The 71,702-nt window shown below is 44.1% G+C and overlaps 1 protein-coding gene across 2 annotated transcripts; it reads left to right on the top strand.

Moving 5' to 3' along the window:
- The first annotated feature begins 1,499 nt into the window (after window positions 1-1,499).
- Window positions 1,500-59,021, top strand: HUNK (hormonally up-regulated Neu-associated kinase). Of its 2 annotated transcripts, none has more exons than XM_082763724.1 (10): window positions 1,500-2,167; window positions 21,222-21,514; window positions 29,195-29,250; window positions 34,903-35,038; window positions 36,856-36,983; window positions 42,739-42,874; window positions 47,383-47,551; window positions 48,469-48,552; window positions 53,387-53,567; window positions 55,941-59,021. In XM_082763724.1, exons 1-10 carry the CDS (start codon window positions 1,880-1,882, stop codon window positions 56,585-56,587), a joined length of 2,118 nt encoding a protein of 705 aa, XP_082619850.1. In that variant the 5' UTR covers window positions 1,500-1,879; the 3' UTR covers window positions 56,588-59,021. The 2 variants fall into 2 exon arrangements, with proteins under 2 accessions (XP_082619850.1, XP_082619851.1); XM_082763725.1 differs by having other exon boundaries at window positions 53,504-53,567.
- Window positions 59,022-71,702: the final 12,681 nt, after the last annotated feature.

Genomic DNA, 71,702 nt, shown 5'->3' on the forward strand with positions numbered 1-71,702 from the left:
CAAGTTGAGCAAATTAAAAAAAAATAAAAATTCACTGGGTTCTTTTGGAGCTCCACTAATGTTTTCTGTAATGGCCACTTCTTGCCTGTTTAATTTTTAAAGGAGGCTGATTTTTAGGTGTTTGACTGAAAATAACATAGCCTACTGTTAACATCTGTTTAACCTTCACGGTGGCCCCAGACCACCTTTCTGTTAGCTGAGTGGGAGCTGTGAGCCGAAACAAGGGCACACACCTCTGCCTGCCTGTCTGTCTGTCTTTCAGCATACAGCTTCGTGCAAGCTCTGGGACCACTCAGCGGGTGCCTGAGCCCCACGGTGTCAGGGTGAACTTTTTCCTGGGTGGCACCAGCAGGGATGCAGGCGCTGAAGGCGATGCCCTGGGTCACACGGTGTCCCTAACCTGGGAGGACACAGTGGCAGTGCTGTGCCCCCATTCCATGCATACTGAGGATGGTATGCACGGAAGGATTTTTCCCCTTCCATTCTTCAGTACAACTTTCCCCCCCATAAATCCATGTTGTTAAAAAGCTCACACACACCACAGCAACCTGTGGAAGGCTGGGGTCACCTTCCCTTCGAACAGCGGGGCGCCCTGGGCACCTCCCCACTTCCAGCTTTGATTCAGGCAGCCTCAACGAAGCTATTTCCTGGACTGCTCACAATTGGCAGGAGACAGATTTACCAGCCCTGGCTCATTTGGCGGGGTTGGGACAGGCTGATAATGGCGTGAAATTCAGCCAAGGGTAAAACTAGAGACGTTGTGGCATCCGAGGGGACCCCAGCTACTGGGAGCATCGCGCTGGCACAGCAGCCTGCAGCCCAGAAGTGGATCTATGGTGCACGTAGCCACAGGGAATCAATTTTGGAGGCTTTGGTAGAAGTTTTAGGGAGTGAAAGTGGGGTAGGGGAAGGTAGCCAGCTGAGCTCCAGAAGGGTTTAGAGTGAGTCTGCCTCCCTGGTTCTCTTTCCCTACACTTTTCCTTGCCTGAAGGCAGCCCTGGCTGTGCTTTTGTCCTGAATACTTCGAAGCCTGGACTTACACAGGAGGCTCCCAGTTGTCATTCGCTACAGTCAGGAGGGTAAAATGATGATGTTTCTCAGCTCTGGCTTAAATTAGGAAGTTTTACCAGCGTAGCCTTGTCAACGAAAGCTGCTGTGAGAGGAGCACACGGCTAATCAACACCTGTGCCAGCCGAAATCCTATTAGCGCTGCGGTTGGGCTCCTCGGGAGGCAGGGAGCAGAGGGCTTCGGCTCAAGCAGCGTTCAGCGTGCAGCGGAGGCGGCACGGAGTAAAACCGCTTTGACACTTTTTAACGAGTGAAAGAAGAGCCTAAAAAAAATAAAAATAATAATAAAAAAAAGAGGTGGCACGGGAGAGCAAGCCCCCTAGCGGGAAAGCAGCCCTGCGAGCCGCCAGCGGGGTTTTCGCCGCGGCCAGGTACAGCAGCATCCTCACGGGGGGTGCTGCGGGCAGGGTGCCCCGCTTGCCGTCCGACAGCCCGCTGCAGGCAGCTCCAAGTCTTTGGGGTGTGAGGGTGGAGGCTGTGAGAAGGCAGGAGGGTGGGAGGGGAGCAGGCGGGGTGGCAGAGGAAGGGGGGACCCCATCCGGCTGGGGGCAGGCGGGCAGCGAGCCCCCAGCCCCCGGGGCAGGGCTGCGGGGCCGTGCAAGCGGGATGAAATTAGCGCCAGTCCAAAGCGGCGGCAGCAGCAGGAGGAGGAAGAGAAAGAGGAGGAGGAGGAGGAGGAGGAGGCGGAGGCAGAGGGAGGCGCCGTCCCCAGGCAGAGGGGCGGCAGCAAGGGGCCCCCCCCTCGCCCCGCTCCTCCCCTCGGCGCCCTCCGCCGAGCAACTTTGCTGCCGGGCGGCTGCACGGCCGGGGGATGCCGGCGGCGGCGGGGGACGGGCTGCTGGGCGATGTGGCTGGCGGTGGCGGTGGCGGCGGCGGCGGTGGCGGTGGCGGTGGTGGCGGCGGTGGCAGCGCCGTGCCGGGTCCGGTGGCGGCGGAGGGCAGGCTGCTGGCCGCCTGGCTCAGCGCCGCGCCGCCCCGCGAGCGGCTCCGCGACTTCCAGCACACCAAGCGCGTCGGAGGCTACCTGATCGGCAGGAAGCTGGGCGAGGGCTCCTTCGCCAAGGTCCGAGAGGGGCTGCATGTGCTCACCGGAGAGAAGGTAGCCGGCCGGCCGGCCGGGGAGGGCTGGGCACGGCGGGGAGCGGCGCGGGGAGGGCGGCGGGGCGCTCTGCTGCCCCCCGGGGATGCTCCGCTGAAGGCGCACCGACCCTTTTCCCCCCTCCGGGTTTGCTCGCTTTGAGTGCCGGCAGGGTAAAACCTTCCCCTCCTTTTTCTTTTTCCTCCCCCTCCTCGGGTATTAGTAAGAAAAGTCCGCCGAGGGGCTCTGCTCCTCGTCTCTTCTCCCCAGCCCCTTAGTGGAGCCTCCTGCCCATCGATCAGGATGTGTCACCACGCGATAGAGAGCAGCGGGTGCTTTAGTTTGGTCCACCCAGCTCGGGACCCACAGAGGAGTTATCCTGCTCCCGTTAGAGCTGCCCTGTCGGATCAGACCAGATAACAAAGCTCTACCTAACGCAGGACACCTTACTGCTACTGCAAGCTCCCTGCACTGCCAGGACCAAGCACCTCCGGCAATTCCCTCCAGCACCCTAAATAAGCTGTCGGTACGGCTGCGTCTTCGTAGTATGCGTTCCTGCACTCCTGGCTCTTTTTTCTTTCCCCTTCCAGTAAGTTTCTTGTGGAATGAAATTTCGAGTTAGGGCTCTGAATTTCATCGGGACAAAAAATGGTAATGTTAGTGATTATTATCATTCAGGAACGCGAGAGGAAAATAATTTTGTGCTCTTCTGTTACCAAGCGTGTGCTTCTCCTTGGTAACAGATACATCCAATGATCCTCTCGTTGATAAAAGGCACATGCACACACACGTCCTTCCCACCTCCACTTTTTTGGATTGCTACATTTATCTCAGTCTGTTAAGAGGAAAAAATAAAAAGGCCCACCACACGCCCCTCTGTCTCAGCTCCCAGGCCCGCTGCCTTCCTTTTTTTTTCCCCCCAGTGTCTTGAATAACACATGCTATGACAAAGTGCTGAGCAGAAACTCTAGGAGGATCTCCCTTCCTTCCTGCTGAGTCCCTGTGTCCTTATTCGTGGCCGGGTGCGATGATCTCTGAGCTCTGCCTGACCCGATCTTGTGCCGCGGGGTCAAAGGAGGCGCTCGCTGTCGGCTTCAGCGGGTAAAAGGTCGGTCGCATAGCTCCAAATTCACACATTCAGGGTCCGTCCGCCCAGACAACGCAGCTCTTTAATTTCAGGTATTTATGGATGAGCGATTTGAGTTAACGGATGGGAGATAAGGGCAGCTAATGACTTCCTTCAGGTGAGGCCCTATCTCAGCGAGGTGCCTCCCTCTCACCGGAGGGGGGAATGCTTTCCGTCCCACGCGTGACCCCACATGAGTATCTCACAGAATGGTAGGGGTCGGAAGGGACCTCAAGAGATCATCGGGTCCAGTATCTCTCCCGGCAGAGAAGCTGATGGACACTCAGCTCTTCTGGGCATGTTCCTCCACCACACTTTTGCGTGGCCTCCAGCCAAAAGAGGCTGAAACGTGCCCAAACTGGATCTGCCTCGCAGCTGCCGGCAGCTCTGCCTACACGGAGCCCACCACAGGCGACAGAGCTCTGGCTGTAACATGAGGAAGAGAAGAAAAACATCTGCTTACCCGGGCTCCTTTCTTTGGGAGTGCATTTGAGAGGAGGCTGGGGCTGGCAAGCAAGCGTGTGCATTGAACGGGGAGGGAAAGCATGAGGCAGTGGGAGAGCTGGGACCAGCAGTACCGGCTCGTGGAAGGAGGTCCTGTGGGAAGAGGCCACCAGAGGCCGAGCACAGCCCTCCTCCGGGGTGGAAACCAGAGTCAGGATGGCATTATCAGGGCTGCCTGAGAGCGCATGACTATGTGACAGTTGCCCCTTGACACCTCTCCATACCCACCTCCCTCCCCCAGCTCGGGACATCCTCTCAGAGCAAGGCTGGGGGAGAACATCGCCCTGTTATGGCCTGTCCCCCAGTCAGTGGGGTGAGCCAGAAACTGTCCTCCAGTCCGTTCACTTGCAGAGGAAAAGTTAATCTGCAGGAGGGAGTAGGCAGTGCGCCTGCAAGTGGAGTTCAGCAAAGTGAGCCGTGGAAACAAAGCCTTCTCCTGCGGACAGCCCGCTGGATCGTCCCAGTCGCTGCATTTTTCTAGGCTGATGTTTTATGAGTCTATTATTCCAGGATTAGTGCCTGCATGTATTTTCAGAGGAAAAAAAAATAATAATTGACATTTGATTTTTGTTTTGTAAAGCAAAGGCGCTGTCTGAATTTCAATAAAATTGCTCTAATAGTGTGAAGTAGGGGTCTCACTGCTAATGCCTGGTAGCTGGTTTGGCACAGGCCAAGCTGCTACAGTCACCAGATTATCTGACTTCAGCCAGGGGTGCCCAACCAGGTTTTGATTTGCAGCAGACTTTAGCAACTCTGGAGGAGTTAATGCGCATTATTGTTTCAGAAAACTGTGTATTTAGAAATGAAATCTGTGGATTAATGAGTCCCCAGCTAGGCTCGGATCCATTGCACTGACACAATGCATTGTACAGAATCAAGGCAATGCGGAGTGAATGCCAAAAATCTGCCATTACCTCACCCTGAAATTGCTAGGAGCTAAAGAGGTCTTCAAGAGAGTCTGAGATGGTGCATGCTGTGGGCCAAACGCTAGTTGCTTTACCAGCTGCTCCAAGGGCAGCTGGCTGGATTATGCATTTGGAGTACAGTGTGTGGGGCTGCAACCAGCAGCTCTTCCGAGCGCCTGAGCACGGGAGGGTGAGCTAAGGTGAGATCTTAAACCTTAGCTGTGAGTGTCTGCAGCGCTGGGCTTTAAATCCAATCTGCTGCAGTGCTTCTTGTGGTTTATGTTACCATAATGTCAGGCATGTTATTATTTTCTGGGCTTGAAAAATGTTTGGTAATGCCTGATGCAATTAAGTGTATTTTAGCTGAGCACAGGAGAATGCTGAACAGATTATTCTTTCCGTTGCTTTTGAACAAAAATATCACAGCCTATAATCTAAGATTTTGGAGTAAAAGGCTGATTTGTCAGATCAGCTCAGGCAGTCTTTATTGCCAGTCCTAAGGAAGCGTAGTTTCTCTATGAAGAGCAAGCCAATTTAGATTTAAATTGTGGCTATGAAACCCCACTGAGCTAGCTGTATTGTTATTCAGCTAACTTTTGCAGCCTGTGCACAAGATACTCCCGGATTGTTTCAAGCTTGAGGCTCGGCGTGGTCTATCTCTGGGCAGCAGAAAGCGGGCAATATTGCAAAATGATATCTTTTGTGTAGTTTCAGACAGCTGAAATTGGGTTCCTGTCAGTGCAGGGGGGTAATATGCTCTACTGGTAGACCGGATGGATTGTGTCATCCTCTGTGGACCCCGATGAAATGTCTCAATAACTCCATACAGCATCACAGGATGGCAGTATGTTGAGGGGAGAGAACGGCGTGAGCATGAGTCTTTATAAACAAACTTGACCTGAGATTGCTTTTGTCTACTTTTAGGTACAACCTTTAGCTCGACAGAAAAAAAAGACATTGAAGCAAATTGAATCATTTGACTTCTCATCCACCAAAAAACATGTTTATCAGTTTCTTTAGCGCTATTGTTAAGCTCAAAAAGGAGACATTTTTAGTTACAGTGAATCGAGTGGTTTTCAGTAACAATGCTACTTAGTGGGAAGTGGCTGCTAAAAATACAGTTTACCAGCTTCTATGAAGGCAAAGCAATTAATATCGAAAGTGGCCTTTTCACAAAAGGGTTTGCTTTCAGAATGCGTTTCTGTGTTAAAAAAAAATAATAATAAAATAAAACACTGCATTTGAGATTTCTGGAAGTGCCGGGGTGGCTGCGTGGGCTGTTGCGCCCCAGGGAAGGAACAGGGGAGGTGTTCTCAAAGGGCACCTGGGCAGCAGTCCTGCAGGCTCTGTCCCCTGCTGGTGGCACGTTGCTCTGCCTGCATTTTCCAGAATTACACGCTGGCACAGTGGGTGCATTTCTGCTAGGACATCACAGTTTGTCGTCACCTTCTGAAGCAGATCAATGGGTGCAAGAGCTGGGGGGATCTGCATGGCTCTCCACCTCTGCGGTGGGTGCTGAACCATAGGGCTCAAGCTGCCTGCAGGGAGGCAAAATGGGATGCAGAGGTGTTACAGAATCACAGAATCACAGAATTTCTAGGTTGGAAGAGACCTCAAGATCATCAAGTCCAACCTCTGACCTAACACTGCTGCTGCCCTACACCAGCCGAGGCTGTTGGCTCCTAAAATCCTTGCTGTGGTGGGGAAGGCTGTCAGACAATCTGTACCCTAGTCTCAACATCCCGTTTCTAATCCCTTGCTGGCATCGAGGACATTTGTTGAGTTGCTCATGGGCTCGCTACCAGGAGCAAAGGCTGGAGTGATGCGTTTTGCATAATTCCTGTCTTCCAGCAGTGTCCCCTAGGAAACTCACCAACCCTTCAGGATAATATAGCCAGATGGACACAGAGAAACATGGACAGAAGTAATGCCAGCACACATCAGTAGATGTTACAACGCCATACACATTTTATGCTTTGCATTTTATGCAAAGTTAACACATGCTATGGAGTTAAATTTGCCTTGAGTAAATTCACTCTTTTCCTCTTATGTTCTGCCATGGACTTGAGGGGATTGGGGCTTGACTTGGTGGCCAAAAGCCTTTGGGTGCATCAGCAGGTGAGATTTTGCCTTGTTCCTGCCCTTGATAACTGTGCCAGCCCTGCAACATTGCTGCTCTTCCTTTGGGAAACCAAAACCTGATGGGGACTTCACATGAAGGACTTCTGCATCAGGATTTGCCGTCGTCAGCCGTGCCTGTATTGCAAGATCCAGGGCTGCCCAAGTAGTAATGCTGGCTTGGGAACAGAGAAATGTGGCTTATACTCACATGTAGTCAGTTCTAGGATCATAACTTTTTAAGTTTGGGGGGCTGTGTGTGTATGGGGGTCACTTCCAAGCCATCTTACCAAGCAAGTGGGCCAGAAAGTTACTTTACTGCAAACAAAAGTTGAGTTTCTAATGTGACCATCGGTCTTTCAGTCCAACCCTTTGTTTTTACTCCCAAATACTGTCAGGCTGCAGATTGTCCTTCCTCCAGTGATACTTGTATATCAGTTTCCTCAATGTGTTTGTGCTCTCACTGCAAGTATTTAATTAATAGTTCTCTTCTTAGCTCTTCCTCTACATATTTTAACATTTTATCTATACCCCCCAAAAAAAAGCTTGCTTAAGAAAGTACTTACCATAAATTTGCATGGTGGCTTTCTCCTGTGATTTTTATTAACAGCTGCCAACTGTTACACCTGGATGATGTGTTATGATGCCGCTCTTAATTATATGCACCGAGGAAGTGAAATGAGGGTGTTTCTGCAGCCTTAATTTTGACATTTCTTTGCTTCTAAGTGTTTGCTTTCACAGCTTTGACACAATTCTTTTCACAGAGGTTTGTGTACGTGCACGCAAATGCATAATTTGTATTGAAGCCACTAAACACATGCTTTTATTAACATGCAATACTTCAGAGAAGGATTTCAAGGGTGCCGTCATGGCTGCAGTGACATGAGTAAGGACTTGGCTGGAAGCAGGACCAGACAACTGGATGCTTTGTCAGCACAAAGTTCTCCAAAGCGTGTTCATTTAAGAATCTGAGCACGGGGCAGAATAAACACCAGACTGCTGATGTGTGCTCACCTGCTCAGTCTCTTGTATGAGCACCTGCTAACAGTTGGTTCATCAGGAGGATAACCAGTTGCAACAGGCACTTGTTATAAAGCCACACTCTTGACTCTAACCCTTTTCTGTGTTGCATGCTTGGAGTAAGCAAGAATAGGCCTGAATAGGCAAGAGCGCCTGTTCATTATTGCAGTCTGTTGCTTCCAGGAAGCTTGTTTTAATATTTATCAGCTGTAGCTTGCAACTTGTTCTGCAATGAGCTGAATTGATGCACATGTGGCAGTTGCTTATCCTCTTGAGATAATCTGCTTTCAAGTTTACATTCAGCAGTTTTAAGGACGTCACTAACAGTGCATGTCAGCAATGTGCTGCTTTTCATACAGACCGTTATAATTTTAGTGGCATAGGCAGGATTGAGGGAAGCTGAGTGTTGAGGCTGAATTGATACCAGGTGTAGTTCTTCTGTGGCACTCACATCTGGATCCCTGTATTTGTTCTCCCAAGTTTTGTGTTTTTAACATATTTAATGATGTGTAAAGCTGCGAGCCTGTTTTTGTAGGCATGCCTTACCTACAAGAGTGTTAGTAATTAAAACACGTCTAGCTTTCCACCTCTTGCAGTTTGCTGTATCCCTTTTTACACTAATGAGCTGGGGAATGCTACCATAGCTTCATGCTTTTCAGTGGACATAACACATTAGGCATCTTCGCCCCTCTGCCCTTGTGAGTTATTTGTTAGCGTGCACTCGGGAAAGTGGATGCTATTAATGAGCAGCACTTACCCTTTGCAAGGAAACAATCTCACAAGTAAAGCAGTCATGAGGTGACGGGATGGCCCTGCTGGTGACTGAATTGCAATAATAGCCTAAAAGCCAAGCTGTTGTGTCGTATAAATAACAATAGACAAATAGACTGAAAGTTTGCGTGCATATTATGCTAGTCTTTGAGATCTTAGAGAGGGATCTAAAACCATCCACAACCAGTGGTTATGTAGATATTGGCCAGAAGAAGAGTTACGTGGGTTGCTGTGTTGGTGTTGACCTGGCAGTATGGGGTGCAGCTGGACCAGGATAGATGCAGGCTATCCCGAGTACCTTCTGCCTGCAGTGTGGTCTCACTTTGCACTACTTCTCTTCCAGATTGGCTTAACTACTATTTTCAGCTAAGCTGAGGAGCAAAAACCTCAAACCTCTTCATTCTGTGTCTCTGTAAAACCTTTTCTGCTCTACTTTCCTGATGTGCTTGCTGTCTGTTGGCCAATCTCCTCGAGGGCATGAACTTAGCGGTGCCAGTGTTTTCAGTGGGCTGATGGAGCTGGCGCTGATGAAGAGAGACAGGGAGTTTTTTTCTGGTAAGTTTTACTGCAGAAGGAGAGAAGCTGCAACCACTGGCATGACCCCGTGGCCCATGCTAGGACAGAGGTGCCCGTTTCTAAGCTGTTGAGGTGAAGCATTGCCAAAATTGTGTTTGGTGTCAGTGCTTGTAGGGAACAGAGTCAAACCTCCTCCTCCCGAAGGGAAAGACCACTTCAGGAAAGAGTGGTTGAGCATTTAAAGTGGTCCCCAAGAGAGATCACCTAGAAAAACTGGTGTTGCCTCAACCAAAGCTTTCTTTTATGAGCATGCTCTGCTGCAGTATTGCGCTGCTGAGCTGCAAGTCTGGCACTTCCAACATGGGTCCCAGTCGAGCTCTTCTCATTCCTGGTGCGAGATCAGGTGCCACCAGGAAAATCATCGCAACAAAGAGAACTAAAAAAAGATAAGTTACGTATAATGAAGTTCCTTTGCTTTCTGCCTGTTGTGGAAGATTGTCATGGAAACATTTTTTTTTTTTTTTTTTTTCAAAGAATAAATTTATTTTCTGTGATTAATGTCCACAGAACTAAGGGAGAGAACATATATATATATAAACTTTATTGGCAACACCCTTAGATTGGCTCCCAATGACTGTAAATATTTTATCTCCTGTATTTTAAATTACTAAACTGGGCCTTGAAAGCAGTGTTTTTTGTTGATGTAACAAACGTCCTTTTTTCTTTTTTCTTTTTTTTTCCCTTTTTTTTTTTTTTAATCATAAAGCTGCATTGGTGTTAAGGCACTTTAAATTAGGGACACTTGGTCTTCTGTAAGTCCAGTTATGGATGTGATCACTAAAATGTGAAGCAGGGACTGCTTAATATGAAACATGCCACAGGTCCGTGATCATGTAAGGGGCAAGCGGCATTAGCCGCAAGGTTTCTCCTGTGAGGAGTGGTGCTGGAGGAATGTTACTCGGTATCACTTCTCCGCTTTTGTTTCCCCACAAGTAACCCGAGATCCTCATCCATCTTGCTGTGACAGAAGACGTTTTCAGCGTTAAAAACGCGAGTTTTAGTTTATCAGAAGCAGCTGGATAGGATATGGTTCATTTGTGACCAAGGCATGGAGCATGCCTTGCTGTGCTCCAGCGCTCTCTGCTTCCTGTTGTCCTAGCAGCTTACTGGGGGCTGTGTCTGGGTGAAGAGGACCTCTGGTTTCCCAGAAGTTATCACACAGCTTCCTTCGTGCTTGTTGTGAGTAGCCATCATCTTTTTTTTCCATGTAAAATAAGGGCCTTGCTCCTCTTAGCCAGCTTTCCCTCAGCTGCAGTGGCTGCACATCAGGCCCCCATGTGCTCATGTAACAGGACCTGAAAAACATCTTTCCCTCTAGCTGTTAATACCTTGAGCTCAAAAGAGATCTCGAATTGAGTGATGGATGGTCTTTTAGCATGTCAAAGAGCCATTTTCTGCAAAATAGCTAATATTTGGAAAGTGATACCAGGCAAATATATTTACTTTTCAATGGCTGGGCAAATCCAGCCATTTCAGGCATTCAGACACATGCTTTCTTCTTGCAGCACATGGCCCAGGCCTGAAGGCTGGTTTTGACAAACTCATAAGGATTTCTTAGGGAACCTTGGTATCACATCCTCATTTATCTCCACCTCCAGCTTTCTGCCGCCACCACGTCCATCGGTCTCTGCATAATCTCTCTTGACTTGTGTAGATATCACTAGAGGCCAGCAAGGTAAAACGTGCTCCTGTCCCTCGGGGGACACTGTTATTGCTACCCCATTAATTAGCTGACCAAGAGAGCAGTGAAAGGTCACTGGAATTGGTTTCTTTCTGCCAAAGGCCAGGCAGATCCCACCCATGACCCACTCAGGACAAGTCGTGTGTCCTGCCTGTAGATGTGCCAGTGCTGTAGCAGCACAGGCTCTTGAAAGTCCTGCATCGTACACATTCTGCTGGTTTGGACATAGAGCACCAAGGAAAAGCATAATTTGTGGGGATTTCCATACAGAACACATGGGAAAGGGCAGAATTGCTGCAGCCCCTTACCTCAAAACCATCTCCTGGCAGTCACTGAAGGTCTGGCCGTGTCAGGTGGCAGAGATGCTCGCAGATAAGGGTACTTCATTCAGTTTGAAAATGGAGTGAAGCAGAAGATGAGGGGGAAGAAGGTAGTTAGCTTTACGGAAACAGCTGAGCAGAAGTATGTCCAGCAAAGGATAACTGTAGTTACCCATGAAGGATGGCTTGATGTTACCTGTAAATATGGCATGAAGTAAAAAAGCATGTTGAAGAGAAATATGGCTGGGCATGGCTCTCCTCCAGTGAAGCTGAGCTGCTCTGTGGAAATAGACCGTGTCGAACAAGGCATTAGTTGTGTGTTAGATCAGCAGTTACCTCTGTTTCCTTCCTGACTGACTGAAGGAGGAGGAAGCATTGCAGAGATACGGGGAATGCTGTACCATGTAAAAGGGCATGAAGGTAGATCATGAGGAAGCTCTGACCAGTCTGTGCTCACAGCCTTGCAATATTGACTGTTTTAAAGCCTTCATACAGTCTGCCCTTGCACATAGCGTGGTAGGAGCAGCCCTATAGTATGTCCTTACAAACACCAGTCCCTTGATACATCAGGACTCTGGCTCCTCATGGAAACACTAATTCGACTGTGCTGATGCAATAGGCAGCAGCAGCAGCGTGGGCGAGTAGGGCTGTCTGCAGAAGCATCAATATTTGCCTGAGTCCTCGTGACACTTTGTGTCTTCTGTGCCACAGAGCTCAGGAAAGGATGTCGGATGGAGCTTTCAACATTTGCATCCCTTGATGTGACTGCTAATTGCTCCCAGACTGCCTTGCCTAGCTCAACTCCAGTCTTCCTGTGCTGTGCCTTGCCCCTGTCTCAGCTGGGACCAGAGATGCTTCTCACCTGTACAATTATTAAAGCTCAAAGGGATCACGGTGGTCATCCGGCCTGACCTCCTGTGTAAGACAAGAGCTGGTATTCTCTTTGGGCGTATCTGTAGCAATGTTTTGTTGAGCTATTGCACACTCTGGGGGTGGGGGGATTCAAAATCTACTTTCATCTCTGTAAGATAAGATGTTCCTATCACTGCTTCACTGCACCTGAATAACATGGATCGTGCTTACAGCCTGAGTTTGCCCAATGTTACCTTTTGGGCAGTTAATTTTGTTTTATTAAAGAGCTGTCTGTTATCAGCAGCCCTTTCCTCCTGCAGGTACTTGCAGAAAATCATCATCACTGCTTAGTTTTCTCTTAATTAAAATTTTTGAGCTTCAGTCTGATACTGTGACAAACAGTTCTTGGACCTCAGACTGTTCCTGAAGCTCTTTTCAGAACTCTTTGCAAACTTTTAACATCATTCTTGAAGTGCTTGTGCCAGAACTAGATCTAGTAATCTAATAATAGTGCCCAGTGCCATGTACAGGTGTAATTAATACCTTTTCTTACCTTAACAAATACATCCTGCTTATGCTTTTAAGGATTACATTTAAGTTAGCTGTGACATCAAGAGGGTTCATTTGCTTATCTGAATCCTTATGCACATTGCTGGATACTGTTGTCTTTGCACTGTAGGTAATGGTAAGATTTTTTTCTTATCTCCCAGTGATTTGATTCTTTCCATTCAAGCTACCTTCAATCTGAAGTATACGAATGAGCATACTCTGAGCTACTTTCCTGTTTATAAAAGTTTATTCCCCTTTAGGGGCTGATTTAAAGTTTTCCTGGCTGTCTAGTCTGCCAACAGAGAGAGTGGTCCCCTGCGAACTAAGACATTTATCCTGTACTTATCTCTACAGCAGCTGTTTTTATCTCTTGCTAAACCCCAAACTCTTGGCTTACACTGTCATGGACTCTGAAGAGAAGACAATATTTTAACAAAAGTGACTCCTCCCTATGTTTTTTAATTGTTGATTTTACTAATTCCAGAGCAAATACAAATGAAACAGAATATATAATTCAGCTGTCCTGCAAAGAGCAAACACAAAAGTTATCAAAGGCTGAACATCACCACTCAACTGTGAAGCAGAGAGACGATACTGCTTGTTTAACATGAAATCTCAATGCATCTCTAATTGTATTGCTGAGAAGCCTTTTCAGTGCATATACATGCACATGCATGCACATTTAACTCAGTCTCTGATCCTCCTATTCTATTCATAGCAAGCACACAAGGCAAGTATAAAAGGTATCAGATGGCCATGGTTGAATGGTTGTTCTTTTCTGTCCTTGATAAATAGAACAGATGTCATTCTTGTGGAAAAGTCTGCCTTCACGCGTTGCTGTAGGTTTGGATGATTGCTTACTTCCTTGACGTGAATGGCTAGGCTGTAAAGAGAATGGTTAACAAGCATTTATCTTCTTGTAATACTTTTAGAAATGCTCTGCAGTCTGCTTTGAGAGCAGTTCTTGAAAGGTGAATAGGATGCTGGCGTTTGTTAAGGAACTGGGCAGCCAAGCAGGGTAGCTGAGGGGAGTTCCTCCAGAAGTGCCACCCTGGCACCTCTGAATTGGCTGCTACAGACTGCTGGGTAATTCGGTGAATGTCCAGCATCAGGCCATGGAGAAAGTTAAGTTTGTGTTTATGTAATGGTGCATGGACTCAGCCACGTCTGACAGTTGAGCAGAAAAGCTCTGACTTCTCCCTGTCCTGAGCAGAGTATGCGTGGTCCTTTCTGCAGGTGTACAGCTTATTGATTGCTGGTATGCATTTACTTGGATGATCCTTTTCTTTAATCCTTTGTTTCTTGAGATGTTGGTACTTACGATCTATGAAAATATTCCCCTGATGTACTATAAAATTTACCAAGCTTTAACAGCTAAAGCAAAGAATAAACACTGTCTAGTGAAAGAAGTTAGCATTTTCTAATCCTTGGATTCAGTTATGAAAAGCAACTTATTATATGCCTGGTTGGTTGCCCAACCTGAGATACCCTGAAAGGGATTGCTCTCAAGAATACGCTGAGAACTGTGCAGGCTTCAAAGTTAGGTCTGTTTAGTATGCCCTGAATTGGCCCCCAAAAATCGCCATCCAGCTTTGAAAACTAAGCTCAGAGTTTTGTAGTGAGAGCAGTGGTGATTACAAAGCAAGCTACGAGTGATGCCAGACACCTGTCACCAAAAGGAAGGAAAAAAAGAAAATGAATTCACTGCAAGAGTTGTCTTGGTCACCTCAAAAAACCAGCTGGAGATCGACTTGCACTAACTATGGCTATATGAAATACCTACATGGCCTGGCTCTTTGTCTCATTCTCCTCTAAGCATAAATCAGGATATAAAGGTTTGGTTTATTGTGGAGGCTCAGTCTTTCCCACTGACCGTCCTGGCTGCACCCGGTAACCTGCAGCTCTGAGTTCCATGTGAATGGTCAGGGTGCACTGGGACAGTGCTGAGAACTGGCTCGGCTGCCTGGCTTGGCATCACCTCCAGCAGGGCTGCCACCAGCAGTTCCTGGAAAAAAAAAAAAGAAAAAGGAGGGATGTGGAGATGGGGAGGGGAGGAGGTGTCCCTCCAGTAGTCTATAGCTGAAGTTTCTCCTCTTGTGTTGTGTTGGTCTCCTGGCCAAATCCCACAGTGCCTGCTGGATTCTTATTCAAACCAGCTTCCTCTCAGTTCAGCTGGAGCTCCTTTTGGCAGAGATCTGCAGGAACTGGCTTCCTCTTATTAAAAGTTAGGAGCGAATTTGCAGAAGGAAACTATTCAAGTGGCTGGATAAGTGGGAAAACTCTTAAAGAGTCCTCTAAATGTCATACCCTGATTTTGCAAGGTCACGTGCAGTCTTCTGTTCTCTATAAAGTTAAGCATGTTATAACATTTTTTGCTAGACCGGGGCTATTGCTATGAAACTGTTCTTCCAGTTGTTACCGCAAGCGTCTGACATGAGTATTGTTTAAGACCTCTTGACTTCGACTTAGCAAACAGGCCATTGAGAAAACCCATTTTCTGGCAAAGAGGAAGGCTTGCTTCCATTGAGATTCATCCGCCTGCCAAGAGACAGCCTGCGTAAAGGCATCCAATCTGGCGAGCAAGAAACCTGAGGCGAAATTGGGACCTGGGTTCCCTGGGTGCTAACATACAGTGTGACTGAAGTCACTGGTAGTCATATGCTTGCTAACTTAGTTTCATTCGGGCGGAATGATGGTGTGTCGTAACTGGATGAAGCCTGAGATTCACCAGGGAAAAGCTAGGTAGAGAGAGGTTTTTGTTGCAAAATCATAGCCTGAATAAAACTCTTTGCAGCTTTGGAGACAAACAAAACCCAGTAACTTAAAACACATGCACACAAACACCACCCACAAAACAAACAAACAAACAAACAAGCAAACAAACAAAACCACTATTACACTGCCATCAATTTTGCATATATTTGAAAATCAACTCCATAGCAGGCTTGGCTTGCCACCCCCTCCAATGTTCTTTTGTTTTGTGTGTTTGTTCAACTTCATTGTGGTATCCAACATTTGGTTTCCCATCAGCAGGACACTGCAGGAATACCTATCAAAAGTATTACTCTTTGACCCATGGTTTCTCTGAATGTCACTGTTGGAGTTACATGCCCCAGAAGGGGCAGGGAAAAGATGACCGTGGGTTATTGCTCTCTACAACTACCTGAAAGGAAGCTGTGGGGAGCTGGGTGTCAGCCTCTCCTCACAGGTAACTAGTGATAGGACTAGAGAGAATGGCCTCAAGTTTTGCCAGGGGAGGTTCAGGTTGGAAATGAGGCGACATTGCTTCTCAGAAAGAGCAGTCAGGCATTGGGACAGGTTGCCCAGGGAGGTGGTGGCGTCACCATCCCTGGGGGTGTTCAAGGAAAAGTTGGACGTGGTGCTTAGGGACATGGGTTAGTGAGTGACATTGGGGGTAGAAGGACGATTGGACCAGATGATCCTGGAGGTCTTTTCCATCCTTAATGATTCTGTGATTCTGTGGTTCTTCTGCCCACCAAGCACTGGGAGGTTCCTCCTTCCTAGCACAACATCCCCATCCTCAGTTTTGTGGGCCTGGCGTGCTGTCAGGGCACAGATCTGGGGAGGTGGGACTGCACAGTGTGTCTCTCACAAAGACATACAGGCTGCCCCTGGGCTTCCCCTGGGAGATGGCAGTGTGAGCCCAGCAGAAACCCTTTGTGCGCTGCGTGCTGGGTCAGCCAGAGACAGCATGTGTTAGAAGAAAGGCAGAGATAGCTTCGTCAGCAGGATACTGGGTATGGGTAGCCTTTTGTGGGGTGGTCTGCTGAGGTCTGTCTGTGGTCAGGTCTGAAGGCAGAGGGGTCTGTCTGTTGGGCAAGTCATTCCTTCCATAATAAAGTTTTTCCCCGCCTTGCATTTGAGGAGCAGAAGGGAAGAATGGAATAGGCAAGGAGGAACAAAGGCATTAGTTGTCCTCACTTGGGATCATGGGGAAACTCCGAACACTTCCCCTGAGCCGCCTTCCATGTTTTGTTGCAATTTTATGTGTGAAGGTATGGTTGTTTATAAAGAGCATGCAAAATGTGCTTTCTCTGGATGCTGAAGCCCTTGCTCCCAGCTTTCTCCAGGCAACATCTGGTCCTTTAAACTGTCTCTTCTTGCTTTTTCTCAGGGCCTTGCTGTGACTGTTTTTGTGCTGTCTGGTGCCAGCCAGCTCCACCCGCTGCCTCTCTCTTGCAGCTTCAGAAACCCTCCTGAAGCACTAAGTGGCAAAAATCCTCCTCCCACGCGTGTCAAACATGTGCCTTTATTTGGGTGATGGCACGTGCCTGTATTTGCCGATGTTGATTTAGCCGCTGGCTTCTGCAAGCAATGCAACTGTCTCCTACAACTATCTTTGGAGAATAGTGGTGTTTACACTTCCCCCTCACCTCCGTTCCAGTACATTTTAGCCCAGCCTGAACTATTTTAGTGCAACGATCGAGAGAAGCAGCAATTGCTCATATGATGTGTCACACCATAAACTTCAGGAAAGTAATTCATTCCAACAGTAATTCTAGGACTCTGGAACCAAAAATACGGCCTATTACTCATCTTCGTATCTCATAACACAGAATAACCTAAACCATTTATTTATTTACACAGCAAAGATTTAGCCAAAAGCAACGTGTTGAATGTCAAGAGCCACTGTTGATACATATTCAGAGTAATTACTTGCTTTATCATTTATTTTTATTTCTATGCCAATATTGGCTGGCAATTCAAGTCAGGAGATAAGCGTGATGCAAAGAACCCCCACGTGAAACTTGGGAGAGCAAAACAGAATAATTGTCTTATCTTGAGTAGGTTATGAAAGCTTGAATGTGTTTGCTTTGTGGTTAGCTAGCATCTAGGGTATTTTCTATACTGAATGCTTTTTCCTTCTGCATGGATGAAATTTTCAGGTGTGTGTGTGCATATGCACCATACATGAGTCTGTGCATATTAAATGTGTCAGGGCACATTCCGTCTCCACTTACCTCAGTGTAACTCTGGATGAACTCAAAATCAAGGATATTGAGCTAAGTCAATCCTGGAGTTACTGAGCGCACATTTTGATCCATGGATTTCCTCTGTATGCTTAAGAATGAATTGTAAATTGGAGAAAAATCCAAGAAATTCAAACAGGCAAAACCAAAAACTAAAACAAAAAACCTACAGCAAAACAAAACAACAACACCAAACCAAAACAAACCATCGGAGCTCTGCCTGACAGTGCTGACTCCCTATCATGGGGTGCATTTCATTTATGAAAGAAAAAGGATCCTACGAGAAAACAAAAGCAAGAAGAGCAGTGCAAGGGAAAGGGCAGTGACTAGAAGAGCAAAAGAATAAATGAAAGGAGTTGTAACGAAGATGAGCTGGGATGAAGAGAGATGGAGAGGCACAACAGCTAGAAGCAGTTATGAACATCTGTTTGACAGTCAATAGGATGCTTATGTGTTGGGTCAACTGTGTATTTTTTTCTTTAGACATATGGAGATTTCTTTAAAGCTTTTGAATTATCCCTGAGATGGAGAGAGAAAATCTATGGAGAGAGAATAAATATTTCATCCATCTGAAATATTTCTGTAGTACCATGTGCTGCAGCATGGAACTGGGAGTGGAGGCAAGGTCCTGCTTGCACTGTCCCAGGAGCAAGCAAGGTGTCACAGAACCTTGTGTCCTCTCTGATATGGGAAATGCAAGCTTTCAGTACTCTTAATTGGTGTTTTACTCTTCTCTTTCCCCTGTGCAAAGCTGTTGCTGAAACAAAACTGTTATTGCCTCCTTTGTCAGCTGGCTGTTAGCTGTGCTGATGGACTTCTTGGACCCAATGCAAGGGATATTGAAGGTATGGAAAAGGCAGCTCAGACTCAAGGTGGGGTCTGAAGGCAGCTCTGTTGGGATAGATAGCGTGCCTGACCAAGCATCTGTCAAAATCAAAGAGAAAATTTGTCCTTAAGACATAGATGACTAATTCTTTGTGATGGTGAAAAAGTTTGCAAGTAGTCACATAGTTGGCTCTGTCTCCTGGGTTCAGGTGTTTGCCCTTGTTCCCCACAGCCATGCTCAGCCCGCGTAGGAGATATGCATGGGTTTAGTAACGTGCTTTTTTTAGTCAATGAGTTCAGGATGACTTCCTGATATGGACAAGAGGTTACTGCTCCATTTTGTTAATAACCCATGTTGTGTATCCTGCAGCTGCAGAAAACAGCAGCATTTTCATGTGCATTGTTCTCAACTTTTACAGAGGTTGTGTTGTGCTGCCAGCAAACAAACTGGTATATCATGTTTCTTTTACCCACGAATTTGTTTGTCCTCACCAGAATAGCTTTTGTGGTTTGCTGTCCAAATAATCCACGCAAGCCTCTGTGTTCTTGGTCTTATTTCATTAGATTGAAGAACATGCTAGTTTAAGACTGTTTCCTTGGTGAATCACCTGAGGCTTTCAAAAATGGTTAAGTAAAGCTCTGATTTGCCTGTTGTCTTATCTTAAAACAGAATGATCTTTCTTTAATGTGACTAGTCAGGAATGTAGCTTCCAGGCATTTATGGCTCTGATGCTGCTCCACATTTCACCCAGGCAGCTGTCACGCATGTGGTGGTTAGCCTTGCCTTCTTATCAAGGGTATTTCATTAGAATCATCTTTTAACAGCAGAAATATATCCAGCCAATAACGTATGCCATGATGCTGACTTCTGTTTGTTAAGACAAACTATTAAGCCCAGACTCCTGTAGTTTTATTCTCCAATTTATCTGCTCATAAAAACTTGACTTTGACTCAAGGAGTTTGTGTTAAACAGTCTGGGCGTATTTTTATTTATTTATTTATTTATTTATTTAATGCTTCTATTTTCTGAAGAAAAACCAAATTGCTTACTAATTCAAACTTTCTATTTCTTGTAGAAAAAAGGCTAGGCTAGCCAAACTGGGAGCTGTCACATGACTGATGTGACACTTTCTCATGCAGGGAGGGGGCCAGGCATTTTGTGAACAACTTTGTCTCCCTGATGCCCAAGACCAGCAGCCTATAATGCCGTGGATTTTAACCATGTAGTTGGCTGTAGCTGGAAGCAAGTGTGTTGTGAGTAGCTTGTCAGCCATGAGGAGGGATGCTGTACAAGATGGAGATGGATGGAAGCCTGTTTGGCTTGAGCTACTCTCTGGATGTTGAGAATGAGCAATCCAGTCAGTAAAACTCCAAGATTTTCCCCATGTTTGTTATTTCTTCTCATCGTAGGAGTAAATTAATGCAGGAGGTCCTCCAAGGCCAAATCAAGGCATGCAGCAAAGATGCAAGTGTAGCATCTTTGTGCCCCCATCAGGGAGGGCAGAGGGATTGTGGCATTTTTTCTGCCTTCTCTTGGACCCATACCTGTGCAAAAAAGAACCTTTCCAACCAGTTTCATGTAAAATTCAGCATCACACAGGAATACCAAGCACTGTATTCCCCTTCCCTCATCCCGACAAACAACTGTCACTTGGGTAATGATCAGTGAGCTGCTGGGGCTGGTGCATGCGTTAAAGGACTTCCTTTGTTGCAGAGCTCTGAGGAAATGAGGGGCAGGGGAGGAGGATCCAGTGCCTTTTGTTGCTCTGCTGGCATATGCTGTTAAATCATTGTCTGGCGCAGATGACCTGGAAGTCTGCAGCACACACTCTAAATAAGAAATCTCAATAAATAAGTATCTACAAATTTGAGGCAGATAAAGGCAGATACTAATTAATTGCAATTATTTATTGCCTGCATTAAAACAGTAACAGGAATCAGATTCTTTAAGCATAGAAAAGAGTGATATCCTCACTGGTCCTGTCCTTTTGTTCTCATGTAGTGTCTGCACCAGCAGTAGGAATGAAAGCACTTCAACAGGGGCTAGACTGTGTCATAGGCTGTGGTGCAGAGTCTCTTTGTTTTTATTACATACTTTCATGATGGGCTTCAGTTGACTTGGACAGCTCTGAGTGGTATGCAATTTAGTACCCACATTTAAAAAAAAAAAGTTTTGCCTTCTTGCATTTTGCAGAGTTGTTCAGTTCTAGAAGTAACAAGGGGACTGTCTTTCATGTATGTTTTAAAAGAGAAAAAGAAATGTGCCAAGAGAGTGGTACCAAAACAACTGTGTTTTATGTTTGTTTGTTTTGTTTTGTTTTGTTTTGTTTTTGTTTTTGTTTTTTCTTTTTTTCTTTTCAGTAATGTAAAACTAACAGTTGGCTATAGTTTCAGGAACTTGTAATGGAAGCAGATCATCTGAAGTCGTATGTCCTAAGCCAGAAAAAGCCAAAAATGACAGTTAACAACTTGTAAATACCAGCTTGGAGACTTTTTGAGATGGTAGATGAAATTATATGTCCAGCATTAAATATGCTCAGTATTTGGGAGTGGTTAATGAGAACATTGTCTTCCCTTTGTTACCTATTTCCTTGCAATAACTTTTATCTGTCATCGCACAAGGGAGTAATTGTTAGTGGAGGCTGGGGTTGCAAAATCAGCTGTTTCTCTGACCTGGGCAGCTGTGCCTGAAACATTGGTGTATGAACTGAAACAGTTGGGAATTACAGCCATTTATTTATTTATTTATTATTTTTGAGGTTGTTTGTGCAGGTTTAAAGCAATAAATCATCAGTGTGTGACTGCTAATAACTCCCCTCTCCTCTGTTTTTCACTAGGTGGCAGTGAAAGTAATTGACAAGAAAAGAGCCAAAAAGGACACTTATGTCACTAAGAATCTGCGACGGGAAGGGCAGATCCAGCAGATGATTCGCCACCCAAATATAGCCCAGCTGTTGGATATACTGGAAACTGAGAACAGCTACTACCTTGTCATGGAGCTGTGCCCTGGTGGCAACCTGATGCACAAGATCTATGAGAAAAAAAGACTTGAAGAGCATGAAGCACGCAAATACATCAGGCAGCTTATTCTGGCAGTAGAACATCTTCATCGGGCAGGAGTAGTCCACAGGTAATCTTTAAAACCCTCTCTGGAACAAATTTACCTCAGAGCCTCAAAGTGGCGTCTATGCATGTATTTATATAGCAAGGTGACTTCCTTTTGAAAATCTATTACAGCCAGCTTTTTGGCTAATCTTTAAGATATTGTTTAGTTGTTCATATTTTAGACAGTATCTCTAGAAAGAACTTACCTAACTGTTTAACTTCAGAAAAAGTGCACAGTAGCTGCACCAACTGCATGTCCTTAAACATAGGCCTGTACTACATCAACATAGGTCTGTACTACACTAGTACTATTTTGCTTCTTTGAAGCTCAGTACCAACATTAACTACTGTATGGTTTCACTGTGTCTTTGAGGAGGTCATGTCTGCTGTTTCGCTGGTGGAAATACAGCAGTACAGGTAGATGAACTGGTTTGCCCAAAGTCTGTCAAGGATGAAGCCTAAATGGGTTCACAGAAGTCCCTTGCTTGTTCTTCTCTGCTCTTTCCACTAATTGTATTGCCCCGATGGGACCTCGCAAGATCGGAGAAAGGGAAGTACAATCCAGAGTATGCAGCTGTTCACTTCATCTTGCAGTGTCTTCTCAGGAGAAATCCAGAGCTGCTGCAATGCTGTGTGATGTGTTTCTTTCTTTAGGACCTTGTTTTAATCAGTGCATAAGCAGGATGTTTACCTGGGCTCAAGGGGAAACAGGACAAGTTAATCAAATAGAGGTCTGCTGAGGGTTTCGGAATAAGGAATAGCCTTACTGTACCTCTGCCTGAAGCCCATGAGCAGCACCTGGCAGAGGCTGGGAGTGCACAGGTGGAGATACCACACATGATTGCCTGCCCCTATTTCCTTCTCCACTTATGTGCTCTTGGCTGCTATGGAGACAGGAGGATGGTGGGCTGATGTACCTTTGGTCTGACCCAGTATGTCTCTTATTCTGTTCCTAGGTGTATTTATAGGATGTTGTCTAAGAAGGAGACTACACTTTCTAAATTTGGGATGACGGGAGTCAAGTCTGAACTCCCACAGATTTGCCACGTGGCGCTGAGCACGTCATGTAGGCCCCATCCTCTCGGTAGCAGGAGCGAGGCACCTGCATAATTCTGCAGATCTGGGACTCGATACCACCAGGCTACGCTGCTAGGCCCAGCTCCACACACCCAGAAAGCTGCTTTTTTTGGTCTCAAGGTCTCTCTGCTTGTTCCCTGCAGTCCTTTAGGGGTAGGTGCTACGTGCACCTATAACCTCGGGTGCACTGAGGTCTTATCTCAAGCTAAGCTTCTGGTACCACTGCACCATAAATATTTGAGCAGCAGCCAGGTCTTGTCTGCAGGTTCTCTATCAGCAGCTGAACTGCTGATCTCTTTAAATTATTAACCCTACAGTTTGGGGCATGGAAAAGGAAGAAGTCTATTTATTGCTTTAAAGGATCAGTTCATATCCTGTATGTAGGGAGATGAGGTGTGGGGAAAGAAAAAGGTCAAAGTTTCTGAGAAGGGCAGAGAAAAACCTGTCAGGAACAGATGAGGATGTTGAGTTTCTAGCAGCAGCACTGAGTTCAGCAGCAGAAGTACCTCTCACAGGGAAATCTGCCCGCTGCTTAGTGTCATGGTATCCAATGTGCTTATGGTGGGCTGGCGGGACTGACTGATTCACTTGCTGGTCAGTGGATCCAAACTATCATTATACATCTGGATAACTAGCAGGTCCAATTCTAGTTATACTGATAAAATATTTTCTCTGGCTTAACTGTTAGCATCTTGACTTACTATATTAACAAGGTATGTAGAACAGCACAGAGACACAAGAAAAACATGGGCAGCCCAATCCAAATTTCTTCTCCCGTCCCTCTGTGTGCAATAGAGGGACAAGGACTAGTAGTTACCGCAGGAGTTGTCCTTCAGCTTCTTGGGCTTTTGACCGTGGCAGCTATAAAAACAGACTGCTTAACTGAAGAGGGGAAAAAATAGTGCAGAAGTCTGATTCATGCTCACCCTGGATGAAATGACAGTGTTCTGTTGTTGTTATTGTTGTTATTTTTAAAACAGGTAAAAATAACAGAGCTTTCATTGAGGTGGTGATCTGTGGGTGTTCACATTCGCTGTGTGTGAAACAAAACACGGCATTGTAGGCCAGGAAGCGGTCTGCTGTTTGCCTCTCTCAAAATGTTTTCATCATTCACCCTGAATCAGGCAGAGCATTGAAAAGTATTCACTGAACCTTTGATTACAAAAGTCACCGGCATTTTTGTCCTCATTATTCAGGGAATAATCTAGATGACTTGCCCTCTTCTATAATTCAGGATGGAAAAAAAGCCAGAAAGAAGTTGCATTAAATTTGGTTACATTATTTGATGAACATTACTCAGCTGGCTTCATGATTTACAATCAAGACTTGGCATGGCAGAAAAGCACTCTGACAAGAGAAGGGACCCAGAACTCAAAAGAAAAGCCTCTTTTAGGAAGCAGTGTGACATGCAAGCAGTCTAAAGTTTTTTGAGAAACCTCACTTTAATTAGAGAGATTAAAAAATTATTTGAGTTTGACCATATTTTGAATTATAAATATTTCTTCTATGATATATAAAAGCTGCAAGCACCCCAGTGTAGGAACAGCATCTCTGATGAGGAGTGTCCAGGTTTCAGTGGCCACTTTCTGGAGAAAGAAATGCAGCTATTCTAAATATAATTCCGTGTAATCACTTGTGTTTCATTGCTTTTATCAGAAGAGCTGGTTGGTTGCTAAAAATACACTTGCAACAAGCTCGACTGTGAATCAGGTAGGAATATTTATCTTTCCCTCTGACAGAAGAAAACAAACCCAAATGGCAGTATCTGGTGAAGCTTTCTCTTTTCAGAGGGTGTTTACACAGGCCTTCATGCTGTCAAAAGGCAGGATGAACAATAAGCCCCTTGGGAGCATAAGGACAACAGAGAAAACGAAGTGAAAGCCTTGGTGCTTGCAACTGCATCCCACAGGAAATTCTCAACAACCCTTTTAAAGTAATTTTAACAAAATTCAATCCCATTCAGTGCAATTACTGTCAGGATGTCAAAGAAAAGAATTTAATAATGTATTGGTAGCAAAGGTAGCTTTCTGTGTTCCCCCTTTTTCAGTCTTCGTGGCAGTATATTCATACCTTCCACTGCCATTTTGTAATTAAAAGCAGATCAGGAGTTTGAGAGACATAAGAAAATACTTGAGGTTTTGAGTGGAGTTTGTATATTTTTCCATAATACCCTTCTGCTCTTTCCCTAGCACACCAAGAAGTGTAAGGTGGTATGATGATGCAGTTGCTTAGGGTGCTACGGGAGTCCTTCTTTGATACCCACTAATTTGACGTGTGCTGGCTTTAGTAACTTCCATCCCATTAATTTTAAGTGCCAGTAATCTGGCTGCTGATGCAGTATTTATGACAGATCCTGCACTACAGAACAAACTCTCTTTTTGAAGTGTAAAGCTGGTTTGTCTTTCTATTTTGTGTCAGATTTCAAAATTACCTTTAGGCATTGTCTCTTGGACTTCTCTGCTGTAAACAAACTAGACATTGTTTTAGTAAAGACAATGGAACAAATTCCACTTTTACAGAGTCAACCACATTGAATTCAGTGACTTTGTGGCTGATAGAAGAATCAGGCTCAGTAAGCAACACTTTGATAACAAAGCAGTGCCTTTGAAATGTGTGTTAACACGATGATGAACCCAAAACTCTGCACCCTTCCCAGCTCTTTCATGGGGCTACAAAGTGAGTTTGTGGGTTGGTAGTTGAGATGTGATTTTTGGTGGCACAAGCCTAAGGTAGTGTGCTAAGTGAAGCAGGTTTGTGTTGCTCTGTGGAATCACTGGCTTGAGTAGGGGTTTCCAAAGTGGTCTATGAATCTCTAAGCAAAGCCAGGGAAAAATCAGCTCCATCAACAGAAGAACAAACTCCAAACCTAAACAAGCCATCCTATGAATCACGTCCCACTCTGAACTGAAGGTCTCCAGCAACTGCATGTCTTTTCCCCACCTCAGTTCCACATACTGTGGTACGTGTACAGCTGCATGGCCCTCAGTCACAAAGCAGCTGTGTCCTGTTGAAAAGTGCAAGCCATTTTCAGAATTACAGGAACCTCTGAGTCTGCAGGGACCTGCATATATGCCTAATGTTTAATTGCTCCGTGTCTTCCCAGTGTCTTCCAAGAAAGACTTCAAGCATTATGTGTGTCATAGCAAGTAACCCGCATTCTGCCTTGCAGTATACTACCATTAAAAAGCGTGCAAAAAGAAATCTCACCAGAATACGTATGGTGGGATGTTTGCTTTTGTTTGTTTGTCAACCTTTTTATAATGTTGTGCATGAAATTCATTGTTCCCTAACTTTTCAATGTAATGGTGCTATTTTTTTTTCCATTGCAAGGAATTAATGTAAGCATTCAAACAAAGTAGCAACCGAGATAAGCCTGTCTGTAAATAATGATAATCATAATATAGTAATAATAATTAAAACCAAACAAAAACACTTATGTTGGAACCAGATTGAACTGACATAATAAAACATTTAGGAACTTGAGGGAAATCAGTGCTGTCTCTACAAGATGATCCTAAGAGAGACATAAAACCAGATTGTACAATCACGCTTTTTGTCAAAAAGATATAGCGGGTGATTTGGTGTATTGTTAAAATCACTTAAAGTATTCACAGAATAAGCCCTCTGACCAGCAGGCTGTGTTTGCACTCCTGCTGCCCTGGCCATGGGTGCCAGGTTCCTGCCATACATCGGTACCAGTCATCTATGAGCACTGCTGGTGGCCATCCCAGTGGGATCAGGCTGCGGGGTGGTGCTGCCCTGCACTTTCTGGATAGTCCATGTCTGTGTAGCAGTGGTTCTCCAGCTATGGTCTAATCTGGCTTTTCTTGGTCTGGTTTTGTACAGCTTTGTGTTTCTTAGACAGGTTCACATGGAATCTTTTCATTAGGTTGTACCAAAGAGTGAAAATCTGTTGTCCTAGTTCCCAGCGACACACCAAAAAAAGGGCTTTCATGTTGACGTGGACTGACAAAAATGTGGTACATATGAACTATTAGATCAGCTACTGCTTACTGGCAAGTCTGCTGAGAATAGACGTATGGGTGAATGGCTTTAATTAACCAGGTCTGATTGTACTCTATACTGAAGCTATATTTATTTTTTTTTTCCTCTGATAGCTTTAAGATTCCCTGTAATATTTATCCTTAGTTTTATTTTTTAACCATGAATCCTTTTAAATATCTTGTGTTTATTTTTAGCTCTTCTGTCACTCATTTGTTATTCTAATTGCTTGCATGTCTTTTTGCCTCAACTTACAGCTTTCATCTTTCTATATTCTTTCCTCTAGTTTTAAAAGTTTACCTCTTTTCAGCTAATGTTTAATGTACTTGGAACTTCCAAATTGCCTTGCTTCTTGCTTTGAGAGTTTGTACTGAGTGTTTCAGTGTACGACTTGAAGTCCCACTTGGTTCTGTTGGTTTTTCAAGTCTTTTTTTCTTTTCCATACTGTTTTTTTGGCACTCTCTCTTGTTAAATACCTGGCCCCGATATCTTTCTAGAGGCTAATCACCCTGTCTGTGGAAAAATCTCCATCTGCAAGCAATAAAGGCGTGACACGTGAAGAAATAAGCCCTTTTTTGGCAGTGGGGGGAAGTGGAAGTGGGTTGATCTGGATCCATCTGGCAAGGCACGTCACTCTTGTACCAAGCAATTTCTCAGCCGTGGTGGTTACCATACGGCAGAAGCTCCCTTTGGAGGAGGCAGAGAGGTGGGTTTGTAGCGCGTTGCAATGCATGGAGTTTCCTGCAAAGAGAGGAATGCCACCAAATAGCAGAGATTTGCAAAATACTCTTCTTCAATAGATTTATGTATCATTTCCCCTCTTTCTTTTCGTGCATGAAGCAAGGAAAATCTGCAAGAAATGCTAGCTAGGGTATGGAAACATCTGTTCAATAGGGAGATGGTCATTGTGATTGCACGGGTGAAGTGAGTGTCATCCTACATGCAAATATTCTTTTTTCTTAGAGTTATTTGAAAGATAGCATGGACATAAAATGAGGGGAGAGGGACATTTAAAAAAAAAAAAAAAAAGGCTTGGAGTTGGTCACAGTTATTTTTATTTCCCAGATCCTTTCTTGTGAAAGTGCTTTGTTTGGTTTGGTTGGTTTACTTGTCTTATTTTATTAAGCGTATATCTTCATCTGCAATAGAGGCATTCTTCGTTACTCCCTCTTCCTTACAAAGGCAAAATAACATGGATGTCACTGACTCCCCATAATTATAGCTGATGGCTTTATTATCCATTTTTTTCCGAAGTGTACTGAGAGAAACACCACTGGCAGTCTGAGCTATTGATATCCTGGCATGCTAATAGAAATATTTTATGTCTGGACTGTGGAAAAAATTCTTGTAAGAAAGACACAGGCAATTCCTAGAAGTCGTGTGGAAGTTGTGTAGCAACCTAAATGATTTTTCATATTATACTTAATGCTTATACTGTACTTGAACCATTTATTTATTTATTTATTCATTCACTGTTTTAGGGAAAATAATCTTTGTGATATTTTGCTTATGTAGAACATGGTTTAGAAATGCACAACCACATTCGTAAATGATGAAAGAACACATGTAATGTGAATGGAGTGCTCACAAATACATGTCAGCAGACTGGTTGGCAGTAGCAGATAGCTGTTTTCATTTTATCTTCTCTCCCCCCAAACTGGTCTGGGCCCTAGTCTGTGAAGTGGTTCTGGGGAGGTCAAGCAGAATAGAACGGTGGAGAAAGCACTGAAGTGGCACTCAGAAAACTTGTGTGAGGACTTCTCTCAGCTTTCTTACTAACATACTGGATGGCATTAGGCAAACCATTTCAATCCCTCAGCCTCAATTTTCAACTCTAGCACGTGAGAATCTTAGAATCATGGAATGGTTTGGTTTGGAAGGGGCCATCTAGTTCATTTAGATCATCCAGTTCCAACCCCCTGCCATGGGCAGGGACACCTCCCACCAGACCAGGTTGCCCAAAGACTCATCCAGCCTGGCCTTGAACACCTCCAAAGATGGGGCATCCACAGCTTCTCTGGGCAACCTGTTCCTGTACCTCAACACCCTCACTGTGAAAAATTTCTTCCTTGTATTATATTTCAGCCTTATACTAGCATTCTAGTGTTGACCACCTTTGTAAAGTGTTTGGATGTCTCATCCCCATGGGGAGACTGATTGTGGTCCCCAGAACAGTAGACAATATCAGAGAAGAGACATTTGGCTCCTCAAATCTCTGCAGTTTATTCTCCAGCTACATCCAATGAAGAGACTTTGGTTATGAAGAGTAACGAGAAAATGACCTCCAATTCAGAAACATATTTGAAATGTTTCCCATGTACAAGGTTTCTGCAGGCTTATAAGTACACAAGAAATTCAAAGAATCTGATTAATTACAGGATTTACTGACAAATGTTTGTAAATTCTTTCTGTGCATGAAGAGTTGGTGTGAACCTGTATGTGAAAGTACTGGTAATTACGGAGAGGAGACAGTGCATGGGGCTTTCTGCTTTGAATGTGGAACTGTGTGCGCTGCTTTCATAATACCCGTTATTATATATATGAATTTTGTAAATGAACTGATGAGAGTGATGGGAAGTTGCTTCATTATTTCAGAGGCTCACTCAAAATATTTTGTTTCTTTCAGAGACTTGAAGATAGAAAATCTGTTGCTAGATGAAGACAACAATATCAAGCTTATTGGTATGAAACTAGTTCGGCAATTCCAGTAATTAAAATTGGTGGTTTTATAAAGAGAATTTTAAGACTTCATAATCCTCCATGTGACAACTGCTAATGTTGCTGCAAAGAGGAGCTGGGAGAGTATAGATAGCAATCAAGCTGTTCCTGACAGCATCTTGTGAAAAAATGTTCCAAATAATTCAGCTTTAACTGGGTATGGGTATAATCCTTCATTTTCTAACAAGCGGCTTTCCTATTTAAATCAGGTACTTTGTAAAGAATTAGAGAACCGACACCGCAGAAGTAACTTATTTTATTATCTTTATAATTTTGCATTTCCTGAGTTGGATTCTGCCCCCATATGCATATGCTTCCGCTGAAGTCGGTGGGAGTTGCAAGCATTTTTAGCATCTAGCAAAATTTGGTCCTTTATTTATATTTGTTAAGTTTGCTTCCAGAACCCAATAAGAAATTGTTTTAGAGGGCTGTTAAAAAATATAAAAAAGATCAACAATAGAGACTTGATTGTGTTCAGGTGTCAGTTGTGTGCAGTACTCAATTCATTCAAGTTATGCAGATGTTTTAGATTAATCATCTGTGGGTATAGTCTCTCACTGCCGTTGTGTAACTGCCATTAACATTAATGTGTGCACTGAAAAGAAAATATGCCCTTCACTAAAAAAATAAAAAAAAAAAAAAAAAATATTTATTTCTATGCCTACACTTTTGCCAAAGCAGTGTCTGTGGCTGCAGACAAATTAAACACTTGACTGACTTTCTTTGAAAAGTTTTATCACCTGAAAAGTGATGAAAAACACTTAGCATTCAGATCAAATGGACAGTCTTTTTAATGTATAAAGCACATACATCTTGAAACAAGCAAGAAGAGCATGGTTAATGAAATTTGAAATACTCAAAAATTACTCAGGGAATTTGGTCTCTAGAAGAACTACCATGACTTCTAGTCATTACTCTGTAGTGAATCAAATGTCTCTGGGAAAATAAAAGCAAAAGAGAATGCTGCATTACCTCAGTTATGGGTCAGAGGATACTGATATGTTACCATGAATCATTCATCAGTAATGATGGATACCACCCATTATCTTGATTTAGCAGATAAGTGAGACCAGATGGTTTGCAACAGTGCTATATGAACATCTGATAGATTTAAAGAATTTCTATAGCTTTCCTGTTATTGGGTGTTTGATTACACAACAGTATGTGAACTTGACATCCAAAACCAGATCTAATCAGATGATGTGTGTACAATTAAAACTTACATGCCAAAAAATAACTTCAGAGCTGTTCCTGCAGTTTTGTTTGCTTCAGTTGCATAGAAAGGTCTCCTCACAGTGGGTGGTGTGGGACGTATAGAGAAAGAGACAGATCTTCCGTAGCCTAGCTAGCTGAGATAAATTGTCCTCAGGTCTGCAGCCTGATGTTTTGAACAAGGCAGATTGTACACAGTATGTATCTTAAAACAAAGCAATTAAATTGCACTGTCCAAATGGGTATGTTATAAAAAAATAAAGGTTGCTTTATTAGTAATAATTTCACTGTAAGTAAAAACAGTTTTAAAGTCATAGTCTGCTCAAACACTTGTGTTTTATCAACAGTCAGCTTAAGTCAATTGTTTCATCTCCTCCCATTCCCAAAGGAAAACCTCTGATCTAATTTTCCAGAGAAGCCACTATTTTATTAAACAACCCCAAACAGTTAGGATTTGTTTTCCCATGTTTCACACAAGCTGGCTGTCCCGTGTCCTGCTTCTGCACAACTCATGCAATGGAAATGTTCCAGCACATGTCTGTGCCTGGTGTAATAGACCTGATAATTTACTCCTGTTCCTCCTCCATGCCTGTTCCCTCACTCATCTTGTTCCACATTCAGTAAAATGTTTTATGTAGTCTATCTTTCTAGAAATGTGATGAATCAATTGTGTTGTCATGTAGTGCTGCCCAGGAAGGTTCTTCACTAGAGAAGAGTATGTTTAGAGGAATTATGTGCTGCTTGTCATGCTTTCAAGAAGAGACTTTGAGCTACAAAACCAGATGACATTAACTGCTTTGCAGTAGCAGCTTAGTCTCCAGGCTTTGTGAAGCAGCAAACACTCTAGTATCTACTGAAAATGTTGCTCTTGTAATAGCTGTGTAATATAAAAAATAGGGAAAAAAAAAAAAAAGAAAAAAAAAACACACAAAGGAAACAGAAGAGATGAATGAAAGATGAAAAATGTAGCATAAAGTGACACTGACAGTCCCTGCTTGCTCATGCATTTCAGTGAGAGACAAATCCCTTGAATCCCTTTCTTCACACAGCTGCTAAGTGACACCTTACTTTTTGTTATTCTTTTTAGCTATGTGATAAGATGGTTTGGAATATGTGCTTAGATAGTATTATTAGAAAAATTCCATTTGCTGTGTTAAGTGGACTTGCTGCTAGCTGCTTGGTAAGTCTCAAATCAAGGAACATCAGGATCAGCAATGCTGGAAGTAATTCACTTCCCTTTATCTACAAGCCCATGGTGGTAGGTGTCTGATTAAGGTGCCATAAAAGGCCACTCACAGACCATGCAAAGTCCTTGGCACTCTGCTCAAGGATCTACAGCACCAAAAGGACCCTGCCCATAAGTAGCTCTACTGAGGTCTGTGAAGCTCTGCTGCCGCAGACAAAGGTCAACCTTGTCCATGATCTCTCACTTTATTCTAAGGCTTGTGCTGTTAAATGCCTTTTTCCATAATCCAACTGTCACAGCTTCAGAGATAGCCATGTATCCATAACTTAATGTTGATTTCCTGGAGGCGTTGAAAAGTAGTAGTGCAATGCGATACTTCGATAGTATGAAGAGTGGGGGTGGTGGAGCTCCCATGTCATAATATTTACTCTGGAAAACCAAGTGTGGCCTTTGATCTGAATTCTGTAATTAGCTAGGCTTATTGAAAAAAGCCCAAGAAAGAGACAGGAATGGAAGTAAAATTATCAATGCTGGTGGTAATACCATTCTTACCAAGATAAAAACGCATCCTTACTACAAATGACCCTGCGATCACGATGTGCTGCCACAGTATTCATAACAATATTTCCATTTCTTTTGCAATAAAATCCCCGTCCCCAGTATGCAGGCATTTGCAGGCATTTTTAATTTCAACAGGAACAAGAAAAGAAAAGAAAAAAGAAAAGAAAAGAAAAGAAAAGAAAAGAAAAGAAAAGAAAAGAAAAGAAAAGAAAAGAAAAGAAAAGAAAAGAAAAGAAAAGAAAAGAAAAGAAAAGAAAAGAAAAGAAAAAGAAAAGTATACCAGCCTGGTTGTAATGAATGAGCTGAGAAAAAGTCAATAAGATGTTTATAGTTTAAGTAAATAAGATAGCGAAAACTTTCACTAGAGGATACCTCCGTTGATAATGATAAACAGATGCTGGTTTATACCGGGTCAGAATATAGCCATTATTTATTTTGAGTGTGAAGCATTATGTTACAGTCAAGTAATTTTGAGGTGGTATGTCACAGTAGGGTAAAGACCATGAGTAATACCCTGCAGAGGTATTATTTCTAGTTTTAAACAGTATTTTACAGCTGACATAACCCATCTCAGGCCATAGATAATAAATAAATTAATTAAGTAAATGGATCCTCAGAAGTATTTGTGTAAGCCCCAGGGATAATACATATCTAGCAGAGATGATTAAGCAGTGTCCAGAGACAATTGTTTTCCATCAGAGGCAAGGAAATTGCCTTGATCCTCCCTACAGTTTTTACAGTGCTCTCCAACAAACCCCTCTGAGCCTCTTTGGCTGTTTAAATGTGGTGGTGCTGGGCTTGCCTCCCTCACAGAGAGCCAGCCAGGCAAGCAGCAAGCACTCTGCAGTCATTTGGACACTCCAACCCACATAGTCATTTTTGTACTTTTTTTTTTTGGTAAACATTATTCATTTTTAGCCCAGTTTCATAAGGGAACAGGGCTTATGTGAACACCCCAGCAGGGCGCTTTTAATATCTTGAGGGACTCTTGTCTAATTTTAGCCACATTTGGCATAGGGTGAATCCTAAAGGACAGGCTGACAGGTTGTTACTTCAAGTCTCATGCAAATATGTAGGCAGATAAGGGAGAGAGACTCTAACCAGTGACTGTGGAGGGTGGCATGGACTCAGCAGTAGCCTGTTATATTTGGCCTCCAAGATGTAATGCTTTTAGCCCAGCTGGGCAGGTGGGTTGCACACACAGAAGGCTGTTTTATGAGACACGTGGATAAAAAAGACATGAGTCTCTAGGAACAGGATTCAGTGGTCTGTTTCTCCGGACTGCATTGTTTATGTATAAGACACTTTTCATTTTAAACACACCTACATTTGGGGAATTTTTAAGAAGAGAGGATGAATGAAAAAGGAGGCAAACAGATGTCAGTGTTCTTAATACCAGTATTTCTGTTGAAGCTGTCATCAATGGGAGGCTATTAATAAACGTGAACCTCTTTTATTGTGACCTCTGTAGATCCTCTGCTCCTGGATATGATGCCCTGCTACAAAGGCAGACTTCCCAGCCTGTCAGCTTTGCCTGCATCCTCCTCTTCCTTGCCAGTTTGCCTCACTTCTTCCCCTCTATCATGTCAAGTTGCTGCCTTCTCTCAAGACCCTCTGCAACCTCTCCTCACCTTCCCTTGTCATCTCTGAGGCTGTAGTTTTGCTCTCTACCAAGCCAAGTGTGGGCTACCACTAGACAGGGCTTGCACACCCCTGCCTGCACATTGCCCCCAGCCTCTTCTGCTGCTGGTGTGACTGAGCGGCAAGCCCGTTCCACAGCTGCTCTCTGCAAATTTCTTTCCTTGCTGAGTGGTTTAATTTTTAAGATCCTTTCTTAAACACAGCTCACCCTGCAGCCATACCAGCGCTGGAGCAGACGAAAGAGGTTGGGAGAGCTCCCTTCTTGGCGCCAGCCTGGGCTTGGGTTGGCTGAGAGCACTTGTGAAACTGCAGCCTCCTCTGGTGCGGAGACACTGCGTCTTGTTCCTGATCAGTTCATGATGCCAGCCTTTGCCAGTCCCTTGCTATTACTGCCAGCAGAGAACATCAGATACACCCAGGGGCCAGAAATACAATAATTCAAGACAGAAGAGGGGGAGGGAGAGCCAAATCAACACATTCCCCTTCTTGCTCCAAGATCTCCCTTGTGTTGCTTCAGAGCTGAAACGCCGACTCTGCAACCCCATGTGTTTGTGAATCACCACACTAGTCCCAAGAAAGCAACCTCCCTGCCGTAAATCTGATGGCTCCTTTAACAGATTTAAAGGAAAAAAAAATGAAGAAGCAATGCTTGGCCTCTTAGTACCAGTACAGAACCCATGACAATCCGAGGCTGCTTTCTGCCCCATGCCCATCATGCGGTGAGGGCATGAGACAAACTCAGCTCCAGTTGCTGCCATCCAGCTCCCAGTGAAACATAATTGCTTTGTCTGTGAAACTGATGATCATGTGTGTTCTAAGATGATTTTTATTGCTTGTTGAAATCTCTTTTTATTAGCACAAATTGTAAAAATTTTTCATGTGAATGATTTTTTCTTAGACAGTTCGTTGCTTAGCTTTTGAAAAAAAAAAAAAAAAAGTGCTTTTTTTCCTTGCTGTTTTAGCGCTTTTTTACTGTATCTATCTCTTTCATAACTCTGTCTCTATGCTTTTCACAGACTTTGGACTGAGCAACTGTGCAGGAATCTTGGGTTATTCTGATCCATTCAGCACCCAGTGTGGGAGCCCAGCATATGCAGCCCCTGAACTTCTGGCAAGGAAAAAATACGGGCCCAAAATAGACGTTTGGTCCATGTGAGTTACTTCTCTAGCTTATAATTGTTGTTACTTGTCATCATTACCCATTACTCAAATGAGAAATAAGCATAAAATCTGTTTTAATTAACATGACTCTGTGAACTAAATTGCACTGATATTTTGATTTGAAATAGAGCTGTATGTAGATTGGTAGAACACATAGCATGGCAAGGTTGCAGTAAAGTACAGCTTCATCACTGAATTTGAGTCACAGTAGAAAACATGGCTCTGGCACAAGAGGACCAACACTGTGTTTTGTTTTCCCCAAAGGAACTTCAAACTTTCACATGGTCTCCATGCATTATCCACAGTCACATCTAGCAGGAAATGTGAAATCTAGTCAGGTCATCCCTTTGAAAGCATAGTAGTTAAAACGAAGACATGGCCAGAAATTTTGTGAGCCTGAGAACCTAGTAACATTCAGGCAAAAGAAGAGGCAAAAATCACCTGTGCCAGAGATGGAGAAAGCTATAAACGTGTTCTGGAGGCAATGAATTTATCTGCAGTACTTTTTTAGACTGTGTAACTCCCACTACCCTACTGTTGGCCATGGCCATGGTGTCAGTTATTGTCTCTCCCAGAGAGGAATTAGGTAAGATTAGCTGAGTTTTAGCTTTTGTATTAGGATCTGAATATTTTCCCTCACCAGTGAAATGGGGATAGTAAAACACAAATCAATTTAAATGAAGTAATAGATTGTAGTGGTTCCCTAGTTCAAGTATTTGGAATACTCTGAAAACATAAAGTGCTGTATAAGTGCTACTACTGCTAAGAAAGGTTGGCCATAGTTTACATATGAGACTAGGACCTGGGTCAACTTCATCTCTCAGACTGATCTGGTCAGCACCCTGTGACACCATAATACTCTTGATCTGCAGTCTGTGCTCCAGGAGACCTGCACCTCACCCATCACATGGCTACTTCACTTCTCACTCCAGCAGTGGGCCATCCCTCCACATCAAGGGGGAGATTATCAGCCCTGAGGAATGCAGGCACTCTTACTGGGACTGGAATGCAGACAAACAGAACACAGTCATTCCTGTAAACCATTTAAACTTCTCCAGTAATAATATCCTGCTTTTTTTTTTTTTTTATTTAAGAAAGAAAAATACAGTTAACCCTACCCTTCCTTGTAGCTGAACAAATGCTTGCTGTGATCATGGTTCGTAATAGCACAATGGTTTAGATTCTTTCTGTTCACATACGTTTATTCAGTAGACTGAGGAAACAAATTCCCAAAAGGAAGGAATTCCACTCACTTGAATTTAAAGTCCTTTTGTGGGAGAGAAGAACAAGAGTACCCAACCCACTTTTCATCACTGACTCTGTTGGGTAAAAATAAGCAATAAGTTTTCTGCTATGAAAAATTTAATTGTTCACACCTGATCTTTGTGCTGCACCAGAGGCCAGTGGAAGCCTTTTGGTATCAAGCCAGGACTTGCGATGTACCCATGGACATGGGCAGTCACACCACACCCAGGGCAGCAGCAGTATAAGGCTCCTGAAAGCACTTTAAGTATTTATGCAGCCTGAGGAGAGACATAATTGTGGACTGGCACTTAGCTGAGAACTTGCCTAACAGCTGGACTCGGTTCTGTGACTCCCAGCTTATGTCTTACACATTGTGCGACCCTCCATGAGCAAATCTCTGTAAACTCTTGCCCAAATCATTGTGTGCAACAGAAGGAGAACATTTTCCATCCTGTTTAGTAGTTGTTAGGCATTTAAAACAAAGTACAGTCACTAAAACCTCAAACTAAGTTTTTCCTTGTTCCTGATCATTTTGGTTTCTTTTATTGTATGTTTTCTTTTAGTGGGGTAAACATGTATGCGATGTTGACTGGAACATTACCTTTTACTGTGGAGCCATTCAGCTTGAGAGCTTTATACCAGAAAATGGTGGACAAAGAAATGAACCCTTTTCCCACCCAGCTCTCTACAGGTAATCAAAGGAATATGCTTGGACCTATTCAGATCCAGTTGGTTGGAACCATTGCATTGAATTCTTGATTGTGAGTCATGCTACCAGCATGGCACACTAATCGTGAAAAATGTTCTTTTTCATTTTGTTCTCCAAAAGATCTGCAGGTGTTGGTGTAGTATAACTCCTTTTGTTTTGACTTTTGTATGTAAGCTGGAGAAGTGCCAAGTTGTACTGAATATGAGAGGAACAAATCTGTGAAAATCTGTGAAATTGCTTTCAGAAAATAGCTGGTCAGTTTTGCGTGGTCGGATGATTTTAGTGTAGGGTATGGATGCATGAACTCATTATTTTGGAATAACACGTTCCTGGGCATTATCATGATTAAGGTTGAGCGATAAGCTACCTTGAATGACCTCACATTCATTACGGAATAATGACATGCACTCAGAAAGTTATTTTGGGACAGTAGCCTGTGATAACCTTCGTGTGTTCAGAAAATGCAAAATTGTCATTGCATTAATATTAGAAATATTAATTCCTTCTTCAAAGCCATGTCACTAGGCAACAGAATCATGTTTCAGCTTATAGCAAGACTGTGTCAGCATTTGGAACAAACTATGTTTTGTACTTAGGTTTTATTTTTGTATGCTAAATTTGATGCTCATGGAGAGCTTCTGTTCTTATCTGCAGACAGTTTGCAAGGGACATTCAATAGGTTTAAAATACCGCAAATATGAAAAATTTGAAAGATCATACACTTTCACTTAGATCGCTAATAATGGCAAACGATTGCCATGGGGTATAAGAAAAAAAACTTTGAAAGTTGTGTTGCAAGACGAATTCTCCAAGGACAGATTTCCCGGCAAGTAGAAGAAGTAGATAGTTAAGGATTTTCTCACATGGTTTATCTGTGAAGCAAGTGGTGTATGTTGTTTCTCATTTGCTCAGCATCTGTATTAAGTACATATTTTCTGCCAGCAGCTAATGTTGCTGCCATGTTGTAAAGTGGTAGGTTTACAAGTGAGCTGGGATGCTTCAAGTCTTGCCATGTATTTGATGCAGTTAGAGTATTTGGTATTTCCATTCTGAGGACTCCCCTGTAGGATTCAGTTGCACAAAATTGCTATTTTAATGTTCTAGCACATGTTCTAAAGCCCCACTGAGTAAATTAAAAGACGGATTATACTGTATAAAGCAGATGACTGCTTCATATTGTATTGATCTGGAAGCCAAATCCTACATCAATTGCAGTTACTCTTGGATTCAGGGACTTGGATATAGTAGCAAAGATTTCCCAAGTTTGCCAAATATTTTACCAAATGGACCTCCCACAGTGAGACTTTTACCAAAAACTATCTGTTGTATAATGACTATACAGTCGCTTTGATCCAATGTACTGTTTCCCCAGTCATTTTATTTCAACCACAGTCATTTTTTACGTGGGAGTTTTCACTGACTTTACGGGGACAACTCCTGTGTTAAAGTCTGAATCACCCTTGAAAGGCCTGTGGAAGACCAGACTTTGTGTAGCAAAAAAGATAACATTATTTTTGACAGGCTTCATTTTACTGTTTCAGTCATCCTACAGTTTTATCATGGAGATCAAATTTTCTAACCGTCATGTCTTTGTAGAATTTGTGGCTCACTAACAATATGGTCTCCTGTGAAAACAATATTTTGTTTATCCTGTGAGAACAACAGCAGCTTGAACTTTCAGAGATGATGGAAAATTAATGGGATAGATTTAAACATGTTAACCTTTACTCACTGTGAAAAAGTCATGCATCGGTTCTTGGTTTAAGTCAACAGGCTTGCACATTCACCAACATGGCAAGCTGTGATTTAAGATGACATTTGTTCTTGACACACCTAGGCTTTGGGTCAGTAGGTAGAAAATCTTCTCCTCTGCCCTGAAAATTGTTTCATTAGTTAACTCCTTAGGTATACGGATCTTTTTCTTAAATCAGGTTTTCTTTTTCTGTTAATTCACAGAGATCGCAGAAGAGATTTTTTGCAGTAGTCTGTTTTGCTTGTTCATTATGTTCTTTTTCAACATTTAATTTCACAGCTACTGAATGCAGGGTTTGTTGTAAAAATAGCTATTCTTATCACTAAACAAGAGTATATTTTATTTGTATTAGTTACAGTTTTGTGTGACCATGGACACCCAAAGCAACTGTGTAGCAACAGGGAAAATTTGGGGTTAGTATTTGATTTTCCCACTTAGGAAACTTTTTTTCATTAAGCTGCATAAACAACACAGCTATCTGATTATTGATTTTACGTGAGCTGAGTTCAGTTGTTAAGGAAGTTGGTATTCACCTTGCGCACATTATTTTTTTTCTCAATGTACTGCTTCTGTGTGTTTATGGTCTTCCTTTTAGAACAGAGAAGTGCTGTGGAGATTAGAAGAATCTCTCTAAAAAAAGGGTTTTTTTTAGATCCTCAGCTCCTTTACTTGATAAGTTTTCTGCATGGTTGATGTCTTTTTTTGTTACAGAAACCCATGTCTTTCATAGCTGAGAGTCTAAAAGGTAGCATCAACTGATGTTACTTTCTCGTGATTCCCTTTTTAAAGCCTATCAGACACTAACTACTGCACATGTTGCCACGTATTCCATGCTTTTGGAGCAGAAATGAAGTGTCACTTTTTATGAGCATTCAGAAGTCGATCATTTAAACTCCAGGAATATGTGGATCATCTGATGACTTATATTTCCTCTGTGAAGTACAGATTAATTGCAAACCATTGATCAAGTCAGTCCTGGGAAGTTACTGCACCTCAGCTAGATGTTACCACTGTCAGGAGTAAAGAGGCAGTGTTGTCAAGCTGAGGTCTGTGTAAATTCTTAAGAACAGCAAGCAATCATCTGCCCACATCTGTAGTTCTGAGCTTACTTATGGCTTTGTGAAGTGAAATGACCTTATTTCATTCTCTCTGGCCAGTTTTGTAAGCAGCACCTGTATACCTATTTTAACCAGGGCCCACTCAAAGCATGGCATTCTCTAAACAAGACACTAAGCTGGTTTTGTTCATGTCAAAGCAAATGAAAGTAGCAGAGGTCTCGTAGTTCATACCTGAAGCACTCTGTGTTTCTGTTCATTACTGAACTCAATACGCTAAAGGAAGTTTAAAGGGAGAGTTGTTTTTCTCATGGTCCTGGTCTGTCATTTGTCAAAAGAGCAAACTTTGCCCCAAAGTTACACCATGGAAACAAAATTCCATCAAGTGCAGGTCACTGGCTAATCAGATTAGTGCTGTCCTCGAGTTCGTTGTAAATGAGGCCCTCACATTCCCTCACATAATGAAGCATTGGAGGGATAATTCACAGTGTCCTTTGTTCATGAAGCTACTTGGTTCAGCATGAAAAGCGGCTTCAGATGCAGTGGGTCCAAAAATCGATTCATTATCTTCGTGTTTGTTTCCTGGGGGATTAATTTAGCTGTCCTACAGCTGCATGGCTAACTGAAAAAGACCCAGTCTTCCTCACACCATCTAACAGCTCAGGTGAGCAAAGGTGCTGTTAAAAATTTCTACTGCATCTCCTGGGACCGGTTGGTGAGGGAATCTCCCTGGAAGGCTCCCCTCTCTGGAATCAGTTTCTCCTGCTCTGAATCTGCTGCACTTTGTAATGCTTCACAAACCTCATTTACTTTGTCTTTTGACAAGGGGGGAAAAAATCAAGGTTTTTAAGGAGCCGTTGGCTGATTTGGGGGCTGAGGGCGTTGGCAGTCGGTTTGGGGAGGGATTGCTTTGCACTGAGAAGCATGCTCTGAGCCCGTGGGATGCATGCGGCTCCTAACGGGGCAGTACTGGGAAGAGAGGAACTCAAATGGCAGAACAATGGGGCGATTGTTTCCCATAACAAGGGTCTGCGCCCAAGATGTGTTGACGTGCGGGCTTTCAGGGTACGCAGGGAGCAGTCCTAACATCGGCTTCCAGGAGATTTATGAACTTGGATGTAGTTTCTTCCTGCTGTTTCCACAATATTGCTGTCATAGGAAAATAACAAAAATGTTGGGAAAGATTTAAAGTGAAGTACCTCACATAAATCAGCTATTTGTGAAGACAGAGCTTAGAAAAAAAAATAAGCTCATGCCTAGCTGAACTGGTAAATACATAATCATAACTCTCTCTCTTCCAAATATAAACTTCTTAACACTAGGCCTGCACTGAAACAGATATCCTCTAAGGGCCTTCCCTGGCTGATGTTTGATGGTTGCAGGATGGTGAACACAGAGGTTACCCAAGCTGCTAGGAGTCAACACCTATCACATCTAACCTTGATTTATTTGATGAGAAACCTTCCCTTCCTCTCCTGCTGCTCTGCTCTGGCACATCAGCCCATCCAGCCTGTCCCTTGCTGTGGGTGGGCTTGGAGACCTGAGAATGCTTGGGTAGACAACCAGGCAAACATGAAGAAGTCTCACAGAAAAGAATTTTATTCTTAAAAGGCAGCGGTGCTGTGTCTGTGCAGAGGATCTGTCCGTGAGAGGAGCAGTGCATTTCATATACCTAATCAGCAAGGCAGTTCTGGCAAAACTTTTACATAACACAAGACTCTATTTAATCTAAAACACCGCTGTTAAATCCAAAGACTTGAAGTAGGGTTAAATTTTTCAGTCCTCAGAAACTCTACCAAGCCTCAGGCAAAGCATAGCAGTGGTCCTGTGCTGCTACTGCCCAATGTCTCCATACAAGGTCTCTCCAAGGTCTGGAAATAGATAAGACGCTCAGGAGAGTCTGGGAGGGAAGCTGCAGCTCTACTGCAGAATGAGGTGGAAAAAAGCCTATAAAATGCCATCCATATGAGTTGGAGAAAACTGCTGGAAGCCATCACTTGTGTCCTTTGTTTGCCATTGACTTTGTTCAGGGTGCACTCAGCATCTCCACTGGACTGTTTCATTCTGGTTTTGGTTTTCCCAGAATTAGGTTTCTTTGTCTTTTGTTTAGAGAATGATAGAGGACATAGCTAACTCTTTAATGTTTTGTAGCTAATAAACTAAATCTAATCTTGATAATTTAAGGAGTAAAGACCAGGAATATTTAACATAGAGCTTATTTTCAGCTCAGATATTCACTTCTTGTGAGTCTTTTAGCAAATCTCTTGATTTCATTGTTCGTAACCATATAAGAAGCACGTTATTTACAAATATTGGAAAATTACTTTTGAGGCTTGTCGTAAGAAAATCCCAAGGTGTCATGGAATGTCATTGAAAGTTGAAGCTATGGTATTTGAAAACAGAATAAAGTCCATTAATTTTACTGTACTCTTAATTTTGCTAAAATCTCCTGCACCTGACTGTAGTTTAGATGGAAATTGTAAGAGGATTTCTCCCCATGTCAACGGGGGCAGAAAACCCAATTCTCCATGTCTTCCCTCCCAGCTCTTCATCCCTTCCCTCCCCTCCACTCACTCCCAGTCACTCTCTTTCTACTCTAAACAGAGTATGAGTGATTTCCTTCTAATCTCACTCCAGTCTCCTGTCCTCAGACAAAAATTTTGACTAGCATACTCAGAAACTTCAAACAAGCTCTGAAACAAAAAGTTCTTTTTCTCCTCTCCTTTATGACTCTATAAATCTCCGTTTATTTTAGTTACTAATCTCTTATCAGGCTTTCCTTTTTCTCAAGGACATTTGAGCATACTAGAAGGAAAAAGTTGATTTTTAGTATATTCTGGGGTCAGGCTACACAGCATAACATCTCAACTACCGTGTTAAGTCATAAAGCATATGACATAGCTCTTGTTTTTTCTTGATTTCTTCACAGCGGCTGTAAACTTTCTACGATCTCTGCTAGAGCCAGATCCTGCAAAGAGACCAAACATACAGCAGGCACTTGCAAATCGGTGGCTTAATGAGAATTACCCCGGGAGAGCACCACCTAATGTAACATATCCAAACAGGTACTGTGTGAAAGAGCAGAAAAAAACAGCCAGTGTGTACTGATGTTAAAATGTGAACAGTTTCATTTGTGTGACAGTGTCCCACTGCATTTTCTGGGATTGCTTTTCTGACTCAATCCTTAAAGGTTTTTTTTGGATTGTCCATTGAATATGTATTTCCTGAAATGACCAAAACCAAACCTTAAATCAGAAGCTGGCATATGATGCATTTGGGGGGTGGTCCAGGGTACAGATCAGGTGATTAATTGGCTGCAGGCCTTAGAATAGATGTTTGTGAAGATAGTTTATCAGTTCTGATCTTCTCCTTGTTTGTCAGTAGACCCATACTACTTTTCCAGTAGAGGCTATACCTATTTGTGATACATATGGCAGGTTCCGTGGATTAGGTAAATATGCAAACAGTAGTGAGAATGGTCAGAGTTAAATGACCTTCATTTGTTGGTTGTTGATCTTGAATACCTGTGCAATGCTAAATGCATGACTACATGCAAACAGGTAGCAAATCTCATGGTTAGTCAGATATCAGTCTAAAGAAAAAAAGAAAAAAGAAAAAAAAAAAAAGGAAAAAAGAAGAAACAAAGAAAGAAAAATACTTCTGGTCCACTTTGGTTAGAAATAATCTTGCTTGACTTTCAACACCTCTCAGTATAGAGTCTTCACATGAGCAAGTCAACGTGGGCTCTCCTTACAGTCAATGGAGAGAAATAAGGGCACAGTTTACAGAATGATTCATCTGACTTCTTTTTGATTCTGTAGTAGGATGACATTGTGCCCAGGAGATCTGAGTTTCTCTCCCATGAATGTAAATAAAGCCTCAGGCAACTCACTTAGAAATGTATGTCTTTATTTGATCAGACAAAACAACCTTCCTGCATCAAAGCCCTTCAGCACACACAATCTATTATCTGTGGAGGATTCCTTGTGGTAGTTACTAGCTCTCAGACAAAGATCCAAAGTAGTGCTGAGGCAAAGACAGCAACTTAAAGCTTGATTTTGGTGCTTAAAATTTGATAGTGCCCCAAAATTTAATTCTTAACTCACTAAGAGACAAGTTCCTAAGAGAAGAGCCTAATTTCTACTCTAAAGTTTGTTCAAGTGCCAGGTACCTGATGTAGCATACACCTAGGGGCGTGACAACCTCTCTTTGTCTGAATGCCTGAACCATTGTCCTCTACCCAATATGATTTCATGTTCATCAACTAGGCCACCTCTTTGTGTTAGTGCCTTGACAGTCTCAGTGCCTAGGCAAGCTCAGACCATGCAAACAGAGCATTCACTTGAGCATTCACTTGAGGCCACAAAACTGCCTCCCCACCTGCCCTCCCCTCTGGTCACCTTCTAGTCAGGTGAATAGCTGTAGGTCCAAACCTTGTGGGGTTGACAGGCACCTACAGTGCCAGTCTCTTACTGCTGAAGCGCTTGATACTGCTCACAACTGAGCTCAGGAGATCAAATTGGGTCCCAAAACTCACGACAGCCTTCATGAAATTTTGGAGACTTTTCCTTTCATTGTTGCTGTCAGCTGGCTTACAGGTCACAGTCCTGTCTGCTACCCATGTCCCCTCTATATGTATAGGCAGCTGAGGTGCCCTCATTTAGCAGCAGGCATTTCCCTTCCTGAGTTAGCGTTTTAAGTATTGCTTTGTGGAGAATTGCTTCAACTATGCATTTCTTTGGCCTGAGGACAATAATGTCTCTCACTCTCAAAATATGGCTGGATAGTTGTTGAGCAGCTTGGATGCTTGTTCTCCAACGGGTGCCATCACTAGAGCCATCCACTGAAGCAATTGTGAGGCTGGCTGCATGCGATCCTCAGATGTACGTGGACAGAGTATAAAAATGGCCCGTAAGAATGATTGTTTTGCAGGGAATAAGATAGAGAACAGACAGACTCATTATCTCAACATTACTGCCTGAAATTTAAGGGCAATTGAGTTAATCTGAGTAGTATGCTGTGCAACAAAAGGAAATCTGAGTTTCCATGGTGCTTTGGACTGTACCGAAGTGCACTGTACATATGAACATTGTATGGTAAAGAAAGGGAAAACAAGTGTAAACTGAATGAGTTGTTAAGCTAATGAAATCACTGTCATAATGAGCCTAATCAATCTGCTAAACGTGGCATCTGGTAAGTGAATGTAAGTGTAACTGAGAGCTGTATGGGTGATTTAATTCTCTTGCTGCGTGTGTCTTATCTGCAGAAGAGGAAAAAAAGAAATATGGCTTAAATGTGATTTCAGAAATCTTTTGAGTTTGTAGGTACATTTTCATGCCTTGGTTTCATGACTTGGTTAGCTTGAAATTATCAGCCCTTAGACAGACAGGCTGTGGTGGAGGTGTCACTTTAGAGCTTACTCTCTAGTCCAATTAGGTCGGAGATTTAGGAGAGTGGCCAACCTCTATTAGGTAGAAAAGCTGTGCAGTGCTGTTTATGGAGTGCCCATTAATCATCCCCTCCTAACAGCAGGCAAATGAAATGTAAGAATGGAAGAAAATGCAATACTGAACTATAGAGAGAGCATGTTTGCTCATGAATATATGTGGATACAGTGATGATCATAATCCTTACTTATTGTAAGCACTTTTAAAGGGAGTATCAATGTGAAGAGGTACCCTTTGCTATTAAATAAATCAGCTACATTTTTTTTCTCTCGTTGCATATTTTTTCTTATTTTTTCTATTTGAAAATAAGAGAAAAATAACTACTTCTTTCAGAACACAGGTTTTATGATGAAGTCAGTGAACCTGTAAAGGATAAAAGCTATCATGATTCTGTCTTTCCTTTCCTTTTTTTTTTTTTTTTTTTGATATTATTTCTTTATTTTTAAATTGATACAAAATAATTAGCTTAATTAGTTTCTGCCCAAAGCTTGACCTACCTAGAATTTGTAGAGCTTTACTAAAGCGTTATTGGGAAAATGCTGTAAAGTTTGAAATATTTAAAAGACATAATTTGCCTCCTTTTGATTGCCTCCAAAAGGACCTCTAGAGTCAGCTTCAATAGGGTTTCTTCAAGTTTCTGTTAGTGTGCAAATGTGGGTAAGATATTATCTGTTCTGAAAAATCAACTACCAAATATGCTAGGAATCACTTTCTTTCTTAATCATGCTTTTTATAGCACAAGCAAGAAACTGTTCTGTTCTTGCAGTTCTCTTCTACCATTTTAAGGTAACCACCATTGTTTCCAAGGCAGCAACACTGTAGGAAAGGGGAGAACATGAAGATAAGGTAGAAGAACAGCAGAAAATGCATTTTCAGGCAAATAATTTCTCAGGCTTTTTATGAGCTTGTTTTTGTTAAATAGGCAAGCAAATATTTCCCATTTTGCTGTGCATTTCGAGTAGAAACTGCTTGAATTCTTTTTGCCATCCAAATGCCTTAATGTGCAATGGCCAAGATAAGTTTTGCTTATGAACTTAAAAAAAAAAACACTCAAGCTTTTTTTTTTTTTTTTTTTTTTTTTTTTTTTTAACTGCACAATGAATCTTCATTAGCATGCTGAATAAAGGAAAACAGTTAGTTGAGATTTTCCAGAGTCTGTTTTTCATCTTGTCTAAGTCCTTATGTCAGACCCAGACTGCTCTCTGGGCATTCCTCACATCACAGGTGTACAGGACAGTGGTATAGGAGAGCAGGGGTGAGAAAGGTAGAGAATTATCCTTTTGAGGGGGGAAAGTAGGTTGTAAAAAACTCATAACCTAAGCTTCCATTAGTTGCCTTAGCCAAATATTAGGTTTGATATTGGGAGCAAAGAATATCCTTTAGAAAGCAGACAAAATCCAGCATTTCTTTGGAGGTGGATGGGAGTTGACAGGTACATCTGGGAATCTGGCCAGCATATTTAGGTGTCTAAACAGGAGCAGAGTTCTTTGGAAAAATTGTTTTTAACTTACACTGTGAAAGTGCTTTGCTATTTCCACAGCCTCCTGTACTGCACTTCTCGCCTTGGCTAAGTCTATTATGGACTTTACAGAAAAGTACATCCATAAACTCATGTTGTATTTCTGCTTCTAACCAATATGAGTATAGCAGCAGTTTTACCATTTTGGGAGCTGCTGTAATAACCCTCCCTGTGTGTCACCTTTCTCTGGGGTGAAATGCTCTAGCTACCTAGTGCATAAATATTGTGCAAAAGGTGAGGGTTGAAGCTGAACACTGTGGTGTCTTTTAAAGAGTAATTTCAGAAAGGAAAATGTAGCCACCTAAGTTGGATTTTACATCTTTTCCTTCAAAACCGGGTGGATGATCTTGACAGTCTTCACTGGCCAGATCTAGGGTGACAAACTGAGACATCCTGGGCATCGCAGTGCTATTTCATGTCATGGTAGGGTGTGATAGGTTGGCTTGGTTTGTTCAGCTACCACAGTGTGCACATGGTTCCCAAGTAGTCTGCCTTTCTCATCACAGCCATGTTACTGAGCCTTTCAGGTTTCTTCTCTGCCATTGCTAGCAAGGCTCTGTCACTGGGAGGACAGTGCAAGCAATGTGCTTCACCTCTCTTTCTGCAGAATCCACCTGGAGGACCTCAGTCAAAGTGTGCTGCTCCATATGACTGAGAAGCTCGGCTACAAGAACAGCGATGTCATCAACACTGTGCTCTCAAACAGGGCAAGTCACACGCTTGCCATCTACTTTCTGCTTAATAAGAAGCTGGAGCGTTATTTGGCAAGCCTCAGGGTAAGTTCTGCTTGGTGTTGATTCTTTGGACAAGCAGGTGAGAGGGTAAAAAAGTGCTTAAAGATTCCCTGCTCTCAAGGTATTGCCTGGATTTTTATTCCTTCATACTAAAAGCATAATTTCCAATGATAATTCCCCAAGCTGCTGAGGTAATTGCTTATAGGCTTGATGTCTCACGATTCCATGTTTTTGAAGATCTTTCCATAGAAAACTAATGGTACAGTTGCCACCCCAAGGTAGGCTGTTGTGCAGGCTGTGCCTAGTGTGGTATGCAGTTTGGCCTGCTTGACTTTGCAAACATTCTCCCAGGTCATTTTTTCTCTTCTTTAGTGCTGCTCTCCTTAAAATCCAGTGACAGTGCTAGTGCTGCACAACTGTCCAGCTCATGTAGCTGGGAGCCCATTTGTTAGGATGGGCAAAGAGCACCAAGGCAAGCTGCAGTCTCTCTTCCCATGGCTATCTCTCCACACAGCTATCTGTGGTCTGGCGAGGAGTCTTAAAAAGTTAAGAGTCTGTAGGCTCCTGAATGAGTTGCGTAGTCAGTAGGGTGGGCTGTATTTTGTTTGAGCAACCTGGTCTATTAGAAGGGGTTGGAATTAGATGATCTTTAAGGTCCCTTCCAACTCAACCCATTCTATAATTCTGTGTATGGAGTTTTATTTTTAACGTTTGTTTCTTTGAGAAATTATCCCCAACAGCACCTTAGTTTTTCTCTTCTCAGTTCTTTTAGCAAGCGTGTTTTAACGATGATGCCATCAATGATATTTAAAATGTAATGGACCAAATTCACCACATCCGTAAGCTGATGAGACTCTGCTGAACGCCAAGAGTGGATATGGTCCATTAAGCAGTAGCTAAACATTAGCTTTCTCTAATTATCTTATATACTTTGATTTTCTGTGCTTCTCTCTCCACAGAAGTCTGAAGGCCAGGACAACATTTGCCACAAGAACCAGCTATACCAGATAGAAAAGTACAAGGCAAATAAAGACTCCTATGAGGTAAAGCTCATTAAAGCTTCTTAAGGTACTTTGAAAGCAGGCTGAATTTGAGGATCCCCAGCTGTTGGGATAAGACAATGAATTTCTGGAGCTGTGAAGAAAAAAAGATCAGCGATCTTGGCTGCACAGGGCAATTCTCTCAATTTCTTTTTGAAGGAACAAATAGCAGCCCCTTAGGGCGAAGTTTAAAGACAACTTTCAGCTTTCATGAGGAAACTAAATGGTCTATTTAGCAAAATAACACAAACTTCTTCAGGGGGAACCTTAGTTTCATTATGATGTGCAAGTTGCTGAAGAAGACTCTAACTGCATTGCCTCGAGTCTAAAGACCTTGGTGGTGCAGGGCAGAGAGCTGTGTGACTGCCAGGGTTCCCTCTCCCCGGTGACTTGCCATAAATCTGCACAGCAGAGTGCAATGTCCTGACTTGACTACTAGAAAATGTAAAACTGTATTAGTACAAAACTCTATCTGGGTGAAAAGCTTTTCAGCAGAACTGATGCAGAACTAGCTCACTGTGTTGTGACACACTTCCCTTGGCCAGAGAAAAGATTTAACCAAATCACCTTTCACTCTGTTTGTCTCCAGTCTTTTTTCCTGCAATAGAGGAAGTAATTTATTAGAGGAATCCATAATAGATAATAGGAAGCTTCTTCTGTATGGATTTCTCTTCTTTGTCTGTTTCTTTGCCAAGCACTAAAATTACAAGGGTTGCATGAACTGTGCAAGTCCTATCTAACAACATAAATAGCAGTATTCCTGAAGAGTTTACCTGTTTCAAAAGCTACTCTCCAGTGTTGGATTGATGATCTAATTGCAGGGACAGATTTGTATTATGGCTGAGTTTGTTTATTTTAGAGACTGCTTGCAAATTTCATAGAAAAGCTGAATTGCAAGCCAGATGGAAATATCAGGGCAAAGTACTTCTCATTCTTTCCTTACATAAATCAGAACCACCTCACTTAACGTGTGTCAGCAGTGGGTAGGCTCGATGAATACTGTATTTCAAAACACTCTGTGGCAGTTAACTTGCATGGCTGGCTCACTGTGTCTGCATCCACGCCACATACAGGCAATTCTGCAGCAAGGCTTGCCTGGGCACCTGCACATAGCCAGGAGAGAAATGCATGCTCTGTTTTTGTGCTCTTCCTGTATTCCCCGCACCCCTGGAAGGGAGCTGATATTTGACTTCTGTAAGGATCACTGAAAACTAATGATGGTGTCACTGTATGACCCCAGTTTTGTTTGTATGCACAGTTAGGGATAAAGGCTCCCTCCAAAACCTCTCCTGCGTTCAGTTAGTCCCAGTGTAGCTATTTAGGGGATGAGGGGGTGTCCTTTCTTTCCTGAAATAGTTATCTTGAAGCAATTGCAGCGCAGACACTGTGGTAATAATACAGTATAATATCTTTCTTCATGGGCATAGCTGGGTATAAAACATGTTTATATCACTTTAGCTGTGTTTACATGGGGGGATTGTACCAGGACATTTAAAACAGCACGCTTGGGTGAACACAGACCCTGAGATGCTCCTGCCACTTGTAATTGTGGGAGACATTTCTTCAAAAATGCCTTCAGGGGGTGGGAACCCAGCCATGGAAGTGTCTGAATTGTGCTGCTGGGATCAGTGGTTGCCTTTGGGACCCAGAGATGCAGAATTCATAAGCTCGGACAAATTTGTGGGCTGTAGGTAGGGTCCCCTTACCCATCCCCTGTTTCCAGACTGGGACTGGGAGGTATTGGTCCCTGGGCAGATAATGCAAAGGAAGCATCGCTGTGTGTTGCCATGGAAATGCCATGGAGAGAGGTGGTCGGGTTCAGCAGAAGCAGCTGACTGAATTTCTCCCATTTCACTCCCGCCATGTGAAATGAGGACTTTCCTGGGGGTCAGGGGCTGCTTGCCAGCAGCACTGTCTGTGGCTGGGGCAGGCAGCACAGCATGCATGCAGCAGACATGCCCAGACCCTCTTTTCCCAAATTGGCATGGTAGCAGTGGTGTGCTGGGGCTGAGAGTGCAGATAAGTGCTGTCAGGGCTAAGCAGACGGGTGTTTTTGCAGGCTGGCTTCACTTGAGCACTCAGGGCACTGGGGCAGTATAGGAGTATGGAGAGAGACAGCCGTCTGTCTGCCTCTTTTTGGTTGCAGACAGCTCAGGTGATGAGCAGTCATCCCTGCAGCAAAGCCAGGGGACCGGTACTGGCGGTTTCTGCTGCCCTCTGAGTAGCTGGTGGGCTTAGGCTGGAGGAATTTGTAATTATAAGAACTCGTGTCGTTGTCCTATCACAATATTAGGCAAAGCCAAGGCAAATACTCATTATCTTCCTTCCAAGTTCGTTGCCGGGACTAGGATAGATTTTAGGGTCGAGGTCAGGACAGGAAATAGCAGAGGCTGATGTAATGCCGAACCTATTCAAGTATAACATACCGGCACAACTCTTTCATTGTGCAACAGCAGGCCATTGCACGACTGCGTACAGCACGGTGAGGAGTGAACTTTTATAACTCCCCTGAAGGAACACTTCCTTTCCTTTTTAAAATATAATAGCACACGGCACCTTGGGAGTTTAGGATTTTGGCCATTTCCCCTCCCACCACTATCATCAAAGAGAAGCAGTCTTGGTAAATTTTAAAAATAAGGCTATTTACAACATTCATCCAGGGTAAAGTAATTCATTGCTAATGCCGGATGCGTGGATTTGCTTTTTCATCGGCGCTTTAATTGTATGGTACAACTGTGTTACTGCTGCTTATAAAACATTACAGCAGTGTGAAAGCAAAGCCAGGGGCACGTGGCATGTGTTTGAGAGGAGAGCGGTGAGGAGTTCTGGCTTGGCTCTCGTACCATTAGCCTAAAATGATCGCAGCGCTGCAACGTCCTGCATTCTGACAGATGCTGCAGCAGCCAAAATGCAAATTCTTTCCTCACCTATCCAAAATAGCAAAAAGCCCTTAAACAATTGTGATTGGCTCCTGTAGGCTTTATATACTCACCACTTGGTCTCATCCTCACAAGTACCTTTAAAAACAAGGATAGTTGGTAGAACCCAGTCTCTGCTGAACTTGGCAGCAGAGTTTTACATCCTTGAAAGAAAAAAATAGTTTGGTGGGCTCGGAATTAAATGCACAGCTCCCACTGACTTTATTGTTATAGTCTGTTATTCACACAGCATTATTGTTATTACTGCTATTGTTGTTATTACTGTTGTTATTATTTCATTGTCATCAATAGTGACTGTGCTCGCCAAGATAGCGTCTGGGACGGATCAGACATTGCATTGTTCCAGGCATAGCACAGGCAGGGAGGTATAAATGCTCCGTGCCTGACGTGGCTACAGCCTCTAAAGGCAAGGGGGAAGACATCAGGTGAACAAGGAGATATAACGCAAGGAAAGCGATGACAGCTCCAAAAAGTGTTGGTTTGTTTCTGTGGAAGAGTTAGCCAGCTTTAGATGGCTAAAGGAAAACAAACCAGAGTGAATAAGGGATATATGGAGAGAAGGCTGGGGAAAAAATGGGTGTGTGGCAGTACACGGAGGGGAGGAAGACAGGAAGGAGTTCCCAGAGGATCCCTGGTTCTTTCTCTCTCCCCAGTCACGTCACAGCTTCTGTAATAAGACTAAAGTCTTAGTTTGTGATTTCCTGAAGCTCTTCCTTCTGACTCCACAGCTTCCAAAAAGTCAAAGATCAATGAGCCCAGCAGTGCCCAGACACCATCTACGCAGTGCCCAGTTCTGTCTGATGTGGCAGTGATCAAAATGGGTGCAGCCTAGTGATTTTCCTCTTATGTGTCTTAACATGTTTCCAGGGGTGTTTAATGGAAGAAACAGACAAACAAAATGTATTATACATCCTTATTTCCCTCTCTTGCATTTATGCACATTCCTTTGCATCACACAGGTGCCCCTCTAAAGAAACAACCTCAAAGCAACCAAAACAAAAGCCCCACTTCTTTGAGATTCACATTTAAAACCAAAAAGCACACGAGTTTGTTCAAGAAAAGTGGGAATTTCTTGAAGTCTTTGAGTGACAGCAAAATGCAAGCCATAAATTTGATGCCTGAGTTTTAGAAGTAAAATAATACCTTTGGCTGCCTCTGAAATCAGTGGCCAATGAGGAGTATTACGCAGCTTACAGAACCTAGTGATTCCTGTTGAAAAGAAACAATGAATTTTTACTGTAAAACAACTCTTCAAAAGCTGGAGCATGGGTACAGTTTTCCCTCTGTCATCACTGGACATCAAAATTATGTTTTCAAATCTCCATGTTTGCAATCCCAACTTCGTTGCTGCCTTACAGCATAACACACACGTAGAATCAGAGCCTGTGGATGCACAGCAAAGGCCACGTTCCTCAAGGTCTTGCCCAGAGAGGAGATGAATGACTCAGAAAGTTTGAACTTCTTTAAAGCTGTGCAGCTCATCTTTTGAAATATCAGAGGAAGTGCAATAAACAGGAATCAAAGACCTTTTTCTGTGTTTAAATGGGCAGGCAAATTTCAGATCTGAAAGAACACAAATCCTCATGTACTTGGTTGAATGAGGTCTCCTAGGACAAATGACCTCCGAACAGAAAGCTGTCCTTTTTCTTTAATTTTCTGAAAGCATCTTTTCCTCTGTGTGTCAGTGCAGATGGGAACCCTGACACCATGTCAAATGGGTCAGAGGAAAATGTGATGTGGAAGCTGCAGTTATTTTGAGTAACCTGTACAAGTTCCTTGTAAAGATACTGTTTTCAATATGACTTCAGTGAGTGGTGTGCTTATAACTTGGGGGGGTGAAGGACATTGAAACTTCCTGAAGTAAACCAAATTGTTCTTGTTTGTTTTACAACCTAAAGGACAAAAAACTCAAAGAGCAAGAAAAGAAAGGGGAGATTCTTCACCGTCAGCTCCCAAAGAAAGCTGAGAAAAGTCCAGTTTCATATAGACAGCCTTCTTCCTGTCTTATCTCACAGATACAGAACACCAAGGCTCTGCTGAGGGACCGAAAAGCTACCAAGGCTGGAGGTGCAGAGAAAGGTCAGTGAGAGAAATACCAGCGTGGCTCTGTGCGCATGTGCCTTCCCGTGAATGTGCTTGCATGGATCTGCCTGTACCAATACGAGTGTCTTACGTGGCATATGGTTGTTAGTAAATAGTCGTGTGCTTGCGTTTGCTGCCTGCTCTGGAGGTGGTGATGTGAACAGGGATGGAATAATGTAGTCAAACTTTAAACAAAACATCCTGAGGAAACCATGACAAAGTTCAGCAGTCATGAATCCTCACTTTTACTTCTTTTTTTTATGTGACAGAATTTCCACTGCATTTAAAAAAAATAAATAAATCTTTTCCTATTTTTATGTGCTTGTACAAAATCATCTGTACTTCACATTGGCACTTTGAAAGCATCAACACCCACCCCAGATCAGTGCTGGGCTGCTCACTGACAAACCAAAGCTGATAGGGAAGCTTCTTTCTGCCAACAAATGCATTTTGCTCAGAGAGGAATAAGGGGCAGCACAGAATGAAATTGCTGACCCTGAGGAGAGTGCTGGTACCTGTGGCCACCTTTGAGAAGTAGTGGCAGCAGCTGATGGTGGAGGAAGGGGAGATGGGCAGCCAAGAGGAAAAGTGGCAGGCACTGCCTACCATTGTGTATTTCAAGCAGTGAAAGGAGGAAGAAAAACATTAACAGGAAAAGATGAGACAGATGTAGAAGAGAAAACATAAATAATGTAGGGAAGGAGGCAGCCTGGGGAGTGCTGGGTGGGACCTGCTCTGAGGATGGCAGGACAAAGGAGGAGGGGAAAAGAACAGTCAGCAGGGAAAATGGGGCTGCAGGAGTGCATATGTGGGCAGGACGTAGAGGGGAGCAGGAAGGTGACGTAGCTGGCTGTTGAACAAGGGAGGGTAACTAAAGACCAGCATGGAGAAATACAGTAACTTAAAATGTTAATTGTGGTGTCAGGCGGTTATTTAGAGCCTTGGATTTGGGTGATTTCATTGCCTTTCTCATACCTTCATAACTTACCATTTGATGCTTTCAACGTGAAGTGTCAAAATGGTGTTCATCGGGCAGCACGGGCACCTCTGCTGTAAGGCAGCAGCAATCTGTAGAGATGGTCACAAATAGGACATACTTTTTGTGAAAAATTAAAAAAAAAAAAAAGTAAAAGAAAAAGAATCTGTTTTTCAGAATTTGCCACTACTTTTGGGAGTGTGGCACAGCTGGCAATAAGCAGTTGATATTCTTTTCCTCTCCAGGCTTCTCCTTGCTTTTTTGAACTAATGTAAAACCTGAAAATCACCCAGATCTCAACTAGAGCATTTCTGTGCTTATGGAAACTGTGTTTTGATGCTTGTCAAATAATTTTGACCAGTTTTGGAAAGAGACTAGTCAGATTAAACCCGGTCTGCCTTTCCCAAGCTATTCTCAATGCATGTGATTTCATCCCATACACCCATTATTGACATCTCAACCTCTGCCAAGACCATCCCTTTCAAAAGATATACACGTGAGATTTGTGGCTATGACCCGAGGGCTGCAGACCTCAGAAACTTTCTATCCCCTGTTCTCTCAGAGTGAGGATGGGAGAAGTCATGGACAGTGATGAACTGCCAGTCTGCTATTCTTTCCATCAGGGGGAATCTAGCAAAGCAGACTCCTTGGCTAGCTTTTCCTAAACGCAGCAAAATGTGGTGTGTTTTTTTTTTCTTCTTGCAACTATCTTGGCGTGAGTGCCAACATTCTGTAGAAACTGAGTAGATCTTCTCCATGGGCTGTTTTGTATTACTGGGCCAAATCCTGAAAAGATTGTTCCATTTATTTTCGGTCCTTGCTTGGGGAAGATTCTCGCTGAAGTCAGTGCAGCAAATCTGTTCCAACTGTAACAGCCTGAGTCTGGCCAATGCAGTTACTCCGTATTTACATGTGGGAAACCAAGAACAGATTTTGTTCCAAAATGCAAGTAGAGGCATTAGGAATTAACTCACTGTTGTTCCCTATGTCTGTAGGTATGTGAGTGAATACAGTACGCAGACCTTGCTAAAAACATGCAAGGGAGAAATGTGAGATTTCTCAGACATTGCCTTAGAGGATATAATTATTACAAACAGCTGACGACATCAGTGGTTTTCTTTTTCATGTCCTTGTCTTACTCACTTTAAGTGCCCTTCCTGCATTTGAGGAAAGTGGCAGATAAATTACCCATGAAACAACAGCATGAGTATCAAACAAGGATCAGGTTCCTCAGTGCTGCATTGAGTGTATCCCTCAGACCATTTGTTTTAGCTGGTGCATTTGTCATGCAGATTTGTTAGAGGTGATGTCTGATGCTGTCTGCCACAAGGCAGAGAAGGTAGCGCCATTGATTGCCATTTGCTCTTCTGGTTCCTTTTCTGGTTGCTTTGTAGACTCCACCGGCGGGTTAAGCCCTTTCCACGAGCCCGTGGCGACCAAGACAGGCTGCGTCACGTCCAGCTCCCTGGAGTACCTGGAGGTCCAGCCGCCACTGCCCAGGACCCCACGGCTCCTGAAGAGGCAGGATTCCCCACAGCAGGAGCCAGCCCGGGCCGGGGGCCGGGCCAAGGACTCTCCTCTCATCCTGAATATCGTGCACTCCTTCGAGTCTGTCGACAGAGAGGACCAAACAGACCAGGTTTCCCCCTCCCACCAGTACAAGGTTTTAGGCTCGCCCATGAATTTCCCTTACAAAAGCTCAAGTGAAAGGACACTCTCCCCGCTTTTTCAGCCAGGAAGTACGTCCCCCGTCCACCCCACCCAAGTCTCTTTCACGTACGAGGAAAAAGCATATCCCACAAAGGAAGAAGCTGTGTCCCCTACTCAGCTCTTTTCCAACAACCCCCTGGGCAGCCCTAACTGTGTTAAAAGCAGGGGCAGGTTCCCCATGATGGGGATCGGACAGATGCTGCGGAAGAGGAACCAGACGATGCAGTCGGTGAGCGACAAGCCGCTGGAAGCACGGATGCCTCAGCTGCAGCAGATGAGCCCCACGCAGATCACCTTCAATGCTGCAGACGCCGTCAGCGGCCAGTGTTAATCTGGCAGGCCAGGATTTGTACTGCTGTTGTCTGGGACCTAGCCTTTTTAATTGTTAAAAAGAGGGGAAAGCCACAGGCATGTTACCGTTGCTACGTAATACACTACAGTTGTCCAGCGTAGAAAGTCAAAGATCTTCTTGTAAGGAAGGGGTTGTCCTACATAATAAAGCTGAAAGAAGAGGGCTTTGCTTGGGCTGTTAAGAAATATTAGCATTTCACATCTGACTGTACAGTAAAACATGTCTTGAAAGAGCCATGTCAGTCTGTGTTTTCACTGCTGTGATCTAGTATTGCAGTAAGTAGGTTGGAAGAACGCCGAGCATTAATGATTTGATTCATCAAGGTAATTGGTGTGGTGCCATGAGCGCTGGTCCCATCAGGACTAGTGGTAAAACTGTCCGTGCTCCACCTGCCTGTGCCACACTGTATGTTGTGCTCTTACAGGTATTGCTCACGTGGCTCGACAAGTGGAAAAACTCGAGATGCTGTTTCCAAAATCAACTTGCTAAAAAGCACTGCCAAGAAGATAAAGTTGGTAGAAGCTTGAATAAAGACATGGGTGATCTAAACATTTAGAAAAAGCGGGAATGTTGAAAGTCAAAGCAGCTCTTAGTTAATAATAAAGTAGCTAATAATGGAATCATTTTTTTCTAAGGAAAATGATTTAATGATGTTATTCAGAAGAAACACAATTATTTTAAAACAAGGTACATCCCATGGCGATTCAATTTACCATACTGAAGGCCCGTTCCTTTCATGTAATGGGTTTGCAAGTGGATGCTTTAGGCAGCAATCCCAATTGCAACACGCTGTGTTTAAACAACCCAGTCACCTCCAATTTTTGTAGCTGTACTAGCTCCACTCCTGTGTGCAGGATTGCAGTAGCCCCTGTTACAGCAACACAGCACTGGACATACCTGAAGGCTTTTCTGAGAGACTGCAGTGAATTAAAGAGACTAATAAAGGACATGTGAACCTGTACCAATGCCATTTTATACTGCAAGATTGGTAATGCAGTGGTTACCAAAAATTTGGTATTGTTATGAGCTGTGAAGATTAAGTTTCTTAAAAGGCAACTTGTTCTGCATACTGGTCTTGTTTTTCTAAGTAAATGATACATTTGAGAGGTTGGCAACATTTTTTGGTTCTGTTTTTGTGTTCTCACCATTTCCTATAAACTAGAAGGTTTAGCCAAAGACTATGCTTTTATTTCGTCTGTACTGCGCTTGCATATGTGTTTGTGTATACGGGACATCTCAGCAAAGCTTGTACTAATCCAGTCCCCCCCCGGGTACCCCACTGCTGCCCACCCACCTCTCGCCATTCCACAAATGGGGCAGCAGAATCATTGCCCTCTTATTGGGGTCTTTACTGGAATATAGGGATTTTGCATCAGTAGGAACCCACGTCCTATTTTTATCAGTGTTATTGCAAATGATTTTGGAGCCCCACTGCTTTGGTTTCTGTATGAATATGGAGAGTTTCCCTTGTCTGAAAAGCTTTCCTTCCAGTTTCATGAGGTGCAGAAGGACTAGGGGAGCGGGGCCACCAGAGGCGGTGAAAGGGTCCCCAGCAGAGCCCATAGCTGAGTGCATATTCCTCATTTTCCACAAAAAAAAAAAAAAGGTCATCAGTCCAAATACTAACAGCATGGATAATTGGACTGTTCAGTGTTTTGAGTGCTTGCTGGAAAAACCAGCAGAGCATGAATGCTCATCCCTGCAGATGGGACCTTCACCTCGGCTTCAAAGCAGCCTGTCAGGTTGTACGGGGGAGTCTGCGTGCTTCCTACTGTACTCTTCAGGGTAGTGAGGACGCACGCCTCTGTGGTACTTAATGCAGCTCTAAAATTATATACATAGAAATCCTCACTTATTAAGAAAGCCCTGAAATACTTTTGCTTGTCTTGAGATTGAAAGTTGCTATCTTCTATTTGTATGAAACAGCCAAGTATCCCAGGGGTCCATTTTATCTCTTCCTTTTGTTTAAAAACATCAAACCATTTTCTTTTCTTTCACACTAAGAACACGTTTGCGCTGCAAAGCTAGTGAGCAGGGACAACTGAAACACCGTCGTGTGTGTGCATCAGGCTCGTGTACCTGATGGCAGATACTGACTTGAATTACAAACTCAGGTTTATTTGGAACCCAATAAAAGGTTGGGGGAGGCAGGAAAGAGACATGTATTTTTTGTGAAAACCCAGTAAATGTATGTAAGAATCAGAATGAAAACAGAAATGTTAAATCTTTTATTATATTTATAGAGAATATATGAGTACTACACTGCTAAAACATAAACATGTATCCAGCTTAGACAGTAGCTATGTACAGTCAAACCGCAGTGACCATGTAAGGGACTAATTGAAATACAGTAGTGGAAATTCCAGGGGAAAAAATGTATTTGTTATCATTATTAAATATATGTACTTTTTGAACAAGATTGCCATGGAGTGCTGACTTTGTTTGCGAGGTCACTATATAGCAAGGAACGTGTAAGTACAAAGCAACCAGTGAAACACCAAGGTGACAGGAGGATTACCAGTGACTTTACATTCTCCCATCAAAGGCTGTTCCTTTGCAAGGGCTGCTGATTTGCCTCTAAACTCTGAGTGAGCTAAAAGGTGGATGATTAGTAGAGGGTGGGATTTCCCTTGCATAACATTAGCCCCCTTCAGGTTGCGCGTCTCATCTGTGTTCATTATCCAAGCTGTTCGTCACCAGTGCAGGCTGATAGGGAACTCCAGTTCTCCTTACCTTAAAACAGAGGCTTGAAATAGGGGAATGAATTGCTCCCCAACAGTGCCCAGCTGTTCGAGTTACAAGAACGGGAATAGAGTCGATGAATTCAGATGGGAACTGAGCTCTTGGGCATCCAGGTGAGTCCCACAGATAAGAATTCACACTGATACAAACAAAAGTATTTGCTGATCAGCTTTCTGTGCCTCTAGATTATATTGTTTCAAGTTGTAGGGACCTTTGCTAAGTTCAACACAGCCGTGCAAACAGACTGTCAAGCTTGCAGCTTCAGCTTGAGCATTTCTGTTGTTGATCTCACTGTTTTTGTAAGGACTGTTTCTTCCTCCTCCTACCTTTTTGATTTTATTTTTTTCACACAGCAGCTATTCTGAAGACCTCCAAAATCAGCAGAGGTCTCTTTCAGATGTCTGCAGCAGGCTTGGCACCAAGCCCAAGATGAACCCGTTTGATAGATCTGAAAACACACCTTACACTTCATTTCATGCCCTGGGGGAAAGAGGGCACTTCTGAGCTTTAAGTGCAAGGGGAAAGCACTGTGGTTAATGGGGCCTTTTTGAGGTGCTATTTATGTCCACAACCCAATGGAGTCAGTGGACCGGTGGTGAAGCACCTGAAGGGCTTTGCAGACTATCTGATCACTGGACAGCAGCTCAGGATCTGTAGTATTAAAGTAATTTTTAGACTTTACTGCCTAGAGAAACTGGTGTCAAATTTATTCAGCAAGACAAAGAACACAGCATCTGTTGCTAAAGGTGTTGTTCTTTGTCATTGCCTTGTAGGTAGGCTGATAAATATTAAAACTGCAGAATAATGAGGTTTACAAATCCTTAAAGTAACTAACAGTTCTTTTCATGCTTTTGCACTTTACCTCATTTGATCTTCACAACAAAATCCCTCTGCATAACTGCAAGATGATGGGGTCATGTTTTCAGGTGACTCCTAAATCCTCAGAGCATCAGTAAAATGTTTTGTCAGTGCCACCCCAGAGACAGCCAGGCACAAATCTGGTTAATGTGATTCCGGACCTTGTTTATCAAGAAGAAAGCAGAAATTTCAGGGAAGCTATTTCTGTGTGCAGTAGATTTGCAAAAAAGCTTCTTCCCTGCTTTTTCAAATACTCGGTGAACTTTCCCCACATACCTTCTTGAGCATAACAAAACCACTGGGTATAGCAGCAATACCTGTTTTTCCTATTAAAAAGCTATCATAGCTCTGTGGAACGAGAACTATAGATCACAAATACATCTGTGTGGCAAATTCATTCATGGATGTGACTCTTACAGTCCTTAAGCAAGCTCCCTACCTCCTGGTTGCATGGCTTGTTCACGTCTCAGGTGGCCTCCAGTAGGAACAGTGTGGGGGGACACCAGGAGATGGTTGTCGTGGTTCCGCTCGAGTGGGCAGCCGAGCTCCACCACAGCCGCTCTCTCACTCCCCCTCCTCAAAGAGGAATGGGGAGAAAATATGTGAAAAGGGCTCAAGGATTGAGATAAGGACGAGAAAATCATGCAATAATTATTGTAACGGGCAAAACAGACTCGGCATAAGGAGATAGTAAGATTTATTGCCTACAACTAACAAGCGAGAGAAGTGAGAAAACAAAGGAAAAAAAAAAACCAAAAGCACCTTCCCCCCCCATCCACCCTCTTCCACCTCCTCCCCCCGAGCGGCGCAGGGGAACGGGGAATGGGGGTTATGGTCAGTCTACAGCACTTCTTCTCTGCCGCTCCTTCTCGGTCACTCTCGTCCCCTGTGCTGTGGGGTCCCACCCACGGGATGCAGTCCTTGATGAACTGATCCGGCGTGGGCTTCCCACAGGCAGCAGCTCTTCCAGAACTGCTCCAGATATGGGTCCGTACCACGGGGTCCATCCCTCAGGAGAAAACTGCTCCAACCTGGCTCCCCTACGGGCAGCAGCTCCTGCCAGATCACCTGCTCCACCGTGGTACTCCATGGGCTGCAGGGGGACATCCTGCTTCACCATGGTCCTCACCACAGGCCGCAGGGGACTTCTGCTCCGGCGCCTGGAGCACCTCTCCCCCTCCTTCTACACTGACCTTGGTGCAAGGCTGTTCTCCCACTCCCTTGACTCTCCCGGCTGCTGTGTGGCGCAGCGTTTTTTCCCTGTCTTAAATATGCTCTCACAGAGGCGCAAAACAACATCGCTTATTGGCTCGGATCTGGAAAACAATGGGGCCCTTCCCAAACATGGGGCAGCTTCTAGATCTTTCTCACAGAAACCACCCCTATGGCTCCCTGCTACCAAAACCTTGCCACGTAAACCCACTACATTCCACCCCTCGCCTCTGTTAAAAGCATATTTAAGACTACTCACAACATACTCTTACTTTACAATTATCACAACAACCTTCACAAAATTCACTTAAATCAAAACAAAAAAGAATTCACCACACCAAAGTAAACATAACATCATCACAGCACCGACAAGGTGGACATTTTACACACACACACCACCCCTCGTCCCTTCACCACACTAACATATCACAGTTACTGCTTTCTTAATTCTTCACAACTTGTACATTCCTAACAATCATCCTGCACATATTTTTGCCCGTTACTTCTACTAACTATCATCTTATCTCAAAATTCCTTGAGCCCCACGTTGGGCGCCAAAAAAGACTGTCGTGGTTCCGCTCGAGTGGGCAGCCGAGCTCCACCACAGCCGCTCTCTCACTCCCCCTCCTCAAAGAGGAATGGGGAGAAAATATGTGAAAAGGGCTCAAGGATTGAGATAAGGACGAGAAAATCATGCAATAATTATTGTAACAGGCAAAACAGACTCGGCATAAGGAGATAGTAAGATTTATTGCCTACAACTAACAAGCGAGAGAAGTGAGAAAACAAAGGAAAAAAAAAAACCAAAAGCACCTTCCCCCCCCATCCACCCTCTTCCACCTCCTCCCCCCGAGCGGCGCAGGGGAACGGGGAATGGGGGTTATGGTCAGTCTACAGCACTTCTTCTCTGCCGCTCCTTCTCGGTCACTCTCGTCCCCTGTGCTGTGGGGTCCCACCCACGGGATGCAGTCCTTGATGAACTGATCCGGCGTGGGCTTCCCACAGGCAGCAGCTCTTCCAGAACTGCTCCAGATATGGGTCCGTACCACGGGGTCCATCCCTCAGGAGAAAACTGCTCCAACCTGGCTCCCCTACGGGCAGCAGCTCCTGCCAGATCACCTGCTCCTGCGTGGGCTCCTCTCCACGGGCTACAGGTCCGGCCCGGAATCTGCTCCGGCAGGGGTCTTCCACAGGCGGCAGCCTCCGTCGGTGCAGGGCCACCTGCTCCACCGTGGTCTCCTCCACGGGCTGCAGCGTGGAACCCTGCTCCACCGTGGTACTCCATGGGCTGCAGGGGGACATCCTGCTTCACCATGGTCCTCACCACAGGCCGCAGGGGACTTCTGCTCCGGCGCCTGGAGCACCTCTCCCCCTCCTTCTACACTGACCTTGGTGCAAGGCTGTTCTCCCACTCCCTTGACTCTCCCGGCTGCTGTGTGGCGCAGCGTTTTTTCCCTGTCTTAAATATGCTCTCACAGAGGCGCAAAACAACATCGCTTATTGGCTCGGATCTGGAAAACAATGGGGCCCTTCCCAAACATGGGGCAGCTTCTAGATCTTTCTCACAGAAACCACCCCTATGGCTCCCTGCTACCAAAACCTTGCCACGTAAACCCACTACAATGGTACAGCTTAGTGTCCTCACTGTTCATCAAGAAAAGCGTGCTCCCTCAGAAGGGAGGGAGCATATTATTTGCAGCAGGTTTTCTGTCAAGAAAGCTTCTTGAGTATTCATTCCTAAAACACTCTCAAACACTGGCATTGGCATGTGTTTCCTAGGACGTGTGCATTACATATACCTGTCTTTCACAAAGATGGCTTGCAGATCTATGTAGAGGGAAAACAGGTTACATCATTCTGAGTCTTTTAAATATGTAGAATCAAATGAAGCTTGTAATATGATGCTTTCTATTATTTAGGTACAGGCAATTAGCTGCTGTTAGCAACAAAGGGTGTCAGGACAGAGCCTGAAATAGGATTTGGAGTTCATATGAGCTACCCTGTGGTGTGGCTGCTGATGCTGGGGCAGTGAAATACCCAAGAGAGAAGAAGTAAGAAAAGGCTTATTGATTAAAAGTGAGGTGCTAAACTTGTTTCGAAATTTTGGTTAATATTCTAAAAACAGGACTAATGCATTTTTGAGATGCTAAAGAAATATGTTTATTAATGTTGTATGAATAGCACTCCTACTTATAAATGTAAAAATACTGCAATTTATTGTATTTCCTGCAACCAGTAAAGATAATACACCATCTAAAACAAAGACAAGAAAATAAAAGCCACCAGAGGCTTTATTTCAAAATAGTTTCAATCTTTCACAGAAGGAAACAGAGAAGGAACTATTGTCTAGTGCTCATAGCACAGGGCTGACTGTTAGACAAAAAGGTTTTTCTCTTCCATCTCTACCTGCCCCAAAACAATTTGTTCCCTGCTTACCTGTCCATGAACTTGAACCCATATTTTCTGTGTGTCTTCCTGAGCTAATTTGGGTCTTCTTCTGTAGCTGGTCAGTGAGCCACATGAGATCCATGGGAACTTTGGAGACCTCTTTTGGCTGAAGGCAGCTAGGAGTGTTCAGACCTCATTTGGGAGAGACTGATGGATGGATGGGCAGACTGATCTGTGATATACTTGTGAAATACCTTTTCCACCCCATGTGGACCTGAGTGTTATTTTGGGAAGGTATCTGACACATACTGATCTCCAACAAGGGAAGCAGCTATTGCTTGGGATCTGGTGCAGCAAACCTCCTTTGCATGGGCTGTGCCACAGGGTTCCTGTGACACCACAGGCAGGGCCGTGAGCACTGCCAACATTTTAGCCAGTTGAAATCACTTTTTTTTTTTTTTTTTTTTTTTTTTTGACTGCTACAGTCTTTGTTTTTAAAACACTGTTTTAATTCAGCTATAACATTTCTGCCACTCCCGAGGACTGTGTGTGTGTGTAGTGGGGGACTACATATTTACAGTCACCAGGCTCACGAGCTCTTGCAGCTTCTTTCTTTGACTACAAAGGAGCTGTGGGTGGCCTTTGTGCTGGGAAGCCGTCTGTCTGTCCCCCTGAGAGCCACCCACATCCCCCAGTGATGGCCAAGTAGAAGCTGGGGGGCGGACAGAGAGCTACCGAAGCCTTTGAAGAAAGGATCAGAGAGTTTCTGCAGTGATGCTGTGTGCGAAGGATGCTCAGTGCCACTAGGGCCACCAAGCAGTGCCCATGGGTCCTGGAGCTCATCCTGTGAGAGGCCACCTCTGCAGTTTGGGAGTCCTGGCCAGAGGTGCACCCATGAGCCTATCCTTCAAAAACTCCTGCACAGAGAAATGGGAAGTCACCCTTGAAGACAGTGCGGGCTAGAAGTTCTCTGGGTACCATCTCTGCAGCACTAGGAACATCTTCCAGACTAATGCTTTCATCGGGGCATTTGCCGTCATTTCCCCAACAACAGCTCCTCTCTTTTATTGATCATTGCTTTCCAAGGAGCAATCAGGTGAAACATTGGTGCAGAGCAGTTTCAAAGGAGGGAAGAAGTCCATTTTCATAGTATGTCTTCCGAGTAGAGGAGTTAGCTATCCCAACAGAAAATGTCTGAAATATGTGCTTAACTCTTCAGTCCCTGTAGAGGCCAGCAATTTGCTATGGTTTATGGATTAATTAGATTTTACTTCGAACCCCAGGGCTATTGGTAAAAACTTCAGGCTTTTTACTGAGGGGTTTAAAGCTTACCTTCTTAATAACCACACACAATGCAAAACTCCTTATTCAGTTCCTTAAGCATGCAGCAAAATTGCAAGTTACAAAACCAGCTTTTATTTATGAAAACAGCAGTGTAGTGGGTGTTGTGGCCAACATTTTAACGTACACAGCTGTTTTCTCATGTTCTTTTGAAGAGGATAGAAGGGAAGAAGAAGCAGCCTCTTTTCCCTCACGTGGCAGGCAGCATCTCCAGAAGGCTGAGCAGCACCTCCAGCACTGTGTGCTGGGGGCAGCTCTCCCATGGGACTTTCCTGGTCTTTGCCACTCCTCAAACAGGCCTTAGAACAAGTGTGTTGGTGAAGGGTCTAGAGGGCAAGACGTATGAGGAGCAGTGAGGTCCCTTGGTTTGCTCAGCCCCAAGCAGAGCAGGCTGAGGGGAGGCCTCATGGCGGCCTGCAGCTCCCTCAGGATGGGAGCAGAGGGGCAGGCACTGAGCTCTGCTCTCTGGGGACAGCGACAGGACCTGAGGGAACGGCATGGAGCTGGGATGGGAGGGTCAGGCTGGGGGTTAGGGAAAGGGTCTGCAACCAGAGGGTGGTCGGCACTGGGACAGGCTCCCCAGGGCAGTGGTCACAGCACCAAGTCTACAGAGTACAAGAAGCATTTGGGCAATGCTGGTTGTGGACACGTGGACTGATTTTTGGGTGGTCCTCTGTGGAGCCAGGAGTTGGACTTGATGATCCTTGTGGGTCTTTCCAACTCAGGATATTCTGTGATCCTATGATCCTATGTTTCTGCATGTTTTTTGGCAACTTCTGTGCTAGCTCAGGGCAGTATTTATCATTCCTCCCCCAGCATCGAATATGCAGCTTATCCTCAGGAGAAAGCACAAAATCAAATTGTTCCTGTGTGAAAATTAACAAGGGCTCCATGGGGCTCCCTCCCTGCAGCTCATGCCTTGACCTAGATATGTGCTATATGCACATGGGAAGAAAGCACAGTGGCAACTGGCACCACTGAAGCCCACAGACCAGACTGGTGAGTGCCTGATGGTGGGCATCTCCTAGGCAAGAGGTGCAGCTTCCAGCAGTGGATGTCTAGGCCGATGGGTATTGCTTGGCAGGTGACATGGGATGTCCTCATTGCAAACCACTCACCCACGCCTACCCGTCAAATTGAGCCCGTCTGTGGTGCCTCAGGAGCCGCTGGAGGCAAATGGAGCCTGGGAAATGACAAAGGAGAAGTTAATAAGTGACACTTCCCTCAGAGATGGAGTGTCCTGAAGAGAGAGGTTGTGTTTGCACAAACGACCTCAGGGTATAATCTGTGTCTCTGAAAGAACTGCTGAATGCCAGCTTTTTTGCACAGAGCAGGTAGAGATGTCCTTCATATGTGCTTATTTTGTGCGTTAGGTGGGAAAATGTAACTTTAGCCTTCAGCCAGCTCCATACTAGTGTTCATGGATAAGCCCCATGTCGGTGCATGTGGTTACATGCAGCAAAGGCTTATTAGAAGCCATCTCAACAGAGACAGCCATGTTTTGCTCTCTCCTAGAGTCACTGCACTAATTATTAACTAAGAAAAACAAACCCAGAGTGGCAGGCAGAGGGAAGACAACAAGTAGATAAGAAGCAATTCTCCCATAGCTTGAACCTCGCAAAAGCAGGGCTGCAGCTGGATCACCCAACTCTTTCTTCTCCAGCCCATCACCCCCCTCCAGCTCTGCTGACTTGTTTTCTGCCCTCTCCCACCCTGGGGCTGTTTTTTTGGCACTTCACAAGGAATGACTTCAGGAGCTGACCCAGCTGAAAAATAATTAACTTATTTGCCAGGCTGGTTTTCAGCTAGAGCAGCTCCCTTAGCCCAGACACTTTCTCATTTAAGAGAGGGGACAGGAGGGCAGAGGTGGAGTGCAGGGTCCCTGTCCCCTCCCAGCTCCCACAGCCAAAGCCAGGTCCTGCAGAACTGTACCCCCAGATGCTCTTCCTGAAAGGTGGGACCTTTCAGGACAGCTCAGAAACAGAAATCAAAGGCTTTGTACTTTGTCTCAATGTGAAAACAGGTTTCAGATGCGAAAGAGCACAAATCTCTGCACATGCTTGCTTCAGTAAGGGGTCTGCCTCAGCCCTTGTAGCAGACCTTGCTCAACACTTCATGTGCATGTCCCCAGAGGCAGCAAAATTTCTGTTTCCTGTGTGTGGGAGAACAAGGACACAGCGAGCCTGTGCTAAGGTGTAATCACAGCTGGCAGGAATGGAGCCGAGCTTTGTCAGTGCGTGGTGGTAGCTGTGACAGGTTACCAGTGCTTCTCTCCCAAATCTCTGAAAGGTATCACTGCTATTAACATTTCTGCAGTCTTGGGTCTCTGGCAACTGCACTAGTGTCGTGGTTTAACCCGGCTGGCAGCTAAACACCACGCAGCCGTTCGCTCACCCTCCCCCCTCCCTCTCTGGGACGGGGGAGAGAAATGGAAAGTGAAGCCCGTGAGTTGAGATAAAGACAGTTTAATAAGACAGGAAAATAATAATAATAATAATAATAATACAATGATGATAATAGTACTACTAATAATAATATGTACAAACAAGTGATGCACAATGCAATTGCTCACCACCCGCTGACCGATGCCCAGCTTAACCCCGAGCAGTCCGGCCCCCTCCCCCCGGCTAGCCACCCCTATATATTGTTTAGCATGATGTCAGATGGTATGGAATACCCCTTTGGCTAGTTCGGGTCACCTGTCCTGGGTCTGTCCCCTCCCAGCTCTTACTGCACCCCCAGCCTGCCTGTTGGCAGGACAGAGCAAAAGTCTGAGGTGTCCTTGGCTTGGTATAAGCATTGCTCTGCAACAATTAAAACATTGGGGTGTTATCAGCACTCTTCTCATCCTAAGCCAAAACACAGCATTCCACCAGCTACTAGGAAGAAAATTAATTCTGTTCTAACTGAAACCAGGACAACTAGGTAGCTGGGTGCAAAACCCCACATGAAAAAACATTGATGCCTGGGCAGTGAGAGTGTTTGAGAATATAAAGCTACCAAAACAATGTGTCCTGGGTGATGCTGTGTAGCCAAGAGAATTTCATGTGCAGAAACATGTCTGAATAATTACTATTTAGTCATTATTTCCTATAACAGAGTGATAAAATTAAGAGACAGAAAAAAAAAAGACTTAAAAAAAAAAAAAAAAAAAAAAAAAACAGCAAAAACTGCCCAGAACTAGGAGGAAAACACTTGTTTTGTGTGTGTAAGTGTATCACAGCACATAAAAGAAAGACAGCTCTTTGCCTCACCAGTGGTTTTTGTTTTCCCAGGCTTCTGTTAGGCCAGTTCTGATGCCAGCACGACCTCTTCGTTTTGAAGGAACATGTAGCAGGGAAAAGCCCCAAGGACATCTGGGGCTACTGCAACCTCAGTGACCCATGGCCCACATCTGAGGGCATGGTTTAGATAAAATGAGAATGCCTCTGGTCCTTTTCCCAAAACTGAAACCAGTTGCCCTTCATGAGCTTGGAAAATAGTTGGAACTGCTGGTTTTAAAGCCATGCCTTATTCATTCCAGCAGCTGTGTTATGGGTTTCTCTTCTGACATGCATGTCCCCGTGGGCTCAGGTGCCTCTGGGCAGAAGCAGGAGGAGGTGGGCTCTGCAGCCTCCCCTTGGGGAGGCACTCGGTATGCCTCACAGCCAAAACTGCACTGTGGCAATCTTGGCAGATATTTCAGAGTGTCTGTCCTATCAAGAAACCACCAGGAAAGGGAAGTGGGAGGATTATTTGGGGTCTACATCTGCTGTCTTTACTGTACATCCATGGAGATGGAACTGGGGCAAAGCAGAGCTCCAGAGCAGGACTGGTTGTCTTGTGCATGATATATTACCATGCCCCAGGGGCCCCTTTCACAGCTTTTCATTTAAATATTTATCCATGGATGTATCTGGATGTGACCCCCCGTCCTTTTGTGGTGGCTGGGTGAGGAAGAGAGCCTTTGGGAGCACCGGGAGTTTCACTTGGAGCTGTGCTGATGGCTTCGCATCAGCAGCACCTGGTTAAAAAATACTTGCCTTGCTATCCTGGGATCCCTCTGGACACAGTTATTCATCACTGGTGCTTCACAGAGCGCCTGTCAGGTTGTAGATTCAGCTCCTTAAGGCTGCTGAAATGAGGCATAAATCCGTGCAGTTGTTATCCACGGCTGTCGCTCCGCTTCTCCGCCGGCTCCGATGTCACGCTGACTTGCGGAGGGGGCAGGGACGGGGCAGGGCTGTCTGTGCGAATTCAGCAAGGAGCTGACAGTGCTGTGGTACGGTTTCTCTCTAATCTGGCAAATCCCATGGATGCTCAGGGTTTTCTTTTTGTCAGAGCTGTGCCCTCTTTTCCAAGTGGAAAAGATGACATATTTAGGTCTGCTCTCCAGAAGGACACTTTAAACTACCTACAGCTGACTGCAGTCCCCGAGTTTTCACGTGCAGAGCCACCAGCAAAAGAGTCACAGGTCTAAGGTATGTGCTGGCCTCAGCTCCAAGACATGTCTGAACAGAACTGCGGCCTGACCCCTGCAATGCTCATGCCTGGAGCAATAGGTAGAGTGATGAGAGGTGCTTGTGCTCCAGACTCTCCATTTGAGGAGGGAGGCTGGCAGATGGCCTGAGGCTGTGATTAGAGCATGTAGCACACTCACTGTGCCTGCGAGTGACAGCAAAATGCTCCCTTCCCCCTCAGCCCAGGTTTTTCCTGGGTTTGTTCTTGCATTTCAGATTCTTCACTTTGGACCGGAGAGGATGCGCTTCTCCCCAGGGGCTACACATCCAGGCGTGCCTCAGTTGCTGAAAGGCACAGCGTCTCACTCAGCAGATCCTGTGTGACGGTGCTGATGCTGCTACCTGGCCTCAGGTCCAGATGCAGCTGGGAGCCCTGGGATGGGAACGTGAGGTCTGTCTGCACCCAACCCTGCAGACATACCCGGGGACCCCGCGTACCCGCAGTTCCCACTGCCTTCTCTGCTTGTGGAGATGAGTCCCTGAATGAGCCATCACAAGGCTTTAAATATAGCAGTTTCCTGTGGGGATGAAACCCTCTATAGCACAAAGAATTGGAGACCTTTCATGTGAATCTGAATCCAGGCATTCCTCTGATGAACAAGCCCAGACTCCCACCAGTGACAGGGGCCTGATCCATGTTGTGAGGGTTTTCCCACTGCAGGAAATCCCACCTGGCCTGTGCACTTATTTTTAGTTGTGAGGGAAAACCTCTCTTTGCCTTCAGACAATGCACATCAGCGTGAATAAAAAGCTTTCCAGAAAGCCACCCAGCACCTGTTGCTTAGTGCTCAGCTGAAACACTAATCCCAAATTGGTGACTTTGCAACAGTCTCCATAGTGATTAATTGTAATTTGCAGACAGGGCACGGTGACTTGACAAGGGAAATTGGATGCAGAAGCAGGAAGACTTCTTGCTTATAAAAACTGGGGAGAGACACAATTGATTCAGTGCATCTGTTCTGTGTTATTTATTGCTGCTGCACCTCAGCCTTTCCTGCTCTGTGGAAGGGGTTTGGGCAGCACCACAGGGCTGATGCAGAGATGGAGAATTCCCTCTGTAACCCAAATGGATGAGTTCATGCAAGACAACACTTGCCTACCTGCTGCATCTGATTCAAACGTGTGAGTGGGGCAAAGACACAGGCTGACAGCACCAGAGGATGAAAATCCTTGTGGTGCTGGCAGCAGCATGTGCTGAATGTTCATCCCAGGAGATGGGGATATGACATCCCCCTAATACCACTCACTGCCTGTAGTGTGGGACAGCTGGGCAAGGTTCTTATGAGAATGATTCAAGGATGGCCAACTGTTATGGGGAAGAAAATTTATCATAAGACAAGTTTCCTCCACTTATTTTGTCTTTGCAAACATCTTCTGGGAGACTCCAGCATCTATCTGCACATACAGACAACTCTTCTTTCCAGCTCATCCTTTTCTCTGGGTATTTTCCACTTCCCAGATCATGGTTGCCAGGAGAGCAGCTTGCATGGATCGTGTCATCTTCAGGGAGTCCTGTCTCATCATTATTCAGCTACCTGCAATCCTCTGATTGAAGATGCTAAATCCCTAGCTCACAGCCAGATTAGAAAAGTGATTAGTTACCTGTGCATCCCACGTTAGAAGTATAGGATTATATGGCAATTATAAGGGATCAGACTCAGCCTATTTAAAAGGATGCTGACATCTTAGAAATATTTTTTACAAGCATTTTACACTGAGCCTCCTTACCTCAAATCTTTTCAGGCACGTTAAGTGAAATTTTGAAGTTGGTTTCTTAAAACCATTATGTTTTGTATTTCGTGCTCAAGTGATTAGGGACAAGGAAGGCAAACTGCTGGCAATTACCCCAATGGCAATTGTCATTGAGGTCTCAAGTCCCAGGCAGTACCCTGGTGATGACACTGCTTAGGCCCAGGTACTGACCAGGAAACACGATAGGGCTACATGTTTCTTCCCCCATAAAAGACAAATTAACTGATGTGTTGGAGCTGCTTCAGAGTTTTAAAGATCTACTGACTATAGAATATTTTTTAACACCTACTGATGTATCTTGA

Source organism: Aythya marila (assembly GCF_965140915.1).
Source record: "Aythya marila genome assembly, chromosome: 1".
In the NCBI taxonomy this organism is placed as follows: Eukaryota; Metazoa; Chordata; class Aves; order Anseriformes; family Anatidae; genus Aythya; species Aythya marila.

Excerpts from the sequence above, each read along its gene's own strand:
- HUNK (XM_082763724.1), top strand. The coding sequence starts at position 1,880 with ATGCCGGCGGCGGCGGGGGACGGGCTGCTGGGCGATGTGGCTGGCGGT. Across the intron at positions 2,168-21,221 it reads ATGTGCTCACCGGAGAGAAG|GTGGCAGTGAAAGTAATTGA; the intron begins GTAGCCGGCCGG and ends GTTTTTCACTAG. Across the intron at positions 21,515-29,194 it reads CGGGCAGGAGTAGTCCACAG|AGACTTGAAGATAGAAAATC; the intron begins GTAATCTTTAAA and ends TGTTTCTTTCAG.